Here is a 72,089-nt window from a genome sequence, read left to right as displayed (position 1 = left end):
CATCTCTACCTCATCATTTGCCTAACCAGCGCAGCGGATCAGACCCGCAAATATTCTTGTGGATTTCTAAGAAGCCACGCAGCTGTCATACGATCCACGGAGCCGTCATATCGTTCGACTGAATTTTAAGAGGCCTTACCATAGTGGGCCTGATATAGTTATCTCACCTGTTCTATGGATTCATAAAGGCGTACGTGCAACGCCAAGTCTCAATGCACGCAGTGAAGTTATTTGCCAGCAAATCATTAATGCGTAATTGGAACCCTAAAGACTTGGCTGTCCGGACAAGCCGTTGACATTGCATTCATTGTAGTAGCTACCAATTACGGCCTACTGTTTTCGACGTTTCAGTCAGTTCTTCTCGGTCTGCTTGTAGTCTCGATAAGGCAAGTTCCTTTGCGTCGACTGGTGGGCTGTGTGATGCAGTGATACCGGGTTATACTCATAGGGTAGCTGATCCATGCTTCTGCGTCGTAGATGCACAAACAGCGAACCATGCGATTCGAGGGAACTGAAAAATATGGTAGCTGCCAAAGCGGTTGCAAACTGTGATGATCAAGTTTTGCCACGAAATTAGTTCAACTTGGGTTCGAGTAGAACATAAGGCTGACGAAAACTCGGGGATTCGCATACTCCCCAAGAAGGGCGAAACCGGTCGTGGGTTGTCTAAGTGTTTTCAGCAACCCTGTGGGTAGTTTCCATTAGTGAATACTGTCTTCAAAGCCGGCAACGTAGACGAATATTCTGTTGGATTCGAAAGAAAGAACAACGTTGCCATACATGGATTTATTGCTAGACTTTTTAGCAACCGCGGATGACCTTCTTCAGCAGTGGAATAATACAAGCCCATAAAAAAGCGGCAAAAAGAAGTCACATTGATGACTACCTTTACAAGGGGTCAGGGATGCACGTTTAAATCTGAGGTTTGAGGCTGGAATGGATGAATCACGCATCTGGTTGGTCCAATTATTGATCAATCGTAACTGGATAAATGGCATGACACACAAGTTGGGTGTGAACCCTCAAACTCCGAGCGACATCATTCTGCGTGTATCAAAAGTCCTTGATACAAAACCTTGATCAAACAAGACCAGTAAGCACACGTAAATCAATGACTGAGTCACTTCGCAGTTTTTCTTGGCAAAACGTATTCTCAGATGCCTGGTGATCGCTCAAATACGTAGCATCGCAGTCAGCTCTATCAGCTAGGGAAACGGGGTCCTCAGGGTAGGATAGGTGTTTTTAAATCGCATTGTCAAGCTTGAAGATGTGCACATGCTGAAGTCAGCTAAAATCGCGCGAGTAGGGGAATCTGCATAGCCGACAGAAAAATCTTACTTTTCGACTGTGGTCTCGCTTCTGACTCATCTACTGCCTCTTCTACGAAAGCCAGTGGATAGTCGTTATCTATCTCTTTTACAATGTAAATTTAAATGAATTTCAAGATATCATCAGAACTGATCCGTAATTGGATAACAATTTGGCCTATATTCAGTGGGAAACAATTCAAATACCGTCTAGAGTGGTTGGGCATACTCACGTATCAAGACCCGACTGTTTGATTGTGACAAGGTACGAGGTTGCTTCGAACCTTCAGTTTCACAAGCAAAATTCAAGCCACCACATTAGAAGTTAAGGCAAGCTGGTGGGTTATTGAGAAATTCACTAGCATGACCACGAATCATCGACCAGCGCTACCAAATGCGCGCTCGATTGCAAAAATTACCCATTACCGGTTTCCCTAGATTTTCAATAAAAATATTTGTCACGCACGATACAATTGGGGAAAAGAGAGATGTCGTTTTCATAGAGGAAACTATTCACAAGGTTGCTGAAAACTCTTCGAAAGCCCACGACCGGTTTCGCCCTTCTTGGGGCTCATCAGGCAGATGCAGTCCCCAAGTTTCCGTCAACCTTATGATCCACTTAAACCCAAATTGGACTGTTTTCGAGAAATACACTCGTTTGCAAATCAATCTGGTCTTCACGACAGACTCAGCTGAATCTCTCGTTTTTATGATATTCTACAACTGGAAGTGCTACACACAGGCCGCCTCATGTTTCAGTTGGCACGATATTCGAGATATCGCAGTAGAATATCATAAAAAACGAGAGATTCAGTTGAGTCTCTCGTGAAAACCAAATTGATTTGCAAATGGGTGTAATTCTCGATAGTTGTCTTTTGTTTTTGTGTAGAACCTTTTTGAATATAGGCAGAGCTTGATCTTTGACATTGCTTCAACGAATGACAGACTAATAGGAGTGGTCAATGTCCAGTCATTTTCTAACAGATGGTGTAACAGTTCACGACTGTTGTCTGCGTATAGTAAACATACCCCTAAGCTGAGAAAACGTTTTGCTTCAATACAACGTTTGTAATATAAGATTGTCAAAAAAAGCGACAGAATCAATAAAGTTTATTAGCAAATTATTATGAAGTTTAATAATCCGATGTAACAACTTTGAAAGTTATGTGTTATGCTAGTGATGTAGTCAAAGACTGGCAGGATGCGCTAATTTCCTGCAAAGAGCAGAGTCATGGTGCTGTTGGAAAATGGGTTTCAAAAAAAATACAGAGATGCTGACCGAGCTTCTCTCTGACTGTTCTTAGTAGACACTCGTTTTATATTTAAGAGCATCTGGCTCGTTGTTCGCTATACATTCGTAAGGCCCACTGTTTCGATTCTCAACAAACTCAGCTTCGTATTCTGTTGCATCTGGTGATCCATTGGTTTGTTCCATTGGTGCTGTCGTTTGATTGTGTTGACATTTTTCGTTGTATAAAATTTGCGATTCTGAATGTAGCTTCGTCAGGAGGTTTTGCAAATAGTTTTCCAACAGCTAGCTTGTTTCTTGTGGTGATTTCGTCCTGCAAGTGAAGTCAATCTAAGCTGAAAAGCCGAGAAGCACTGTAAAGCTGTTTCATCCTTATTGGGAATCGTCAGCAGTGCGCATCTCACGAAACTCCGAAGAGTCTCGCACCCGCGACCTCCCGGCTAGTAGCTTGAACACTTGACCGTTCGGCCACGAGTGGCTGATCAGCAGTGTGATTAACTCGCACTTAGACAGGATATAGCGCCGCTCATCCTTCAATCACGGGATCCACATCACGTGGTCACACACGTCTCCTCACACTGCCAGCTTGTTCCTTGTTAGGATATTCTGTGCTATCAGTGGCTTATGCTGGACAATGAGGCAGTGATAGTTCGGGTTCACTTAAGTTTTTTCTATGCTAAATCAGAAAACTACATTTTAAGTACTGTCTGAATTCGCTATGCATATTCTCACATTGAATGTTTTATATTTAATCCTTAAGATAATTTGCTAAATAACTTTTACTGCAAAAACTTAGGGCACGAAATCCTGTGATAAATGTGATCGGGAAAATTAACTGGAACACCAAATGTGCAAACTCCACTGCGCTTCAACATCCGGGACATAAAAATATGTTTCCTGGCTTTACAGGGGCGCCAGATGAATTCTGACAGGTGGCTATGCAAACAGAACACCATGAAAACTTGCAACTCACTTTAATGAATACCCCGTTCGTGAACTACAATGTGCATTTTTGAGCTGACAGCGCGGGCTAAAAAGTTGTTAAGGAGAAAAAGCCTCTGCTACCCGAAAATTTCGGAGACTTCGGTTCTTAAGATCCGTAACGCTTTTGACTATTGGCTGCGTACACTGTGCTTCTGTGGCTTGTTTTCGCAAAATGAAAACGGAATTTCAAAAATACCACCAAGGTGTGGCCTGCCAAGAATAAAATTTCGGAGTAGTTAAAATGACATTATTCTTTATGTGTTGTAAACGTGATGGACGAACAAAACAACCAGTGCGACATATGACATATTTCACTTATATCTTACGTTTTTTCACATGATAATTTGCCGTCTATTCGGTTCATTCATTGATTGCTGTCATCGTGCTTTGAAGAGTGCCGGCAAATTCTTGCTGCATTATGCCATATTACTTTGCGGACTGTTGGCTGTACACCAAGCAAGAAGCATGCAATGGCGCAACAACTAAACATGACGAATAACAAGCTGGTTTCCTGCAGCGGCGACCCCTGCTCATAAAGCGCAACATCAAGACTCGCAAGTAGTATGGATATGTCCTCGAATGTATGACTGAACATCACTGAGCAGTTTATGGCTGCCGCTACAAATCTGAGCTTGCGTAAACGAGCAATCATTTTGCTCGGCTGTATAGCGTTGGCACCCTCAGGAACATGAAGCATTTTGGTGCGGATCACGTGATGAGCAATAGCTTGTGAAACCAAAAATGTTACGATCGGTAATATGTAGCCAGTGCCAAACCAGATATAGCCCACGACTTCATGCAGAGTAAACAGCGGGCTGGTGTCATTGGGGAAAATAAATTGGCATTCTCCGTTCACATACTGACGCAGAAAACAGTTGGGGAGGAACAACGCGAATCCTGATAAGAACAGATAACAGTGCAACCCTATTCGAAGTGACTGTTCTCGTGTTTCACGGATCAGTGGATACAGAACGGCTATGATTAAGTTGAACGAGACACAAATCACACTCTGCTCCCGAATCAGGTAGCCGAACCAAAAAAGATTATGGTCCACCCAGATGTAGCACAGAATCTGATCGACCACAGGTGATCCAGTATTGATTTGATTTCCAACTGTTCGGTAAATGAACATCATTAAACCGATGTAACAGTCAATAAGGCAGTGGTTACGAAGGACATCCGTGGTGAGTTTTGAACCAATTTGCACGATAAAAAGAGCACAAACAATCGTGCCATTCAAAATAAAACCTAGGCCCCCCAGAAAGCACATCAAAACCCGAACGCTCAAATCCTCGCTGGACATATCCCGTCAAAGAAAATCTTAATAGGGCCGTCTCAGCTGGTTCGGCAACGAATAACTGCATGTTGTCTGCCAGTTATATAAGTGATCCTCTACACCGATTGGTTCGTTACGTATTGAAAAAAAACTCCCACAAACTATACCAACAGATATAGTTCCCATGTTCGTCTCCATCTCTTTCAATGTAACTGGCTCAAAGATGGTGACTATGTACAACGGCAATGTCAGTCATGAGCAGAATGAGCAGGTACACTGCAAGCAGTGCTGATAAAGATCAGTAACAAAACACACTTCACCCGGATAGATGTGTACGAGTCTACTACGCGTCATACTAACGAGATAACATATAGTGACGCTAAACAAATTTATTCACATTTACTGGGCGATAATGAACTCTTATGCCATTGTAGCTCGTCCAACTTATCGACCTAGTTGCAAAGAGCGAAGCAAATCGTCCAAAAAACAGAGGATTTTATCTGTCCAAAGTTTGAGTTCACTGGATGATGGGACGACAACGCTTGGGTAACCGAACCAGACAAACAATGAATTTCCGAATGAAAACAAACATTCACTGGAAGAAGCTAGAAAACTAAAGAGCAGTTCGATTGGGAGTAGACTCTAATAGCCAGTGAATGAAATACTGTAATTTCCGAATGGACTCATCGTGTCTGCTTAGAGTAGAATAAAAGTAGGAAAGCACATCATGCTTCCTACCGCAACAGAACTTATCACGGGCTCATTCCACACCCTCTAACAATCCACTGAAAAGTTTATCAGGATCCAAGTTCCCCAAGAGAATGAATGATAAGACGTCATGGTTCTGCAACGTATTCGTGAAACCAAACCAAGAAATGTTGTTGTTAAATGAGTGGTACTGATTCTCCCGCGCATGCCATTGGACTAGCAGTAATCGCTTCATGATTCTAGTGGCGCGTTTGATGCAATTCATGCTGCGTTACGGTAGGGGTATCCTAAACTCGGTGATTGAGGAGCCACTCACTCTGTGGGATACTGAATGTAGGGTATAAGGTGAAAACTACATTTTAAGTACTGTCTGAATTCGCTATGCATATTCTCACATTGAATGTTTTATATTTAATCCTTAAGATAATTTGCTAAATAACTTTTACTGCAAAAACTTAGGGCACGAAATCCTGTGATAAATGTGATCGGGAAAATTAACTGGAACACCAAATGTGCAAACTCCACTGCGCTTCAACATCCGGGACATAAAAATATGTTTCCTGGCTTTACAGGGGCGCCAGATGAATTCTGACAGGTGGCTATGCAAACAGAACACCATGAAAACTTGCAACTCACTTTAATGAATACCCCGTTCGTGAACTACAATGTGCATTTTTGAGCTGACAGCGCGGGCTAAAAAGTTGTTAAGGAGAAAAAGCCTCTGCTACCCGAAAATTTCGGAGACTTCGGTTCTTAAGATCCGTAACGCTTTTGACTATTGGCTGCGTACACTGTGCTTCTGTGGCTTGTTTTCGCAAAATGAAAACGGAATTTCAAAAATACCACCAAGGTGTGGCCTGCCAAGAATAAAATTTCGGAGTAGTTAAAATGACATTATTCTTTATGTTGTGTTGTAAACGTGATGGACGAACAAAACAACCAGTGCGACATATGACATATTTCACTTATATCTTACGTTTTTTCACATGATAATTTGCCGTCTATTCGGTTCATTCATTGATTGCTGTCATCGTGCTTTGAAGAGTGCCGGCAAATTCTTGCTGCATTATGCCATATTACTTTGCGGACTGTTGGCTGTACACCAAGCAAGAAGCATGCAATGGCGCAACAACTAAACATGACGAATAACAAGCTGGTTTCCTGCAGCGGCGACCCCTGCTCATAAAGCGCAACATCAAGACTCGCAAGTAGTATGGATATGTCCTCGAATGTATGACTGAACATCACTGAGCAGTTTATGGCTGCCGCTACAAATCTGAGCTTGCGTAAACGAGCAATCATTTTGCTCGGCTGTATAGCGTTGGCACCCTCAGGAACATGAAGCATTTTGGTGCGGATCACGTGATGAGCAATAGCTTGTGAAACCAAAAATGTTACGATCGGTAATATGTAGCCAGTGCCAAACCAGATATAGCCCACGACTTCATGCAGAGTAAACAGCGGGCTGGTGTCATTGGGGAAAATAAATTGGCATTCTCCGTTCACATACTGACGCAGAAAACAGTTGGGGAGGAACAACGCGAATCCTGATAAGAACAGATAACAGTGCAACCCTATTCGAAGTGACTGTTCTCGTGTTTCACGGATCAGTGGATACAGAACGGCTATGATTAAGTTGAACGAGACACAAATCACACTCTGCTCCCGAATCAGGTAGCCGAACCAAAAAAGATTATGGTCCACCCAGATGTAGCACAGAATCTGATCGACCACAGGTGATCCAGTATTGATTTGATTTCCAACTGTTCGGTAAATGAACATCATTAAACCGATGTAACAGTCAATAAGGCAGTGGTTACGAAGGACATCCGTGGTGAGTTTTGAACCAATTTGCACGATAAAAAGAGCACAAACAATCGTGCCATTCAAAATAAAACCTAGGCCCCCCAGAAAGCACATCAAAACCCGAACGCTCAAATCCTCGCTGGACATATCCCGTCAAAGAAAATCTTAATAGGGCCGTCTCAGCTGGTTCGGCAACGAATAACTGCATGTTGTCTGCCAGTTATATAAGTGATCCTCTACACCGATTGGTTCGTTACGTATTGAAAAAAAACTCCCACAAACTATACCAACAGATATAGTTCCCATGTTCGTCTCCATCTCTTTCAATGTAACTGGCTCAAAGATGGTGACTATGTACAACGGCAATGTCAGTCATGAGCAGAATGAGCAGGTACACTGCAAGCAGTGCTGATAAAGATCAGTAACAAAACACACTTCACCCGGATAGATGTGTACGAGTCTACTACGCGTCATACTAACGAGATAACATATAGTGACGCTAAACAAATTTATTCACATTTACTGGGCGATAATGAACTCTTATGCCATTGTAGCTCGTCCAACTTATCGACCTAGTTGCAAAGAGCGAAGCAAATCGTCCAAAAAACAGAGGATTTTATCTGTCCAAAGTTTGAGTTCACTGGATGATGGGACGACAACGCTTGGGTAACCGAACCAGACAAACAATGAATTTCCGAATGAAAACAAACATTCACTGGAAGAAGCTAGAAAACTAAAGAGCAGTTCGATTGGGAGTAGACTCTAATAGCCAGTGAATGAAATACTGTAATTTCCGAATGGACTCATCGTGTCTGCTTAGAGTAGAATAAAAGTAGGAAAGCACATCATGCTTCCTACCGCAACAGAACTTATCACGGGCTCATTCCACACCCTCTAACAATCCACTGAAAAGTTTATCAGGATCCAAGTTCCCCAAGAGAATGAATGATAAGACGTCATGGTTCTGCAACGTATTCGTCAAACCAAACCAAGAAATGTTGTTGTTAAATGAGTGGTACTGATTCTCCCGCGCATGCCATTGGACTAGCAGTAATCGCTTCATGATTGGCGCGGTTCGTTTGATGCAATTCATGCTGCGTTACGGTAGGGGTATCCTAAACTCGGTGATTGAGGAGCCACTCACTCTGTGGGATACTGAATGTAGGGTATAAGGTACGAAAGTATGTTTCAGCAGATATTCCCAGAAAATAGCATTTAACGAGGTCTAGATTTTTATTAGAACAGTTTTGGGGGAACATTGACGTCCCGGTCGCCAAATGATATTCTAGGAGACGTATCCCTTCTTCCACTCATTCACAGAGTTGTTGGCACTCCACGGTAGCAATACGTCACGAAAAGACTGGGTCTTAGTGAGGTGACGGCTAGTGTGCCTACGTTACTCATAGAGCTATGCTCGGAAGTGTCCATGGGACAATAGCACAATCTTCCATACCAGCTTGGTTAATGGTTAGGAGTCTGACCAACACAATCGACTGGTCCTCCAAGTTGAAGGCTGGAACATGTGCGGTAACTTGTTCCATAGAAACGGTAATGGACCACAGTTCCCCGCCAAAACATCGCTGCCTTGTGGTCCGGCTTTGGTCAAGGACCTTAAGAGTCCTCCTGTCTAGGTGTGGGCACCCTGGCGGTATGCCAGCCCATATAAAACCATGAATGGTACACATATAAATAAAATCATACCACATCGGCTGGGTTGCCTTACTTGCTGTATTCAGCAGAGCGGGTAAACGAAAACAGGTTACTGCTGATGCCTATCTTCCTTCTCGTTCACATGTTTTTCACTGCCCTCTCCCACCCAATTAACCTTCTCCTTGTAGACCCCTCAGTTAGAATTGATGACTCCATTCGCTCTGAATCGGTTTTGCGTGCAACATCTGCTCATCACATGGCACCGACATCCCCAGGCATTTCCAAATCAATCTTCAAGCCTGGACACCCAGTCTATCTGGCCGCATTCAATGTCCGCACTCTGAAACACGCAAGACAATAAAGTGCTCTCGCTCTCACACTGGACTCGCTTGACACTGATGTGTGCTGTGTATCAGGAAAAAGAATTCAAGATACGGTTGAGCTAACACTCCATTCACTCTCCTCTCGCTTCCGGCTGCGTACCTCTGGTGATCCAGAGGCTGCTGCAGCGGGATGCGCAGGGGTGGGTATCACCCTGAGTCACTAGGCGGAAGTATCCTTGCTTGACTGAATACCTGTTGTTAGTCGACTCTGTGCGGTTCGTCTGGTAACTTCTGTGAAGGAGCCTAACAAGCGGCAAGTCGTTAGATGTCTGTTTATCGTGTCCGCCTACGCCCCAACTGACTGTAGATCTGATACCATTGAAGAAAAGCTTTACGACGCCCTGACTGACCTGCTGCAGCGAGGTTTAAGCTCAGATATAGTTGTGGTTGCCGGAGATCTGAATGCACGAGTGGCCACGCTTAACGCATCTAGGGCTCAATTAGGCGATCGACACCGAATGGATTCGGCAGATACGGACAATGGCGAACGATTGCTTTAGCTATGTCATGACCACAGGCCGTTTTTATGCATCACAGACTTCCGAAATAGCCGAAGTCGTCTGTCAAGATGGTGTCCTCCAACGTGTCATTGCCATCAGTTACTGATGACGCGGATGACTGACTGCAACTCGTTTCGGAACACATTAGTGGATTCCCAACACGCGCTCCTCCGGAGTTGGTTTTCCCTACGTTTCCCAGGGCCGCGTAAGGTGAGGACAAATTGTTTGGCAACTGACAGACGGACATATCCGGATGTCTGACGAATTAGCCAGAATCGTTCTCCAGAGTCTCTTCCAACTGCTCCATCCTCTGATGTGAATTCTTATCGCGACGAGATCACCGCCTCTTTGCACAGTTCTCGGAGTTTTGCCTGTGGCATGGCGCTACTAGGCCCACTCAAGCGTTAGATATCAGACGGAATGGTGGCATCACTTTCATCTTGGAGAAACATCCCCGCCAGTCCGAACATAACTTGACCCGACGAATTGTCAGACATCAAGTGAAAGTGAGCGTGCAAACTGCCAAGGAAATTAGAGACCCGGACATCCGGGAATACTCGAAGACTATTTCAGCTGATCCCAGTAACCGGCCCTGGAAACCAACTGGGTGCGACACCATCAAGGATCAGAATGGAACGGTCGTGTTGGATAAAAAAACGTCTCGATCATTGGGCCCTAACACTTCAAACAATTATCATTGCCATCAATTCGCCACTCAACTGGGGTCCAAAACTGGCGTAGAACCCTAGACGGTGAACGTGGAATACCATATGGCCCCGGAGGTTTATGACTGCATATGTTCTGCGTTATCGATCTTCTGGTCCGAAAGACTTCCCACCCTGAGTGTTCAAAGATGGGACTGAAGTCCTCAGACACCGCTTGTATGATCAGTTTGCTTGCACAAAGGAAAAGGAGAGTCCCAGACAACTGGGGATAACCGGTGATAGCACCCATTCGCAAATAATAGGCCCGTAGCGTGCGCAGTAATCACAGCTGGATCAGCTCGATCCTAGTCGTAACGAGACTCTTGGCATCTGTCCGTCAGGGGTGCCCATGCCTATTGAATTTCGTGACCGGCGAGGTAATGAGACAAGCGCTTGGTCCTCAAAACCCTGGCGCTTAAACAGCCTCTGACGAAAAACTTGTCGACCTAGAATATGCAGATGACATCGTTCTCGTCTTCGAAGAGGAGAAAGCGCAGGTGTCTTTGTGCGAACTGGCAAAATCCATCCCGATTTTGGCATACATTATACACCCACACAGTTTAAGGTCATGCTCCTGGATACGCCACTAACAATCCAGGGAGAGCCACTCAAAGTTGTGGAGCATTTTATGTAACAAGGAAGTTGTACTAGTTCTGATTTCAGTGAGACAGATGAGGTCAACGCAATGAACTCCCAACTAAATCTCAATGGACCGTAGTAGATTGGTTTAGTTTAAAAGGCTACTATGGTAGAGACTGCACACTCTCAAAGAGTATATGGAAACCTGCTTGTGGGAAGATTCAACAGATACCGCTGTGGAGGAAGCACCATACGGACATCTAGTACATTAAGTATAAGTAATTGATTTCATTCAAGCAGACACAATTCACGATTCTAGCCATTTTAGCATGAAGACTCCACAAGACTAGCCGCACCCTCTAAGCGGATATCATACACAAAGCCGTCAGCTGAAGTAGGCCCGAAACGACTTCCATGGTTCGGATAACACGGACGAGGATATGAAAATCGCGGACAAGTTCCTTTAGGTCTACTACTATATAATAAAAAAGGGAATGAAAAAATAATCATTCAGCCGTAATGCGCTTCTCGGTGCCTAACTGCCATGTCACCAGATGGAAGAATGAGGGCCGGAATAGTGGCAGGTTATCCACGCCTAGACAGGAGTAAAGGAGATGCGCAAGCTGGAGATGGATATCCGAGTCAGCGATTTCTCACCTTGATCGCCGAACCCTCGTGAGCTGTGTACTAAATAATGCTAATAGCTGCATAACACCAATACGATCGATTCACCAAGTTCAAGAATCGGATTCGGTGAACTTTGCCGAAAGATCTGTAGTTGAGCATTTTCAAAATTCGTCTTATCGGCCACCAAATACATTTTAAGAAAGAGATGAATTCAGGGCACTAGGTGCAACAATTATGCCGTTCATAGTCCAAACTTCAAGTTGCAAAAAAGATCCGAAGGAGAAACAGATAGCCGGAGTACAGGGCTGTCACGAGGGATGCCAGCTGAACATTTGTCGCATTCAGTAAAGTTTAACTACAGATTACGGAATCAGATGAAGTTCACCATTCTGAAATTCACCCATTTGCGCAGCTATTTGGTTTTTACGGGTGACTCAACTGAATCCTAGCTAAATGTCTGGTTTATGATGTTCTTTTTCAGCTATGCTGGCAAATGCTGTGCCAGGCAGCCTCATGCTTCAAATGATACGGTACGACAGTATCGCAGTACATTGCACAGACGGAGAATACTACCCGTTAGACTACTGAAAACCCTTCGACAGCCCACGACCGGTTTAATAACTGACATGTTCGTCTTTTAAATATCGGGAATATGATCAGGCTGAAATCTACGGTAAACAACAGGTGGATCATGTTTATATGGTCGAATTACAAACTGAAAGAACAAAGTAAGAAAAAAATTTATTGAAAAAGTTACAAATGGGCATGAGGGAAAATTATGCAGTTCTTGTGATGTCACCAGCTGCACAGATTGTGGACGCTGCGCACGTACAATAACCTGCCGTATGCCACATGATTAGCTGTGTTCGACTTCATGAATTTGTGTTTCTGGAATACACAGGTGACATATGCGGGAAATTCACAATGCGGTAATCAGAAGAGAGGTATAGTTTTGATGAATGGGTACAGTCATGAAACTGGAATTTGGTAGAAGCCAAAAAGGAGATAGTTGCAACCCGCGCTGCGGGCATCATATCCGAAGAGGAAGTTTAGCTCAATGAAGGCAAACGTCAGTTGATCGCCAAACTAATAGCTGAGAACGGCAACAGAGGGGGCAAGGATGGTGGGAACTGTGTCGTACTCAGACTGGGTTGGGCACATTCGACTAGCTTATCCGATCACGATACCTCAACATATGGTAAGAGTAGAACAGATATAGATTATCACGTGAAATCTCACATATTGTCCAGTCTGCATCGAGCTGAATAATAACTGCGTTTACGACAATTTCGAAATCGAATGGGTGCTTTACGAGAGTCATAGTACCACGAATCAAGGCGTCAGGGCTTTACTACTGACATTTGACTCGTCGCAAAGTATGGTTAGCTAAGCAGTCTGAGGGAGAAGTATACTCTTCAAAAAGATGGCTAAATGGAGTTAATTCTTGTTCTCTTTCTTAGCCATCGGTGCGCGCCAAAGCGGAACCATCGGAAACGGAAGCTATTGTCATTATCCATGTAAGAAGACTAGGGTATAAGCAAGTACTCTTGATATAAGAACATCAGTATGAGAAAAACGAAAACCCATACTGACGTGCAAATAAATAACGCCATTCTCATAAAGGATATCAAGTAGGCACTGTCTGCAATTCTGATAGCTCAAGCATGGAAAAATACCAAAATATGGAGTTTTTAAATTGGTGTAGAATTCTTCCTGCAAGTTAGGCCAATCTATGTTGAAAAGTCGATAAGCATTGTACAACTGTTTCATCCTTGGTGAGGATCATCAACAGTGTGCATCCTATGGAAGTCCAGAAGGTCTCGAACCAGAGACTTTCCGGCTACAAGCTTCAACTCTTAGTCTTTTTTTTATGAACGGTTGATCAGCAGTGCAATCAGCACTTAGACAGGGTATAGCGTCACCCATTCTTCAATCGCGGGATTTACATCACGTGGTCACAGGTTTTGACTGGCTCCTCGAGCGACGACTTCTCAGATGAAATTTTCATTCATCGGGTAAGTTTATTCTTTCTCTGAGCTACCCATAGGTTGTTAGTAGTGTGAGGAAATTTTCCGTGTAAACATCATCCTGTGAGTGAGGTCAAACTATGCCGAAAAGCCGAGAAGCACTGCTGATGATCCGGAATAAGGATGAAACAGCTGTACAATGCTTCTCGGGTTTCCGACACAGACTCGCCTCATTTACAGAAAGAAATCTACCTAAAATTTTGTTATTCTGTACAAAAGGGTAGGAGAGCAAGAAACCACTTTGCGGAACGAACACTCTTGTATCTCCCGAAGATGGTATTTCGAGTAGGGATCATGTTACTCGGTGCACAATACTGTGGACATCCTCTAACGCATGTCCATCTGACCCGTTGTATTGGCATTTTGTAGACGAATTAGGTTTTCAGTGAAATGTGCACTCACAACCAAGCGAACTATAGGTTTTCACGAATAACCCAGCTAATCGACAATGATATAATGACGTTGGTCGTGTATTCACTGTGCTCGCATGTCCGGCAGAGGCCATAAACAAGCCACTCGAAGAACCCGATGACCTTTGAACTGCCATTAAAATGATCACTCATTGATGCAACAGAGGCGACAAAATGTTTTTCGACCAATTTTAGACAGGCCTGCTTGCCTATGTTGTGTTACCTTGAAGAGCTGTTGGGAGACGCTTTGCCTGAACGTTGCTTACCAAGCTGTTTTGTATATTGTTCAACGGCGGCAGCTGCGTCCTCCAGCTGCCTGATCTTTGTGTCAAACTCATCCAACTTCCTCAGAGATGATTTGAGAGCCAGATCTAAATAGTGAGACAAATATAAGGACCACGGTGAAACAAATGAGACCGAAAATGATGAGAAATAGCTCGTTTAAGGCAGGCCGTTCAAAATCCCAGATGCTTGTCATACAAACAAATTAGATAGCAACCAGTTGAAGGGTAGCTCGGCGTGCGTGCTAAGTGCCCCGCCACTGCGCCAACCAATGAACAACATTTAAATAATCTTCGATTAGGCAGTAGTGGTAGCATCCAAAGAACTCAAGAATTTGCCTAGCTACTACAAAAGTAGGATGTCAAAAGGAGTAGTCAATTTCTAATGAACTCATGAAAGACTGATAATCTGCGTTGAATATCTATTCCTTCTACAACCTATCTTGTCAACCAGCTATGTTTCGTTCACATCACCAAACCATTATCTCATAATAAATTTCCTGCCTTAGCCCGTTCATATAGTTACTTTTGCTGTTTCTGTTGTTGGTATTTTGTTGTACTTATTCGCATTTCATGTTACGAGAATGGGTAACCTAATAAGACGAAGCCGAAGTGAAATAATCATCACTGAACGTGTCTAACAAGTTTGGCGACGGTGACGAACCATAAGTTATCATCAGTGTGCGCTTGGGTGGGTAATTTATCCTTAGATGCGTGGGTTTATGTAGCTTACGGAGAGATAACAGAAGCTTTTACAAAGCTATATTACCGCATGTAGGTAAAAAGCAAGCATCTACCCAGTGGAACACTGATGATGCCTCTTGGTTCGGTGACGACAGGTTTGGAAGCCAATCGCCGACCATTAAGATAAAAGACAATAGTTCAGCTGTAACACCATTTCGGTGCCTAGCTGCCATGCAACCTGAAGGAAGCATGAGGGCTGGGACAATGCGAGGTAGCCCAAGCCTGAAAAGAAGTCGAGATGCAGAGCCCGAGTTAGAACCACGGACCTTCCGGTCAGCAAATTCGCACTGTGCCGTGGCAAGGGTCAGGCGTCCAACCAATCCGAAGGAAAAAGGAGGTAGTTTCAGCTCACAAAAGTCTGGACAGAAACAACTGGAAAATCAAAGGCGGGACGCAGAAGGTAACCTGTGACAGCTACTTTCGCATTTCTGCTGTCAAGAGCCTTAAGAGGCCACGGGAGAAAATCGAGCCTCAAACAATGCACACATTAAGAATATACTGGCAACTTTATTAATGCCTCCATGACTGATGGAAGTCTAACAACAACCCCATGTTTAGTCCAAGTGTTCTGATGAGTGTAAAACACGTCGAGGTTCTTATCACACTTGTGTAAATCCTGACGACAGACCAAGACATTTTCAGGATTTTGTCGCAACATTTTAAGATCTTGTGATACACCATGTGTGGAGAAAAGCTGGCGAAAGTTTTCATCATGGACAGCCGATCTAGGCATTTCAGTGTGTTTCATTTCATCCTGACAGAGTGACACTGCTACGAGTAGTTTATGATCTTACCCTCACCAAAATTCTACCTTGAATAATATAAAACAAGGATATACATATTTTCCAAAAATGCAAGCACTAGCCTGTTCTGGGTGCTGGTGGTGTGAAATGGTAGCAATGAAAAATACGACAAACTGTGTGGAAAGTCTACACAAAACCATCGCTTCGCGCATTTACTGGAAAAGACTGGAAAGTCTTAACATGAAAGAGGTGTAAAAACCAAACTGTATGATCGTGATATTTACATTCGAATGTTCGTGGCCACACAAAGGGTTCGGACGTTCCAGTGATGACCAGTCTAATGATGATTCTGGCAAATATTTCATAATGGCTAACATCTCTTCGTGAGATCTGGTCATGAATACTCTCGAATGTCTTTAAACCACTTGCGATAACAAAATGTGCAAAACTGACGAAGGTCGCGAATAATGCAACAAAAATTGAACTTCACCTGTTACCCACTCACATCGTTCATTCACGTCGGTTAACTTTCGTGCAATCTCATTCGCAGACCCGTTCAGTTCCGCAAAGTGGTTGGTAGATGCTTCGTTTAAGCGACGAAGCAAGGAAAAGTCCAACAGGGTACCTGCAAAACACGGGCATATGATGGGAAAACCGACACCGTCCATTAAAGAATAGTTCATGACACTACATTTTACGACGAGGCCTTTGGAAGAAAACAATCTACAACCATATCATTCACCTAAGGATTTCTTCCAGTAAGTGGCTGCCAGGCAATTTATTAGGGATATGGGATTTGATGTACCATCTGGGTGTCAAGTGATCGAATAAGCAGCCCCCTCAGGCCAGAAGTTCACATCTTAGATCTTTGGGATAGTTCTGATGAGAAAAACAGATAAACCGGAAACTGAATGCGTTTTCGAAATCCAACGTAGTATTTCGTGAAATGCAGTAACCTGGATTTAAGGTAAAGCGGACTGGTGATGCAAAACTGTTTAGTAAGGCGGGGTCTATCGGTGGTTCGGAGAAAAAGAACACAGAGTTAAAGATAAGCACTTAAAAGGTATTCCCCTAGTTTCGTGTGTAGATGGCTAGGTGAGAAGATAATGAGGTACAAGCAATGCGAAACCGACTTTGGTTTGCACAAGGCTACGCAGCGCTAAGTGAAGGACAATCATCCATTCATAGGGATAAGGCGTTTGCCCTGCCCAAATGGATACAAAATACCAGTATGTACTTGAGCACCAGCCATTCCATTTGCTATCATATAGAGGCCAATCAAGTAAACCGACAATACCATCCCACATCAATTTTTGTTGGTTGATTCAATGGCAAATCAAATAATAACAGGTCTAGCCATACCGACTATACATCGTCAACGCACAGCACTCATATGATCAGCCATTTGAATTGTGAATCAAATTCCCTCTCCTACCAATAGAAAATATCTTCGCAGATTCCTTCCGCGGCTGAGGAGTACTGCATGTTAACAGCAACGACCAAAGGCATGACAGACCATGCGCAAGGAGCACACTGAGCAAGATACCACATGAAAACCAAATAATTTGCAACGATTTCCTAAACATCCTGGAAATTCTCACTGAAAGCAAAATTTCATGTGCGAGATAAGAACCAATCTCGACAGATTCACGTTCGCAATGTAAACAATGTGTAATGACCATTACCGCTAGCAGATACGTCGACGAATAATTTTCTTGCAATATTTTCGAGCACCTATTACTCGAGTTTCACACAAATCAGCCCAGTTTGATGCATAAAACAGGCTGGACTGTACGGCTTCAAGATTCTTTTCTCGGTCGGTCCTATAGCAGAAACCGATTTGGCACATAACGTTTAGTGACTATCTAAGACATGATTAGTTGTTTGTCCCAAACCATCGATCGCGGACTTCTTCATTCAAAACATGGCCGTATTTTGAGAATAGTTCTCAGACGCCAATGTCTGAAAGCCCCAACTTGTGAGTGTCCGAGGCCAAGTTTCGCAAGCCGTATGGCCGACTGACAGATTCACAGCTTCGTTTTCAAATTAAATTAGTTTCTGCACCACACTCTTTTATCAGTGTACAAGCAAGTCGTGACTTTCGGCTTAACCTGGCCTTTCGGAAGCACGGTTGTGCCAAAGTACCTGAACTCTCAGACGTTCTCTAGCGCCATTCCGTTCATTGAAAACGGTCTGCCGGATAAAATTGCTGATGGGGAAGACACCTTGGTTCTCCAGGCGTTGATCTCAAAGTGACGGAAAATGCACAGTGGCAGATTCCATTAATGAACTGTCCTAGACTGTAATCTGCAGAAAGGCAACTATCTTGTCCGTGAGTCCAAGGTCCATGACCAGTACATTATGCCAACCCCCCACTAACACGGTGTCCGCTGACAGCTTGGGGAAGTATCCAATCAACTGCTAAGTTGTACAGCATACAGGACAGCGAAGTCCCTGCCAAACCCCGAACGACAATCAGGTTGATGATTTTTGCCACAAATACGGGCAAATTGTCTTGTCATGGTAGTAGTAGGACTTCCACAGTCTAATTAGCATCGTACGGATACAGTCCGACCCGAGTATGTTCCACAGTGCCTCTCGGTTAGAAAAACTCACCGCCACCCAGCAGTCAATAAGACATTTGGCAGTTGGTATTTGTGTCAGTGTTTGGGGACCCGGCATGTATGGTTAGTGTAACCTTGAGGGTGTCTTCCGTTAGCGAAAGGATCCACGAGAAGGATGGTAAACATCTAGGAAGCTACATTAAATAGACTTATACCAAGATTGTTATCACGAGCAGACTTGTCATCTCTTAGGTGAAAAGGCATAATAGAAGTGCTCCAATAGGATGGGAACACTTTGTTGTCAGAGACTGCACAAAATAGCTCATGGAGCGGCGCGAGGACGGTAGTGTACTCCTTTACATCTCTGCAGAAGTACGGTATTCACCAAGTGGTTTGCGATTTTTCAGTCGATTGGTTGTTTTAGTGCGTTCCTGTTTTGTTGGAAGGCAACATTCAGCGTCAAAAGGCGATTTAGATGACTCAGTGATGGATGCAGACGCACCCCGATACGTGTGACTGAATCGGTTACAAATTGAATTATCCAAAATCAGTTTGATTATGATTCGTTTAGAGGTGACGGAAGTCTTCTCGCAGGATCACCATACAGTTACACTCTTGAAGTCACTATATCTACTGGTTTTCCTAAAAATCCCTCTCCGGAAGAACGGGCCCAAATAAATCAAAGCTAGCACCAGATAACCACATATATGTTATGAATTTTTCCCGCCTTTTACCAAACCCCTCCCATCTCTCCGAGCGCCAAGAATCTCTCTGAATACCCGATCTCCTGTGGAAACGAGTGGAAGAACACGCGAACACTGAAGGCAGGTTTCATACGAGATATAAGCAACTTCCACTTGAATCCTAGTGGGAATCAAACTTCGGTGTTTAATCCCGCAATTAAGGTCAACCTGCGGCGAAAAACTGAGATCTATATACCCTTTTGATCTCTGTCAAATAAATTGTGTAACTCACGAATCTCTTAGAAGATTAGAACCGGCAACCTTCGAGTCATTAGACAGGATGTCTTTCAACCACAAATGACCAATCAGCATTATGAACATACTACACTTGGACACGATACAGCGTCACTAACCTCTAGAAGAATTTTAGTCGGCTAAAATTCCGAAATTGTACTATGCTGCTAGACAGAATCAACATCTCCCAAATGGTCAATTTTTTTTACTTACCTTCTACGTTACAGTCGAGGTAACTTGTTATGGCTGACAAAGTCCTTTGCATTACATGCTGCTCCTTGGAGATTGGGGAAACGGAACTCATAGGTGTAGCACCCGTTGAAGCAGACGACTCCAACGAACCTGGGGTATCCGACATGGTTATAAAAAGGCTTTAAAAGACGAAATGGTGGCTGAAATCATACAAAAAAGTACGGGAGGGTGAATATTGGGAGGAAAGTTGTGATAATGCACGATAGTTTAGACTAAGGGGCTCCAAACTATGAAATCACAGGACGGCTCCAGTACGCTACTATTTGGTATCAGAGTTAAAATAGTTGTTCTTTCTTCTATGAAATATCGAACCCGCCAAAGAGAACACCATCAACTTGAAACACGGGATCAGCTTAGAGAAAGAAGATATAATGGAAAGGAGTATGATAACTGGATCAAGGCTGAATAGAGAAGCAATGGTGGGGGGGGGGTCAAATAGTTTGACAGCGGACCCTTCGTGTGACTCCTGAGTGTGAGTGGATCGGGTGATTAGTCTCGGAGGATCAAGCTTAATTGAGAATCTCCACGACATACCTATTAACACAAACCTGCGTATCGCGTTGTGTAAACTCGTGGGACAGTCGAGTCCTGAAAGAGCGAGATGAGCTTTCAATGAAAGCCTTTAAAAATTTAGACGAATTTATGTAGAAGATACCTTTTTCCGGCATGGGTAGCTGAGCGCAGCACATGGAACGTTGGTGGAAACAAAAGCCGACGCAGTAAAAAACTCTAATGGTAATCCCCGCCACTTCAGCACTTCGCTGATGAGTCAAGGGACTCATAACGTCCAGGCCCACTTTTGGGAATAATTCCAAATTTTATGCCGCGGAAGGGCTGGAACCCCTTCAAAGTATCCACAGAATAGGCGTAGAAGATATCCTAATGATACATACGTACGTATTCATATAAAATGACAGCCAGAAAAAAGTCACATCCACAAAAAGGATGAGGGACGATTTTTCCGTCGATTTTAGTGCACGCGGATGGACATTTCTGAACGTCCTCTGTGTGTCGGTTGACCGATATCCATCTGAGCGCAGCCTTCCTTCGGATTAGGCGCCACACCACATCTATCAGTGTCTCTTCATCTCCAAGGTCTTTTGGATCTCAGCCAAGAAGTCCGCATAACTATGCTTTCCACAAGTCATCAGTCAAGTTTTCCATGTTCATCCCTCATTTCAGAAATTGCCCATCCTTCGTTCCCTCTGCTCAGGCCGAGCACATACGAACACGGTAGGGTAGATGCTGTGGTAGAATCAGTGTACTGAAGTAATGATCCTTAGTGACAGACTGGACATGCCAAGTACCATCAACATACTTATTGGAACCTATCGTGACGTTGCCACCAAAAGCGAGAATAGTATAGAATATTGAACATTGGGTCAAAAGTTCAAAAAGTTTCGTAACCAGGCAGTAACACTGCATCCACAGAAATATTATATGGACAGTCCTAGGACCTGAGTGCGAATTGATCACAATGCTCATCACCCGCTTGTGGCCGAACAGTTTTGTTTAAATTACTATACAGAATGTCACGGAAATTCCTAAAGTTTCATCAGATGCACAATGCTGACGACTCTCCATCAGGATAAAACAAATCTGCTTTGCTTTTCGACTATTTAGCACACATTCACTCCACTACTTATACATTGGAAAACTCCAAAATCTCTTGAGACTACTTACGTGATATACTTGCCTGACAAATACCGTCTGAGCCCATATGCTCTGTCGCCGCACGGTTGAATCCCTTCTTGAAGAACCTTTCCTATTCTTGCCATTAATCGTATCATGCTTCAACTCGTGGCCAACCTTAGTAAACCTATGTGCCAATTTTACATAACCGCAGTGGTGCCAAGACGGTTGCTGCCGAAATGAGTTCCAAGTTGAACGAGTTGGGATGCTGTGAACTGCACAGTGGATATGCTGAGGAATGTATATTTAGTCCGATGCTCCGACCACTAGGGGTGTCCTTTATTTCTGATCCAAGATTGATGGCTAAAGACTTGTGGGTACTGGCCACGTCGTAACTTTTATTTCTAAGCACTAACACACTTCCGAATGCTAACTCTATTTTAAACGCACAAGGCGACTAACGTCCCATTAGCCTGAGAGACTCTCATGTCCTGCTTTCGCTCTTTATATCGGGCAGCAATATTTAACGCTGCGCCGAACATTTACAATAAATTTTTCATAGTTTGAAGGCTTAAACTACGTAATGTTAATTTCACACCTATGGGCACAAGTATCGCCGGTCGACTCATCTGTTTTTTGTCCAGCACAATCCTTTTGCACCTTCCTGCTCCGCACACCAATAGGCTACTTCCACGTGACAGAAGCAATGCACTTATGCTCATGTTCCTTATACAATGCTTGTACCTAATACTGCAGGAGTAACCGCGAAACGCTGATCTTAGAAAGTATAAAGGGAATTGGTACAACTTAAAATGGCTAGTATAAGTACGCGCCACATGAACGAGATGACGGGTGTCAAGGTGGAATTAAACGGCTGACATATCTTTTCGTTCACGCTAATTTCACTTGGGCTTCTCATTTCAGTACTCTGAAAATTATATTCATATTCATGCTTCACTTGTAGTGACATTCGAACTGTGCATTCCGCTTCTTTGCTACAAGAATATATCGGATAGTGCTTTGTGCACCCGTTTCCGTATATGAAACTGACGTACCGACGTACGCCGACACCTTTGTACCTCCTCGACAGGACTGACTGACTTCTCAATTGTTATGCTGAACTGTACATCTCATCATTCCATTTCTCACTGAAGATCTCTGTTCCGTCACGTCACTAGCCGTTATCCCTCCATTTTCGCCTTGATTGTGGTTTACTCCAAATGACGGTTAGGCCGCAAATTTACCATAAAGCGATTCACCGGTGATTTACACATTCACGATGGTAGCTCCACCCGTAGTCTTGAGTACAGGAAACCGAAATTTGACCACCTTTGTGGCGGGAACTCAAAAGCAGATGAAGCTTTAATCTCTTGTGTCCAGTGAGCTGTGAGCTAAACTGTGGATGCCATGAAGATCTGACTAGATATTTTCCCAAAAGGTCATATCACCCCATCTCAGGAATTCCAGGCAGAAAATATTACGCTCAGTCGAGTTGCAGACAAGAGGAAGACGGGTGTCATACAATTTATAGAAAAATTTATTGAAAGGCCGATCAAGATAAGATATAAAACTATTGAAAAATCGCAGGGAAGATTATGAAATGACTAGTCCTTTTTGTGGGTCCATTGAGGCATTGGTTCTTTGTTTAGGAAAGCCTGAATGCCTTTCTGTGCATCACTCAGTTCCAAATTTTCTAACATCACCTGAGTGGCAAGATCATACGATTCCTCAATATCCAACGAGGCCTACAGCGGAAGCAAGACGAAACATACGAGAGGTCTGTCTAGGCGGCTTTTTACAATCAAGCAACGATTGATATGCGGAAAATATGATAAACATAGAAACGAAATAACTTCCAGGATGCAAACAGTTCGTGGTAGATTGAATGACCTCAACTCTAGTCGGAAAACACCGGAGAAAACTTCCTTTCTAGTCTCGATTCCACACAAGCCGCGAAATCAAATTTTATTGAGAACTAAGGCTTTTAAAGAATCCTAGTTATTTGTGTCAAACAGGGTCAGAATACTGGGTCGCTAACTTCGCACAAAGTCCCCAATCAAGTAAATCCTGCTACCAGCTGTTTTGTGAGGTGGGCTTTTGAGTCAGAGGCTCAAGGCACGCTACTGCAAACAAACCGCCTACCTCGGTCTGGGGAGTGTCATAAGTTTACCAAGCTCCACCGGTACCCCACTTTTACACCTGTCTAGTGCGATTTTCCCATCTTTGGGTGACCCGAACCATAGTGGCTGGAACCAAGGTACCCTTGATAAACGCTTTGAAAATGATTAACTGAACCGAAACAAGCAGTTCCAAAAACCGGACACTGTATGACCGCTTGAAAAAACTTTCTATTGAGACGGTGACTAACTTGTCCAACTGACCCATACAAACAAAATCTCCTTTCAAATTCGCATTTTTTACACTGGCTCGATATTTGTCCTTGATACACCACCTGATTTAGCAGCGTTTTTCAACGAAAAGCGAGGCACGGAGGTAAGCTAATGGTAGATCCACTTAAACATGTCACATTCTACCAATGCTGTACATATATTTGGTGAAGGTTGCTGACACATGCAACTACTAATTGGATGTATCGAAATTCGCCTCACCTGGGCATTAAGGGCCTGTTTGCCCATTATTAACACTGGTCGACTGTGCTGTGCGACTTCCCGGGCCAACTCCAACGCGGAATCAAGCACCTGCTCATCTGGAACAACGCGGTTCACAAGCCCGAGTTCGTAGGCTCTCGTGGCGCTTATTGCGCGTCCTTTGACAGAATCAATAAAGAAGTTGAAAATCCATTCAGGTTATCACGAAAAACAAATTAACTGAACTGCGAACTCGACAACAAGTAATAGTGAAACCGGAGAATTCGTAATCCGCCGTAACAGATTTCCATCAGACTTATGCAACTATCCTTCATTCCACAGTTTTCGCAGTCCAAGGCAAACGTCTGTTTAAACATGCATTCTGAGTTTCTCATTCCCCTTGGCCAAATAATGTGTATTGCATAGACCAACTGCACTGTTACACGATGCTTTCAAACTACTCTTGGGAGGCCAGACTGTGAAAGCCATTGCAAATCAGTGAAAGGGCTATCAATCAGTTGACCACTTGGGGAACTGTGGCGCAGTGGTTTCACATTTCGCCCCTTCTAAACTGAGAGGCCCACGCTCAAGGGACCAGACCCTCCCGATTACTTTCCACTGAATCGATGGGTAAAACGCCAAGAGGGTTAAGACGTTTTGAAATATTAAGACCTACTATTCACGAGCAGGAAAAACCTGTAATCATTAATGAACATCACTTAGCATATTTATCGATTTCTGTTTAGACATGGTGAACTGGAATGTCTAATTTTATCGACTACCCCTGGTATGCATTCCAGATGCTACACAATTAACAGGTTAGTAGTCCCATAGCGTACGTTTAGCATGGAAAACCACTATATAAGCCACGAAACGCCGCCAAAGCGGAGATTTTCTGGTCAACGATAAAAACGTTTCGAAATATTATGAGGCCAGTTGATCAATCGAAGCTACCACATGGCTGGTAATACAACTGAAAGGCTCAGTTCCATAGGCGATGGTGTCATGAGAAGTGGAATTTTTCTATCCTTCAAACGTAAAGAGAAAACCGTTTGGTTAAGTGTAAAAGAGGTCATGAGACATTTCCAATGGTGTAGCGCTGTCAACAACTAGCATTCTAAGGGTTGCAGTATGGACAATGGAATCAAATGACTTTTCACATGGTATTTTCCGCGGATACACTCGTCTATCACGTGCGCTGGGGTTCGCGCACTCTTCGATCGCTAGTCTACACGTACAGTGGACTATCGCGACTCGAAAATCACCCCGGGCTACACGCAAATATTACCCGTTCTAATGCGGATAAGTCTTTTTCATAGCAAAACAACGTAAACTGTTGGTTCTATTTTCAAATCGGTACTGTTACTATGATTGGTCCATTATGCGTGAAAGTGTCAGTAAACTTAAGCTAGTTTTATCCAGTTTTGGAATCTCAACTGTGGGTTCCATCGGCATACATGGCTACGAGATAGCACCGTTCTGCAGAACCGGTGCAGAACGGACGGTATACGCCAAAATGCTTCGAAATGCGATGTGGATATGTAGAATGACCTACGTCTATTCCTTCTACGTTATACCGAGAACTTCTCAGCACTCCTTTGAAAATACCGGCCACAGATAGCTTTACGAGTTCACGTGAGGTGCACATGCACCCCAGTTATTTACCACACTGAAGCAAATCCTCAACATCCGGCTAGCAAGTCAGATCAAGTGTGCGTTGGTTTGGCCGACTGCTAACCCGATTGAACCTTGTAACTGGGTTAACTAAAACTGACTTGGAACAATGCGAATTGATTCCACACCAGTTTCGAAAGTACGTCGGGTATTCACGTTTATTACCTTTACTTATCTGCAGCTGGATGCACAGTCAACCGAAGCAAAACGAGTCAGTGACCTACCATTACCACAATCATGATTACCATTCGACTGAGTAGCATGCCCATGAAGTAGACCGATCGTGAAAAACTAATCCGAATGAACAGACAGATGTTTTCAATCAACTGGAAAATGTTTTGGACCGATTGGGAAGTCATCGTTTCAGAGGAGTTTGGTAAACAATCGGTGGATTTATTGCTGGGCAACGTTTCGCTTTTGACACAAAAGCTTCGTCAGGCCAAGTGAGTAAGTAAGCAGGTTGTTTGGGTTCTATGGCAGTCAGGGAATCAATCCGTGAGATTCCTTATGACTAGTGACGTGATCAGTGCTGGGTGTTCAGTCTGATGTTCCTGTTTGTTGATTAGTGGGGATGACTAAGATTTACGATAGATTGGTTAGGGGGGTTCGTCTTTATGATGAACCCAGATTTTTTCGTCCTTGCTTCTTCAGTCTAGGACACCTTAATGGAAAATTCCACTTGGGGTGGTTCACAGATTTCGTTCACCTGTGTTCGTCCAAGGGTGCTGGGACGATGGTTTGGGGATGGGGTGGTTAATTGGATCTAACTCTACCTGGATTTCGTACTTTTAGACCCAGGCGATTTCGCTGATAATTGCACACCGCCTCGTGTCATCTCGGCTGATCTGGGACCGCACTCCACACGTTTAAAAGTTCTACCCCCTCTATTCTATTCACACTCGGATGCTTGGCGATTTCCACCGCCTCGGCCACCGGTCGCTGTGGTGTGAATCTTAAACCCCGTCTCACGATGTCCACATTTTCTAAATCTATCTTACGCCCAGTGTCTAGAGCATGCCATGCCATTGCTGAATCTTTGACTAACGCCTGCCTCTGCGTTTCTCGGTGGACTGTTAATGGAACGCTTATGCTCACCGATCCTGGTGTGCAATTCCCCAGCTGTTTGACCTATATAAACCTTTACAAGAAGGCGATCCTTCAAATGCACCAACACCGAACGTAAAGTTTTCCCCTTCTGGAAAGCTACTCTAATGTTAGCCCTATTCAGTACCCTTCTAATGACTTCAGATGTTCCGCTTTGTATGGAATGACCGCTGCTCCGATCCACTCCTTGTTGGGCCATGGTGTTGGCACCGATATCCGCCTTAGTTGCCGCTTAATTAGACCCACTGGGTATCCGCTATCTTGAAGTCGCTTTTCCACCTCAAGTTGTGCCGCTCTTCGGTCCACCTCCTCTGTACACAGTGCTATCACTCTCCTAAACATTGCTGAGGCTATGCTAGCATATACTGCTTTTGGATGTGCAGAGGAGTAGTTTAAGACCGCACCGCCACCTGTTGGTTTCCGACATACAGTGGTTTTTTAATTTCCCACCACTCTTGTTTGTCATGCAGTCACGGAAAGCTAGTGTACCCGATGTGGATTCTAGCTCCATGCTAAACTTAATGTGATGGTCCAGTGTGTTCAGATGTTGAAAGAATTCGTTCACCTTATCCCACTTTATCACAACGAACGTGTCATCTACGTAACGCCAGAACACCCTTGGTGGACACTCGAATCCGTTTAAAGCTTTCTGTTCGAAGTCTTCCATGTACATGTTGGCCATCAGACTGAACACCCAGCACTGATCACGTCACTAGTCATAAGGAATCTCACGGATTGGTTCCCTGACTGCCGTAGAACCCAAACAACCTACTTACTTACTCATTTGGCCTGACGAAGTTTTGTGTCAAAAGCGAAACGTTGCCCAGCAATAAATCCACCGATTGTTTACCAAGCTCCTCTGGAACAGACAGATGCTTTATCCCCCTTCTAAACGCAAACAACACTTTGAATTGCCCACCGAATGACTCGTATTTTAGTGTGCTGGACGACGAAGATATTAGACGATAAGTCACGGCCAACATGAAGGATCTGAATGCAGCATGAAACCCCGTCGGCTTCGTGTGGCTCACAACCACATACCGTTTGCACCATAATAGAATTCGTCACCGAAAAAGTGAACAACATTCCAGTATAGAAATGAATGTACTTGGACCTGAAAATCGATGGAACAGGCGAACATATTCCATGGCAAACTCGGTACCTGGATACAGTGAGCTAAAGTAATACGCCATCCAACCTCCTAAAATAAAAAAAAGTTTACTGAGCTGGACCTTTCGAATGATTAATAGAAGAGTCAGAAGCTGCACGTCCGCGCGCTAATAGATGGCCTACTTTCGACCCCTCTATTCCTTTGTTCGCTTACCACCTGACAGATGTATTTGCATAAAGCAGTGTTAACGTTGAACATGTTATAGCTTTTTCGTTTTTTTATTCGCACACCGTACGCGTCGATTGCAGACCAATTTCCCCCTCCTATTTGATATGGGTTATAACAGGAGTCGCTGCATAGATGTCATTTACACCGGGATTTTTCAACATGAGGCCTTGAGGCGAAAAGTAAATGGTGGTGTGATTCGTTAACCAACTGTGGGGCGATACAGAGTGACTACTCTCAAAAGCCACTGGATAAGTTAGTCTATGAGTAATAAAAGTCGATGCGAATTCACCGAACTTACCGGTGAATAAGAGTTCCTTGGCTGGGCGCATTCCTATGGCACGAATTAGAGCAACAGCTGGTGTGCTACAAAACAGACCGATTTTAATGCCAGGAGTTGCGAACGTTGCTGAAGTACCGGCAACAGCCATGTCACATGTGGCGACCAATTGACATCCGGCAGCATGCGCAGGACCAGAAACTGCTGCGATCGACGGAACACGCAACTTCGCCAAATCCACCATCATCTAGAAGCATTGAGAATTAGGGAAAGGGTAACAGTTGAATAAGTACGAGAAAATTCATGATACTGGAACCTACAGCTGAAAGCCGATAACCGGAATAAGAAAATCAACCAGGTTAAAATTCAGTTTGTCAGAATAATACGCTGAGCTGCAGCATGCAAACCCTAAGTTTCAGCTTGCGACATCCCCGAGGCGGTTAGTGGGACCGGGACAAGGTACAAGACGACCAGCGACTTGTTGGTCGTCCAAATATTGAAGTGGGAAAGCAACTATGTTTCTAGCCATACAGAGAGCATGTACATGCTGACGACTAAATGGGTTAAGCAGGTAATCAACCTTATTCAAGTTACTTAAGGATTTTTTAAAATCGACAAGTTTATAGGGTGACTTCATCAATACAGCTTGTATTCTGACGGCGTGAAAAAAAAACAAATTTCCACCCTTCTCAGAACACACTGGCTATTTCGATAGTAGTCAAATCTGATCCGGAAAACAGGACAGATCTACCGATTTTCCGGACTTCGTGACACATGTTAGTTAGGTTTTTGGTGTGCCATAGCGCAGCGCCGCAGAAACAGACTTATTAGGACCTAGGAAGAATTCACTGAGACAGAAAGTTTGACACAAAACATCTCATTCATATGCAACCTGTCACTTACAAGACGCCTGGCGGATTGCACAATGAAAACGTTACTGCAGACTATATACACGAGACCCATTGCTGGTCCGGGATTAAAATGTGGTCAAACTGCAGGCGGATGTCATGAAAATCAAGTTTTCTTGTATACCTTACTTCGTATACAGGAAATTCAGCTCAAGACAAAGTTTCGTTTAACTTTTGCACAGCTTGTTCACCTATCTGTGGAAGGAAAAGGATGGAGTTCCTTTTTGAGATAAAGTGAGTCCCAGCTGATACAATAAGCATAAACTTCGGTTGGAAGATAGATCCTCATGTAGAGCTGAAGTATCAACGATTGCTCTGTCAGGAATGTTTAGATTCCTATGTCCACTGGTTCCTGAGGTAAAATGCATTGGCGTAAACTGCTACTAGAACCTGATCAACCATAACCATCGTTCCTGCCTTATGTAAGAATATAAGCTTGATTGCCCAACTGTTGAACACCGTCAGATTCCACAAAACACTGACAACCCTACTTGATAAACGAAGTATTGTGATCAGTTACCACCAGCAAGTATTCCACCATCGGTTTTCGCAATACTGTATTCAATTTTCACCGGTATCACCACATCCACCTGTCGTGAAACCGATAGGAATTGGGCATGCAATGGCTGGTACCCCGTTGGCGTCGGTTCCCGTACGACGAGCGCCAAAAGACCACACACATATATCCGGGAAAAGCAAAACGTTCGTCATTTTGATAACAGCCCGCTAACATCCATTCCATTGGGAACGATTCTTCTTGTCCCAAACATCTCATCGAGACGTGTCTCACTAAATTATTTCAGCCTACCTCTGAATTATCCTAAAAGTTGTATCCCCTTCAATATGATGAGCGAATAGACCTTATGCTAAGCCCATTTCACTGGCTGAACGCAGAGCTCAGGCGAAACGGATCATCTTGACGGATGCAATCACGTTCACATTAAAAGGCTACGATGGGAATGGAAAGTAAGCTGAAAGCCTTTGATCACGAATGTATACTGCCGACGTCCGAGCTTATTTGGTCGACTGGTATTGTCTTGGCCTACAGGGGACTCGTAGTAGCACAACTTTCGTTATCATCAGAGACGAATGCCTGCCTAGGATTCTAGAGACAACCACGGAAGAACAACTCAAAAGAGCATTTTTGTGGTTGCAGGGGAAATGCTCTTAAAAACAGGGGGTGTAATTTCAAATGGGTTTTCCACTCCCCATTGGGAAACATTGTCTGTATTGTGTAAGTACATACAAGGGTACGAAAATCTCCAGAGGGACAGTAATGCGAGGAATGAAGGCGATTGTGGAAGCCTGAAATGCAATGCTGAACTCATGAACCTTCCAATATCCCCGAAACCGTTTGATTTCCATCTGAACAGCCACGTGATGCGTAATAAGTCGTGTCTATGGGTAGCTCATCCAGATACGCAAAACAGAAAGCGATGCTACAATCACAGGCGACCTGAACTTAACGTCGGAACACGTGGAAAACGATCGGAAGTTGATTCAGCGAAGCGAGGATAACAGTCGTACGAGGGTCGAACGAGAGTTCAAACGTAATTTGGTAGATTAAACGGATCTTTGGCGACCCCGAGGACTCAGGTATCTAGATCGTCGTGTAAGGTAGATAAAACATTTAGGTATTGCAATAACAGTGTAAATGTCGATCGACCGAAAAGAATCAAACGTTCAATCGGATGCAAACGGTAAAATAAGTGAGATAAATCGTGAGCTACATTGAGCTACATAAATGAAAAATGCAAACGTGCAAATTCAATACAAACCTGTTGTTAACCTTTTCGGAGATCGATTCTAACGCACATACGAATTAATCTAGACAAGTAGTAGAGAAAACCCCTGGCTTTCAATTGGCAGCACAGGGATTAAATTTCGGAGCCAAAAACAACCCTCTGGGCCTATGAATCGAATACAAAACAAACTGGCATGAAGAATCAGCAACGGTGTGAACACCTACGTTGGAACAAGCGGAGAAGACTTCAGCCCATTTACCGGAACCTTTATCTTGCATCAGTTCTTTCAGGTCATGCCCGGCGGAGAAAAACCGTCCAGACCCACGGATGACGACAACACGCACTTCAGGCATTTCTTTCACTCGTTTAATGGCTGCGTGAAGTTCACGTATCATGGCTAGTGACAAGCAATTGGCACGCTTCTCGTTGTTTAGCGTGAGCACATGGACACCCGCATCCATAGCTTCAGTCAAAACTAAATGTGTAGGTTGTGTTGTAGAGGATAAGTGCCGGAACAAGCCAAAGCCACATCGTCCAAGAGGGACAGCAACTCGCCTTGTTGAAATCTGAAAAAGAATCGAACAGCCGTCTGATTTGTACCTATACGACTTAACGGTTTTCTAGTGATCCGTCAAACAAAGACCAACCACAGGAACAAGTCTAGAGTAGGGAACAAGGACTTGGAATGTCTAACCAGATTTCTGGACAAAATATCATTTCTCCAGGAGTGCTTTGCACAACTTGGAGTTTTCAATGCTTCCTGGTATAACCATCTATGCCACCAGTTTGAACTCGAGAATAGTCAGGACCAATCTGAGTCTAACTCTTACTACGTTAGCAGCCACCTCTCAAAAGCAGTCAGGAATTACGTCCACTAGAGTTGCAACTGCCTGTAAGAAACACACAAAACCCGCTAAATTTTAGCCCTGGTTGAACGCGACATCGAAAACAATAAACAGCAAAATTGGATTGCAAGCTTTTATTCTTTCATGCTTCTACAAGCACCGTATGCCTGATGGAAATGTCTGACCGCCGAACAAGTGGGCAATAGCAACTGACTTCAGTACTACTTTGTGTGATGGCAGCTCATCTTATGGACTCTGATAGATTAATCAAGGTTGCCGCGTCAACTGACTCAACACTATCCACATCATCCATAACTTCCCTGTAACCCGATTCAATTTGCCACGCACGTGGATTAGACGACAACTGCCAGAAGTTGTATCATTATCCCCGCCCACTGTACTACAGTTCGGTTGACGGAGCTTCCTGAATCACTCCGCAAAGTCGCAACTGGTTCTGGACAAAAATTCGTCCGATGAACTGTCAACTAAGTTCACCGGGACATCTTATAGCCCTTTGATATAAGAACCACTCCGTCCATTACACCAATTAACACTGCCTTTCTTTGGTTCGTTGATTAATTTCTTCCACAGTGAGCGAATACTCCCAACAAGAAAGTTGCAGCGACCTCTCATTCAGAATCTTTCTGCCTTGGCGAACAAGAGCAAACGTACTTCTGCGGCTATCTCCTGCCATTCGAAATACCGGACTCAAGGGGTTGCCATGAAAGACCATCAACATGAACCTGATTCTGCAATTGACAGCCTAAAACAGAAAATAGTTGTACAAGCTCGCTTATCCGAAGAAAGTTGCACCGGAACAGCGTCACAACTTTCCCAGAAAGTTTTTGTAGGTATTATCGAAACCCTACGGGTAAAAAAAGACTGCTTTCGAACTACGATTAATTTTTCGCTCATGTGCAGTTGTCGCATGTGTTTCACTAGCTGCTGGGGAGGCTCACACGCCTTGTCAGTTCAAAATGTCAGACCTTAGTGGATTGCACGGCCTCAAACGATTACAACCCTTTAGCACATAGAAACACCGAAATTAAGCGATTCACCATGGTTCTATCTTCACCATCTTCTTTCGAAGTCCCAATGGAGCAGACAGTGAAGACCCATAAAGCTTATTGTTCATCGGTTACAACCTGTCCAACAAACCACATTTCGAACCACAGCAATTGGTCACTTCCTTGAAAACACCCGCAGTGGCTGGCAGCACAAGCAATGCGGACGAGCAAATTCGCCGGGGGTTGAAGCACAGAATGAAAAAAATTGTATCTCAAAGCAATCAACCTATTCATTTATGAACTTGTTCACATTCGATAATGGATGAACGGCCGCGGTCCACAAAACCGAATAGGTCGCTTGTCTACTTTCCGTAAAATTATCCTAATTTACTTGGGTAAAATTACATAATGAAAGAGAGGATAAAACGGGAAAAAGACTCGGTGTTGGCCTACCACACCAGGGTGTGCCTGGATGTCCAACAGATCCACTACAGCCAGTCACACAAGGATCTTGGTAATTACACTAAATTCCAGTATAAGTGGTTCCTTATGAGAAGATCATAACACTGGCTGCTTAGCACTGGATAAGTGAAGTGCAGTGCTCCATATTCTCAGTCCTGGTCGTTTCGTTTGCACTATGTGAATCTGGTCGTCTCAGTGATTATTCACTTAGGTGAAGGCAGGACCGCAACACAGAAACAATGAATTATGTAACGCAAAAGCTCCAAACAAGGTTAAGCAAATAAACGACCCTCTGTGACTCTGGCGCGTGACCTATTGATTGCGGATACTGACAGTAAAACTATAATCAGTAAACCATAATAAAACCGTAATCAAAGCAAGCGCATGCGTCAAAGAAGAAGACACTGTTTAGAACAGAAGTTATCTTTGGGTCCATTAGTGATACATGTTAAATGGAGATGCAAATTGACACAGTGAGCAAGACAATTGATACATTTGTTAAAGGACAACTCGATATTGATACCCAGGGCTGAAATAGCCAAACAACGTTACGGAGTGTGCGTATCCTATCAAGAGCTTCCAGCAGTAAGAAATGAGAATAGTCACGAAGCTCTGAAAAAAATGAAGGCCAAACTTAGGATTTTCATGTGCACAAAACGGTAGAGTAATTTAGGCGTCTTACGTGAGTAATCTCTTCACAGCCTTTTAAAAACAAAAAAGACCCCATTCGGAGAGCGGGAAACGTAAATTCGCATGAGCTAGGGATCCGTGGCTATCCAAAATAAGAGCTTTTTGTGCAGTCTGTAGTGCTCCGCAGGAATTGTAGTTGTCTTCCTGAAACCTCAATCGCAATTCGTCATCAAGCGGCCTGATTTCCGGACCTGGTCACAATCTTCGAACCAATTGCTCTTTAGTATACAGCTGACTCGGGGTTGTGTATTCGGCCTCATACGACGACTCGAGGGAAATACCCATGTTTCAGGAGCGCACCTGAATGGCTGTAGGATCTGGAGTCGCATACGCGTGACCATATTTGACCAACCAGTTAACAATGGTTAAACCTGTCGGGGCTCCAATGCCCTCTAGTCTGCTCGATTGGATACATCAGAGGTGAGCATGGAATATGCTAGAATGTACAAAAGACGGAGTTTTTCGAGACTACTGATGTAACTTTGTCGGTCATGAATACTTAACGAAGTGACGAAATTAGACCCGAAAAGCCGAGGGAGAGGAAAGACAGTACTGTAGCGAAAGCGTACACATTGGTTGAAAAGGAGTTCAAAAAATAAAGATAATAATGACTAACAGGAAGAGAATTGTCATGGGTAATGAAACAGCTTGGTTAAACGGTGTCCACGACAATCCGGAAAAAACGCATTCAAAATATGTAGCATGAAAAAAGGACATTAGTCGTCCTCATGAGTCCAATCTGGAATCGGTTGTTTGTTCAGAAAAGCTTGAATGCCCATCTGGGTATCTTTCAGCCGCAGATTATTCAGCATTACTTGATTAGCGACATTGTACGCTTCGCTGAGATCCAAGTCAGCCTATGAAATAGATGGAGAAGCCACATTTACATAAGAGCTCATTAAACATTTATGAAATATGCAATGATTTAACACCTACAGGTGATTCTAACGTGGTCATAATGCAACTGTTTATACCAATTAAGAGGCGACATGTACCAATAAGGATGTTTCAGGTGGCTTAGTGCTTCATCGACAGGTGGTTTTCGTGGAACCGTGAATTCATTCTGTTGTTGTCGTTATTTTAGGCAGCAACACCGACGATGAAAGCGAGATTACACTATCGAACAGTGCATTCCTCTGTCTTCAACACTTGTCCAGACGAGATTAGACAGTACTGACCATCTAGTCTGCATCTTTGCCTCGCTGCCCGAGTGGAAAAGAGGAGTGGCAAGAACCTTGTTGTTTTCAGTGACTAGTTGTTCTTTTCTCATGCCATCAAACTAGTCAGGGCGTGCATGTTCTGTTTAACGGTTGTCGTCGGCGTTTGGTGTCTCATTTCTACCAGTGAGTTAGCTGGGTTGTCTGTCAAAGCAAAGGGCAGTTAACATTGATAGACTAAATTGATTTTCGGATTTCCAAATATATTACATCAAGCTTCGTGTGCTCGGATGGGACCGAGCTGACGAAGGGTGCAACATCAGCTTCCCAAACAATTCATACGATGCACAGCTCCAAGATGTGTCACTGGCGAATGATAGCATAGGTAGGTACTAGTGACTGGTATGTCAGAATATCCAAGTAGCGATGTGTAGCTCTTGGAGGAAACCACGTGACAGCAAGTGAGTGAGCAGCGCACAAACTGAGCAGACGGTTAGCAGTGGCGTTCAGCATACCGACAAGATGGTGTCTGAGATCGCCTAGCTGTAGGCGACAATCTCGACTAACCGTACATAATCCTCTCAGGAGGCTGTGAATTTTCCGAACTTGAATTTATCGTATTCTGATGAACATTGTCTTGTCACATTTGTTGATAACGGAAATTTTCCTTCGACTATTCAATTCCGAGGGCTTGGTTTCACAAATTCCTTGAGAAGGTAGGAGATAATATCACGATCCCTTTCTCTTCGCTAAATATGAGAGCTGAAGAACATGTATCAAGAACCAGCTTCTCGGGAACTGCTTGATGAACGAATGGCGTTTTGACCAGGAACGTCGAATCTGCAACTCTTTGGTCCCATTGCAACTATAGTGACACGCTTGAGAGGGCGGTCGGTCTCACCTGGGTGCAACAGCATTCGAACGTTCCCACCCTCTAGACTAAGTGCTTGCCTAGAGAAGATCAATCGCTTGTGACGTGTCTGTACTCGAGAAATGGTTTACACGTGTGTGACTTTTCCCAGATGCCCACCCTAAAAAGTAAGGTCCCGGGCGGCTGTCTTCGAGACTAGCCACATCTAGCCAAAGACCATCTATATTCAGATTCCCTGACCACTGTTGGTTAGACCGATTTCGGGAAGATATGCTACGAACTCGTATGAAACCAAAACCTAGGGGTACGCCTTATCAGCTTTATCAGTAGTGCGTGCCAAGCTGCAAACAAAACTGTCCCAACCGAGCTGTTACTGTGACGTATTCTAGGAGTTCCAGTTGAAGTAGACTATCCAGTCTCGTTCCATTCAGGTCAGCTGATCATATAAAAGCCATGTGTCAAGTGTACGTTGGTTCCAACTTCCACAGCTTCGGACATCGAAAAATAGAACAGGGCAGATGTATCCCAGCACTGTAAGTGATGGCATCATATAATCGTGTTGAATCGATTTAGTTACATGAATGAAACGAAAACGGCACAACTACACACTGAAGGCGATAGTTATTATGCTGAAACGCCAATGACTGCATGACAGAGTTATTTCAGGCCGTCTTATTAGACACCAATAAACTAAGTCCCCGGATCCCAACACAGGGAGGCGGCCAATGTCAACCCGACTAAGTTTGCTCGTTAGTATAGACGTAATGCATTACTCATATGGTTGCTGAAAATTATTCGACAGCCCACGACCGGCTTCGCTTTTCTTAGGGCTCATCAGCTAGGCATAGTTCCCGAGTTTCCGTCAACCAGTGTTATTGGCTATTAGTGATTTTAGTCCCGGGGTCCCTTTCCACGGAGGCTAAAGCTGTTGTCCCGACTGGGTTTACTGGTTGATGTTTTCATACTTCGTTGCTAGGCCATACACTGTCCATCTTTCGGTCGGTTTCACTCAACACAGAGCTGGCCGAAAACAGCTCTGCGAGGCGGACAGTACTCTGGCTTGTAGAGCACATGTCCTTACCAGTGTAACCTACGAAACATAAGTAACACATCCACCTTCCGAGTTCCTTATTCCTAAATCCATTTGGCATACCTCTGAATTGCTAATCCGACTTTCCTACAAGACCTGGTTAATGGTTGGAGACGCCGATGGTCAAACGCTGATAGCTTCTTTCATCTGAACCGATATCACGCCGGCGCCACAGCTATCAGAAGTAGGCAACCTTCCCGACTGTGAAGTAAACTCGTCTGCAGCCAATTCACGAGAAGTTATACAACTGACCAGGTATACATCGACCGGCTGATCTGCAACCACGAGGCTTGGGTGCAATCCCAGTCGGACTTGAGGTAGCACATTACATTTGTAGGTGCGAAGTGCGTAGCGAACCGTGGGACAGAAGTATTTATTCGGTATTTTATTATCAAAATTTTGGTCATTTAATGCAGCTTCCAACTTCCAAGGACCTGAATCAAAGATAGAAATATCGTCCGTCAATTCAACATCTGTGAGGAAAAGTCCTGGGTGCATTTCGATCCCCTGAGGTTCACAGACAGGCAGAGAAGTTTCAAGTAGCACATCAGTAAAAAAAGTTTAAGAGGAAAGTTGAGGGGGAGCAACCTCATCTAAAACCCCTCGACATAGTGAAGTAAGGCGAAAGCCTTCTATATATGGATGAAAGGAAGAAGGCCTTTGTTGAGGAGTATTTCATTAGAAAATACCAACTGACCAGTTAAAGACTACTGGACAGGGAAGCAAAACTCTCAGTTGCATCTTGTTTACAAAAACTGGACATCCATCTTCTCCTGAACGCATCTTTTTGAACTTTCCTGGATATTCACTAACTCCAATCATTCACTTCTCAAATACAAGCAAATGCTACAAAGCGACTCCACAAAACCCGAAACAGATCTCCCTTTCCAAGAGACGCAAAGCGAATTTACAAGAACAAAACATGCTACTCGCATGCCTCCCCATCAATAATATCACGGTTACACACCTTCACCCTTTAAAGGTCGTTCGCATGCCATCGATTTTCATTTGCCTCCGTCAGATCGGCTTCGGCAGCGGGTCTACTCGGCCACTCTTCGGGTGTATCATGCCACTTGCGAAGCGGCGTCCCATTCACTACTTTCGATCCCCAACCATCTTGAATGGTATAGACGTTCCCCCGGCGGTCGGTAACGACAAACGGCCCTTGCCATCGACTGCCTAGCTTCCGCGACCCCAGTCCACTCCTTCCAGGATTCTGGTGATCCTTCCACTTGACCTTCGTGCCTATGGGGAACGTTCGGACCTTTCTACTTGCCGTTTTCTGTTTAGTCCTTTCCTGAACGGCGGTCAAATTTTCTCGAGCTCTCCTTCTTTCTTCCTCCAGCTCCTCCGGAGACAAGCGTGTTGCCACAACCCAATTTCCTGATCAACCGGAAGGCGCGGATGTCGACCGTACATCAGCATAAACGGGGGCTTGCCTGTGGTTGACTGTGTGGAAACACGATGAGTTAACAACATTGGCAAGTTCATTTCCCAGTCACCTCGTTTGGCCACCAGCCACTCCTTGATCGTTCAGTTCAGCCATTTGTTTGAGGGTGGTATGGTGCAGTCCTTAGCCGTCTGATACCCAGCGTCTGCAAGCAATTCCTAAACTCTTCGCTCTCGAAACCCAAAGTAATTCACATGCAGTGCCCTTATATAATGGATATAAATTTGCAATGAAACCATTTGACTGCGACGCTGTCTCAAGGTATGGCCGATTGCCTTCGGCCAGGGTGAAACGCAGCTTGATTCTCACGCGCTTCCTTCTGTTGATAATCTATCAAGCTGCACAAAATAAGGCCAGAGGGCATCTTAGATGCTACGGCTACCGGTGATGTCACGATGGCTTTTGGATGACATTCTGACATTCACTGAGAACTGGAATCACGGTGGAGGCACTCCATTCCACTCCGCTCCATTCTGCAGTAGGGTCGCCAGACTGATCACCAGGTCTCTACCAAATTTTTTTAAAAACGTGAGGTGCAGACCAATCGGGCCGGGTGCCTTGTCACGTTGGATTCCTGTTGTTGACGGTGGGATGATACCCATATTCTATTCGGACCTGTTTTATTCTTCCAGAAGTTTCGCTGAAGGCCAGTTGAGCCGCTCTTTACAGTGTTCATCCCACTGCTCAAGAAAACGGCTTTGGAAAGGAATTGCTCTTGTCTTTTTCGTATATAGTTTTGCTGAAATCTGTCTCCCTTCGTCTGGTTGGTCCAACCAGTAGAACCGGAGCACGGTTGTTACCTGCAGCGAATGTTTTGTCCATCCCTTGCAGTCCAACGGCGTTCTCCACCATTCTTCAAGCGCTTCATCACCAAGCGTTTGAGGGGTTTACGCGCCCCATCGTGGTCATTAATTGCTGGCACCGCATTTCCGGCAACAATTACATCTGCTAATCCGACGATATCCAAAGTTCATTCGATCGAGTTGAAAGGCTTGGATAGTATAGTTTCTTCCAATTAATTTCATTATATCTTTAACCAGTTTTCGTTATCAGCGTGACTATATGCTTCCGGTAGCTTTCCAGCTAGATCAGCTCAATAGTGCTGAGCTACTCAAACTCGCCGAAGTTGATGAGGTAACGGCGTCAATTCGCCAAGCGGAATGTAGAGTGACAATCGAGCCCGCCCAACGGCATGATCAAAGTCGAGCTGCGTACACCAGAAGAGACGACATGCCTTAACTGAGGCCCTCCATCGGTGACTAATGGCCGCATAAGCCAGGTGAGTCTATGTACTGGCACCGTAGCAACCAAGCCCGCACAATGCCGTGATCGGAGTCAAGCTGTAAACAACAATTTACAGTTGATGCTCTCCATCTGCAACTAACGGCGACATAATCTGACTCCATGAATGGATCGTGGCCTCCAAGTTACTAAGTGTGAGTGGGTATTGGACATTCGTTCCTGCCAGGAACAAATGAGTGTGAGCACACGAATGAAGAGGTCGCTCTCGATTGTCCAGAAGACGCTGAGCACCTACTTCGAATCTACCATCTGAATGTGTTTGATTCGGGTTAGTCGTCCAACTTGAGCGTTCACCTTATCTGCCAGGATGATAGCATTAATTTTTCTTGATGACCAAAGCAGTCGTGACAGCCCACGATAAAACTGCAGTCAGTCGGGGCGTATGCCTATATGACAAATAAACCGTTTTTACGGCACTGACCCGTAAAGATCTCAACTTAATCAGACAGCTGCACAACCCAAAGACGACCACTTATTGAAATCTAGTCCTGACCCAAACCATAGACATCACGGGTCATTGCATGTGAGCCTTAGCTTTTCCACTCTTAATGCTACTACACATGACGATGCAGTTGGGGACAAATCGGGCACTTGGTGATTTTTGTATTTCGAATGTGTTGGGTGATTCGCCGGCAATCACGGTTAACCATTGGTTGACTGATGCGTGAGGTTTTTTGGAGCCTACATCTCCTAACCCAACAGTCAGTGGGCAAAGGCAGTATCGTTGTATTCATGAATATGGGTATGGAGGTTGCTCTGGGGAAACACCTAACGCTTTTATAATCCGATTGTATAGGAAAGTACGACTTCACCCCCAGACCGCTTCATAATAGGGAGATCGTCGCTCTTCCTCTAATTGTTCTCCTTCAACCCTAATCGTAGAGTGATACCTTGTAGAAAAGAGTTCCATCCAGTATAACCCGCAGGATCATTAGAGCACTCAAATCGAACAACCACATCAGGGTGATATCTTTTGGTCGCAGGTGACTGCTCACCAAGGCATGCGAACGTTATTCGACATCCCCATAATCGAATGAGAGTTTTAGAAGGGGCTTTGGGAGAGATGTGTAAGCCAGATATCAGATCAATGGGTGTTTGTTCAACATCAGCACGATCTTGTCCACCAGAACAGAGTTCACACTGTAATGTTTGTGAAGAACTACGCATTGCTTGTCAGCACGTATGAACTAGCGGAGAAGACTGAATGCTGCACAGTCTGAGCATCAACACGCACAAGACCGACGTCCGCTATATAGAGTCCCCATAATTCATTTGCTCATCAAAACCCGGATGGATCTCACGAAATGCTATGCAGACTAATGCTACCTTGACGTCACACTGCCCTATAGTTTGAATGTGGACCGTCGATCAAGATTGCGTGTTGTCGAGTCTGGTGAACCTTTTGGCAAGTTTTAGAAACGGGTATTAAAAAACAGCCCTCTGTGTTGACAAAACAATGGGTTCGTTTGTCCTGTTGCACGGCAATGAAACAATAACCATGTGTTATCGTGACTTCCGATACTTGGATAGCTTGTGCATGCAGTGTGCTTGAAGCGGGTCCCATGTATCAGCTGAAATGAACGTGCTAGACAAGTTTTCGGCAAGTGCACTGTGACAGAACCATTATACAACTTGGGTATACCAGTATAAGGAGAGAATCCTGGACAAATGAATAACAAATGTTACCCTAACGGACAGAAGTGACGATATCTAGACATGGTTGTCGAAAGTCTGGAAGTCACGGACATAGGTCTTGTGAAATAGGAAACTGAGACGCCAAAGTGGAAGATATGATCTGGTATCCGTCGATTCAGCGACCGATATCTTCGAACCGGGGGGCCGTGTAAGAAACATAGGCCTTCTGGAGGTCTTTGAATGCCACCAGAGAACTCTCTGGATCGGTGGCGACTGCAACCACTTTTACGCAGGCCGTTTTTGACTTATTGACACTAAAGGGCATACGTGGATGCAGCAGCCTTTTCATACCTTTTTTGACCCTCTAATGGCGCCAGACAGCAAACCAAGTGATGATGCTGAAAGTGAAATTCCAAACCCACTGCCATATTGACCGAAAATGAACAAACCATGGCTAACATGGAGGCCGTATGGGCGTGAACTGGGCTGGGTATCTCCAGAACGTAAGTGGCAGAATAACGCGAAACAGACACCATTACGTTTAAACTTTGGGTAGCCTTTCAATGGGTGCAGTGGTGACCTAACTAGCAGGGAGGTCAGATTCCTGAAAGTAACCCCAGAACGGCCGGAACCTACTGAAACCCTAAAACTCCACCAATAGGAAAGCCGGCAAGTATTCAGGCCAGTCAATCATTCAATCAATTCAGCAAACCCTCATGTGTTTAGGCATTCCACAGAAGCACTACCGAATGCGATCAGCGCTTAGGCATTTCAAAGTACGATCGATGTTGATGAGTGTTTACTAAACGCCTATCAGAGAGCCTGGATCAATGTCAGAAAGTGTCCTATGAATAGCGCGGGGCCGTTGTAACTTTTGCACTCGCGCACACTCGCTTTTTGCAGTAAAGCTTTGTGTTCCTTGTCGGTGAGTTCTTTTCTGGAACCAGTCACTGTAGTGGGAACAGCAGTCAGATATAACAATAACGCATAGCATAGAGCAAACCAATCAAGCCAATGCTATCCATAGGGTGCATAGGAATGTAATCTGGACTCAGCTTATGACTATTGCGAGATGGCTCAGTGGTTGAAGCGCGAATTTGCTGATCGGAAGGTCCGTGGTTCGAACCCGACCTATCTATCGACTTTCCTCGGGCTTGGAAAACATGGGAGTATCCCAGCCCTCGTGCTTCCTTCTGGTGACATGGCAGTTAGGCACAGGAAGGGGCCTACAGCTGAATGGTTTTTTATTGCAGGCTGTCGGTTTACTCAAAGCGGACATCAATGGATCCAACTGTAGATTTACCACCATTTTGCCTACAACCGTTCCGCTTCAACTTATGGTGTTCCGGAATGTCGGATCCACGAAAAGTCCAGTAGCGAACCTTTTTCAGCTCATACTGGCTATTGTCTGCCCCAAACACGTCATATGATTAGTGCGGGTCACTGGGTCACGTACCGTGACTGTTTAGCTATCCCACCTCAATTGACAAGTATGGCCCATTAGTTCAACATGCTGATAGCTATGGAACGGTGCTCTCCCGTTCGCCACCCAATTTTACTACTTAGGAATAATATCGACCAAAGAGTAACAGGCAGTTGTATACATGGTTGTGCGAACCACATTTGGCATTACCTATTCTCCAAGCGATCCGTCAAAAAACCAGGACACCAACGCCAGCCCACTGGATGCACGTGAGTGAGTGAGTGAGTGAGTGAGTGAGTGTGGAATATGGGTTTCATAAAGTAATTCCGAGGAGATATTCTTTCTTAATGACCCCACAAATGAGTAATGGTGAACCTCGGCTTCCCTCACCTGAGCATGCAAGGCACGTTTGCCCATTTCCATCACCGGTTTGCTGTTTTTCGCTACTTCTTGGGCCAAGTTCAATGTGTATTCCAACAAATGGTCATCCGAAACGACGTGATTTACGAGATTCAGCTCATAAGCTCGGTCGGCATCAATGGTACAACCTGGCAATGAAAATATAGCCAGTAACTCGTATAAAACTTGAATTGAAGCAAATGAAAGTGAAAGCTAATGTGCAACCGATCAGATAATTTGATCGAAAACTTCTTTTATGATTGCTTACGGTACGAGAGTTAATGAGAGCCTGAACTGGCAGCTGTCTACAGTAGGCGAAATAGGAAGCACGGAGAACGAGGCAATCTACGTCGGAGTTTCTGTGAGAACGAAATGTTGGCGAAGCACTGACTAACGAATTATGCAATTTATGAAAAACAGTCAACTCTGTACTCGAGTGATGTATCAAAAATATATATATATTCTTATATACAAAAAAGCGTTCAGCTGTAGCACCCTTCCGGTGCCTAGCTGCCATGCCACCCGAAGGAAGCAGGAGGGCTGGGATACTGCCAGGTTGCCCAAGCCTAGACAGGGGAAGTCGAGTGGCGGAGGTTGGATTCGAACCACGGACCTTCCGGTCAGTAAATTCGCGCTCTAACCAACTGGGCCGTCTCGCCCCATATACGTATAACTGAATACTTGAACGACCATGCAATTCATAATGCTGATTTCTCTGATTTCTCTGTCATTGACCACTACACAGTGATGATTATCACGACAGTAGAGTACTAACGTTCGGAATGGATGCCGTTATTGATAAGGCGGTCACTGGCACCTTATGGATGCAAAGTATCAGCCCCAGTATGCAGGTAAGTGCCACCGCAAGGTTGTTCACAAAAGGCCAGTAAAACCCCGCCTGTCACTCCTGAATATTGTGTCCCATTCTAAACGAAGGCACTTCAAGTTTGCAAGTGTGCAACAAAACAACAAAAGTTAACTATAGTATACGACACTGAGCTCTAAGAAATGCCCCTAGCAAACACAACTATTCCCTATACTTTCGGTCAAACCACCAAAGATACGAACCCGGAAGTTGTCATTCTTGGGGGACTATCCTGTCGTCGTGCCGTGATGCTCCCTATAGTTTGGGTTACATTAAGGTTTCAGTAGTGAGATGGATGGCCTATCATTGGGACTGGTGGGGACCGAAAAAAATATTGCCGCGCCGCCCTAAACTCGAACCGAGATTTGAATTTATATATATATATATATAGATATATATATATATAGCGCAGGACAGCTTTAGCTGCATATTTTTGCAACAGAAACCTTGGTCTGGCTGAATAACACGGAGAAAATTTCGCACCTTCCATTCATCGATAATAATGTTTGTTGTCTTAACTCCAATCTCAGCGCGTTAGAGGTAGCTCAGTGGTTCAGGCGCCAGCGTACGAACCAGAAAGTCCGTGGTTCGAACCCAAGCTCAGCACCTCGACTGCTACTGTATAGGCTTGGGCAACCTAGCATTATCACAACCCTTACATTGGTATGGAAGTTAGGCACTGAAGGGGTGCTACAGCTGGACAATTATTATTATTATTACAGGCCGGTCAAGAATGTTTTATGCCAAATTCACGGGCTCTGCGGAGTTATATTGTAAAAAGCTGTCCCAACTGCGCGACAAGAAGCATGCCAACCGAAGGAGCAGACATAAAGTTCACAGAGTGGAATGTCTTACTGCGCACCTCCGGACGTTTCATGGTAGTTTGTTGGGTCAAACGTGCATTTCCAGGAAAAACGAAACCATGATTCCAGGATCTAACCTCAGTACATGCACTTCTGACGAGCCCCAAAAAGAGTGAAGCAACTTTTGACTGCTTCGTTGATTTAGGCTAAGTTGCAAACCTCGATGTTGACATCATCGGACGGCCATAGGTATGCTATATTCGCGGTAGGATTACCACCCCTTGAAACTGAACAAAAAGACGCAAAACGGAGATCAAATCCAAATTCCTGCTTCGAGGGTCTGGATTAAGTCTGACTCACCAGTGAATAAAAGTTCTTTGGTCGCCCTCATTCCTATCGCACGAACAAGTGCAACACCTGGAGTGCTGCCGAAGAGGCCAAGTCTTATCGGAGCAGCAACAAATTTCGCAGACTGTCCGGCAACAGCCATATCACAGGTGGCGACAAGCTGACAGCCAGTACCGTAGGCAATACCACCCACGGATGCGATAGAAGGTACTGGCAAGTTGGCTAAATCGATCATCATCTGCAAGCGACGGACAAGTTATGGCTACAGAAATATGCAACGGGAAGTCAGATTCCACAAAACCTGTGTGAAAATGAACAGACTCATCAGTGAGCATAACGATAAATTCTTCTTGAGACTGGTCGATCAGGCATCTATTTTGGTAGTTTATTTTGTCTATTCGATTAGTCTATTTATTATTTTGGTTGTGTTTCGGCTTATGACAGGTTCATAAGGTACCCTTTTGTACGGCGCGATTTTTGCTTGTCCATCTGTTAGATCTTCTAACTTACTGAGTAATTTTCGGCTTGAGAATGCGTTTCATTAGCCTTGATTTCACTCAAAATTTTGTACACTCTCGATGGCCTCTAAAGGCCACTTCTCTGGCATCTTGTGCACTTTTTAGCTCGGATGCTCCGAAGTTCTTTGTTCTTGACAGGTCAATGGATTAAATCGGTTTAAATATTCCCGTTGATAGCTTTCTCAGTTGAGTATCACGCCTCCATAAATTCACGTTCGTTCTTATTTCATGATTGGGCTGGCATATGAAAATTGTCTCGGCTGAATTTACCGTTCCCAATCTTCGCACATAAGTATAGGTGATCAAGTCGTCTAGTGGCAATTCGGTATTCGTGCCGTCTGGTGGATAGTAAGGCAACAGTAATGGGGTCTACTAAAAATATGTGTTTGGTCGACTACTCAAGTAACAGGAACACTGGCAGAAACGCAACGCACAAGAAAGGCAAGAAGGAACGATCGAAATAAAGAACATAAGTGCGTTTGCAAATGAGTGTTTTTCGCTAACTTCGTGCAAATTGGTCTCAAGTAGAACATAAGGTTGACGGAAACTCGGGGACTGAGCCAACCTGATGAGCCCCAAGAAGGGCAAAACCGGTCATGGGCTGTCGAAGAATTTTCAGCAATCCTATGAGTGGTGCACTATGTATATGCATGTATCGCAATCCTCGAATACTGTACCAACTAAAACATGAAGCGGCCTGGTGCAGCATATTCGGTTGCCTGGAAAAATTTAAAAACGATATTCAGTTGGGTTCCAGGTGGGCCTCTCGCAAAACCAAATTCGCCCGCACATGAGTGTATTTCGCTGATACGGTGGTTCACAACGAATCAACTAGGCGTAAGATAATCAGACGACAACGTACTAGCCAATCTTCAAATGACCAACCATGTTGACAGTTATTAACTACAATGTAAAACTAAGCTAACTATATAGACGCAAGCAAAAGTGGAGGAATAACCGGGGAGTCACCAGCCTTCGTGCTTCCTTTTGGTGACATAGCAGCCAGGCACAGAAAGGGTGTCACAGCAGAATGATTATTATTATTATTACTATTTCCTGCCGATATTACTCGCAAGCACAAAATATGACGACTTCACAGAACCAAAAAGTAAAACTAGAGCACTCACGTTGGCACATGCGGTGAATACGGTAGCCGGTAATTTGGAATCGTTATCCCCAACAAACTCGCCTAAGTCGTGACCACAACAGAAAAAACGTCCAGCCCCACGAATGACCACAGCACGTATTTCATTCACTTCCTTCACTTGTTTAATAGCTGAATGAAGTTCATGTATCATTGCTAGTGATAAACAGTTGGCCTGCTTTTCATTGTTGAGAGTTAACACACGGATACCGGAATCTGCGGATTCAACTAGAACCAGCTGTTCGGACTGCAGTGTGGAGGAAAATTTTCGAACAAAGCGGCAGCCACATCTCACGACATTGAAAGCTAGGCTCGGCGTTGGTATCTGAAACAAATGTTGCGTCATCAGATGAGTTGTGAACATTGATCATGAGGGTTGTTAATTACTGAACACAACGGACGTAGCACCAAATAAGTAGCCACAATGGCACGTATATGGCTGGTTTCAACCGGAGCACACTTGCTTCCGGACAAAGGTCCGATCAATGTTTCGCAAGTCCACGATTTCAGACTCAAATCTTCAGCGGCCCAATGTCAATGTGTCTTGGGATGAGAGTTTGGACCATTCGTTTCAAGTGACATAACCAGCTGGGCTAATGCATCTAACTCCGACAATATTCACTCCGATGGACTTTGGCGGTCTGGATTGGGTGCGTCGAAGGGTTCTGTGCAGACACTACAAGCGAAACAGATCGCGAACCCGAGCACTTCATTCGCATAGCGTCTAGATCTCGTTGCCTTAAACCAAGTATGGCATAACAACCTGATATCCAACTTTCTTGGTATCTGTGACTATTGCTACAGAAGCATTTTTCGTCATGGAAAGTGCCATGCTGGCCCTTGAAATTGTTACGTCTATTTTTTATCGAGCGTCTGTGGATAAGGTGGTGCCAAGACAGCAGAAATACGCGCACTACATTATCTCACAACCGCTTGTCGGGACAGTCAATAAAAGAATAATGTCTTGGAAATACTTACGGTTCAGCGAAAGCCATAGCCGATCTCTGTAATTCCACCTCAGAATATGAAAATAAAGTGCAATCGTCCGCAGGCCGCAGCATGCGGACATTGGACTCACGCCGCTGTGGTTTGGCCAGGAGACGCTTCGGAGTAAATAAAAAATCAAACAAGTGCTAATGAATTAGAATACCATCTGCGCAACAATGAGGCACCTTTGGACAGACGGTTATACAGTAAAGACTGGGCAAAAACACCCCATCTCAGCCCTGTATCAATTTCGAACGCACAGGTTCGCCTAGGTCCACACCCCGCCTATATCGCAGCTCTGGTTGGGTTGACGAACTTGTCTGGAACCATGCTTTCGTGAGACGATCGAAGGTTCTAGTGATGTTCACAAAAAGTCCACGGGGCGACTGGTCCCTCTCTTGGAACATCGACTGATCTTGCTTCGCGCCAAAACCAAGCCAAGGATAACACATCAACTGCTTCAAAATCCGCATTAACCTTCCGGAAAGTTTTTTGCCCGAATACCAATGACCAGTTGATTGAACAGGATACAAGCCAGAGTCCATCTTGCTTTGCATAGATCGACACCGTGGTAGTTGTCCGTGTTCCACCGGTGTTTTCATTTATACAAAAGGATCGTTAGAACCTTGTGTAACGTCTTACATCCCCAAAATTGCATATGGCAGATGAAGAAGTTCGTCCTGCAGCGTTGTTCCCGCCAGCTTTAACAGCACCGCGGGGAAGTCCCTTAATCTCACTGCTTTCCAAATTTTGTATCTAATCTGTGGCCAAATGTAATCCAGGTAAGTCAGCCAAGCAAGTCTACACTGTATCTTGGGGATATTGAGCTATATAAACAGATATCTCCTGAACGACTGGCTATTGTTGAAAATTGTTCTCTCAACTGAACATACTGTACTTTGGCCGCAGTTTGTCAGTTCTTCAGTTTCCTTGAGCCCGACATAAATGAGCTTCCCAGCACTGCAGATTTTCAGGTCCGACAAGTAATTTAGCACGTATTTCACTAAGCTCCACTCTACTTTTATGATCAGTACATTACAGAGGTTCCTTGAACGCACAGTGATATGTCCGGTCAGGTGACTGGAAGACTGTGGTAAATGATACGTGCTCGCGTTGAAGGATGTGTGCTATAGAAACTTCCAACGCGGCACAAACCGTGAGTAGCCTATAGCTATTGTTGTTCATTAATCTGCTTCCCGATAAACTGAGTACTCTCCTCCAGACTTCCGAGTCCACCAACCTGAAGACGGAAATTATCCAACTGCACGGTGTCACTCGAAGGTGCAGATCTAACAAAGTGTGAAGTCTGATGGTAGAACCTACTATCTTCCTCATCTGAGTGTGACACTGTGAGATGAATGCCCACTGATGCAGGTGGTAAACCTTAACATCGGTAGCCGGAAATGGATAGCCACCATAGACGAGTTCGTGTAGTTTGGCATGTAGTATGGGACTGCGAATAGAACCCTGTGGTCATGTCCTCTTCCTTGTTTTGCTCCATTCATGCAAAAGAAATAGCTAAAGTCAGACCCTGGTAACTTCCCTTGATCAACCAGTCGGAGTTCCCTCAATGCAGCGAGGCCCATGGCGTATCGCTCGAGTTCTTTTGAAGCAAAACCGGTTCGCATTTCAAGCCTGTTCTCCTCATCCTGTCTAGGCGTAGGTCACCTGGCAGTATCCTAGCCTTCGAGCTTTCTTCGGGTGGCACTGCAGCAAGGCATCGAAAGGGCATTCTCCTGTGTACAGGAGAACTTCCGCAGCATACTTGGGAGAAACTTCATGCTACGGGTTTCAAGGCGTGGAGGATGCACCTTCCTTATCTTTCAAATTCCGCGTCAGGTGCGGTAAAGTGAAGCCTGCAATCCCCCACGCCTCAAGAACCGTACCTAAAGGCTGATGCTTTCATCACAACCTCAGGATTTTTCTTCGATTTTATACAATCCTTTGGGCGATTGCACGCCCAACCTAGGCTACACATGTTAATATGCACACAATTCTATGGTCAAATAAGTTTGCACCCTATCTGCGATAATAGTCATGATTACCGTCAATTTTGTTTGCAATTCGTTTGAGGGCATAATATCTCCATTTCTATGATGGGTTCAATGAGTCGAGGTTTTTTATGAGTTCTCACGCTGAACGCGACTTGATAACAAGCGTACAAATTCGCATCTTTGACAAGATCCCGTCCAGTACTAGCGCAGAGAGAAAAAGAAGAATCGGACCACCATACGAGAGCGTCTGCACAAAACAAAGGCGGAGCACAAGAATGCACTGGCCAATGGGAAATCAGGGACTCACTGATTCACGGATTGATACACAGGATCGAGGCTTTCGCCCAAGTTTCCCGGGTCGGTTATGCTCTTGTCCTTCACCTGAAAGGCGCTAGCGAAAACATGGTCTAGTACTGCTCTCTAAGTTCTCAGCGTGGGGTTGCAGTAAGCTTGTGTGAGCGAGGACTCGCATAAGTGTGTAATGGTGATTTGGACTGGGTTCTAGATGGATGGTGGACGGCCATCAGAGGAAGGTTATTCCACGCAAGAACTACCCGAAATGAGAAAAACTTTTCTCCTAATAAAGGTGCTCTCTCCGTGCCTGAAAATCTTCATAACATGTCCCCGCCGTGAGTTAGCTGGACAAATCCTCTTCAAACAGGGCATAAGTAGGGATTAGGTCGCATCGAAAGGCGACAATGCTCCAGTGGAAAGGGGTCAAGCAACAAGAGACATTCCACACGTTCACGAAGGCCCCTGCAGACTTCCCAATCCGGATGGAAATATCGTGCTCGGCTAGACCAGTGGGAATGGTACGGCTGCCCAGTTAGAAAGCTTGTCGACTACCTCAATGGGTTAACCCGCAACCCTGAGTTTGGGCTTTGGCAGGTGGCCACCCACACGAAAACCTCTCTAATGTCAGAAAAGGGCGATAACTGGTCGGAAAATTGGCTCGCGTGCCACTTCAGAATCATATTGAGCTCAGAATGACTGGTGACCTATCAAGATACAGAATCCATCAAACGTGATCGTTAGAAGCAAACACTAAATTTCTCTGAACCAGTTGTTTGAACGACAGAATCTTTGGTACAACGATTCCATACTGTTGTTAGTTATTCGAACACTGAAAAGTTCCCCATTCGGTGGTAGTTTTGCTGAAAATTGTTTAGACTTAGTCGGGGTTCGCCATGGGTGCGGAACCCATATTTTACCGGCTGCCACTGAGCTTGCATAATGTCTGCGCAAAGGCAAAGCACTGGTTTCTTGACGTGTTTTCTTGTATTGGATTTGGAAATAGCCCTAGGACTATGTGAACAATGATTACGCCGTCTATATCGGCTAAAATTCAAAACGGAGCAGCCATTCGTGACCTGTATAGGAAAAAGCTTTATATCGTCGCGGCAGGCTTCCACCAAACAGAGCCAGGGAATTTGCTACAGCTAATTTTTTGTTTTTATGATCGGGTGCGCGACTGGCTTTCATCTTCACCGACATAACGACTTCTTCTTTATGTCATTGGACGGCTTTGCGAGCTCATAGGCAGAGCAAGCAGACAGCACGATAGGTGGTCCGTGCTTCTAAGTTCTGGCTCAAATTTATCAGCCTGGGGTGGTCTTGCGGACGCGTGTAACACACTCTGTCAGGGAAGATTAGAGATACGATCTGTGGACAAGCCATCAAACCTGGTATGGCAGTCGCGGTAGCGTCATCACGACATCTTAACTGAGTTCGCGCACAGCCCAGTATGTGAACATCTTAGGGAGTCAGTTGGGTTTGACATGGTAATCAAGATTGGCCAGGGAACCGTGAAAAATAAAACTTGGGTGCATCTAGGGCCCATGGTGGTGGATTGCTGTCATTCGAGCAAGGCAGTAACACAGCCGTCCATATTAAATAGCCAAAGTGGAAAGTGTCAAAATGCCTGCTACATGGCACTGTGGCATGACTTAGACTGCGGCCCAGAAATCAGACAGAGAGAAGTGGCCACAATTTTAAACTACTCCAGTTAGGCAACACGGTCCGGTCTCAAAAACGGCAAAAATATTCAGGTTGATGCAAATGGGTGTGTGTGATTATAATGGATATGCACTGACTAAATTTTGCGCAACTAACAAGCCTCGGAGCGTGCAGAGACAGTAGATCAAAGAAGAACGAGAGATTTCTGGTAATTTTGCGTGTTTGTACGATATGACCTGAGAATGGCGCAGTTACGAACCATAGAAAAGCGTGGAAGCCTTGCAAAACGGGTTGCTTTGTTTTTGAGGAAGGGCATGCTGTAAAGAGGGAAGTGCCAACGTGGATTCTTTCGCATCGTTGAGGAGCGGAGGTGTGGAAGGGGTGCACTTAGCACGGAAATATTTAGCGGATGTAAACATAAGTTCTTTGCATTCTTAGAATCAGCAAGGTTAACAGTGTATACACTGGGTCTCCCAATGCTTCCGCCCACAAATCAGCGCCCGTCAGAGTTATCCATCCTCTCCATTCTTATTTAATTTTGTGGTCGATGAACTCGTGAGACGAACGCTGGAAAGTTATCAAATAGCCCCTGACGAAAACCCTATCGGTCTGAAATATGCGCACAATAAAAAATTCCTTATCACACACTGAGTATTTTTAACGCTCTTCGAGCTTATTTTGGCCCGGAACTCCTAATGCGCATAATATCATTGTCTTGCTTAAAGGGGAGAATTTACAGAGGTTTGTGAGTGAACTGATCAAGGTTATCCATCCATTGGCATGCGCATTGAAACCGCATAGTGTAAGGTCTTCATCCTGGAAATATTGTCCCTGAAACAACCGCTTGCATTCAACGGAGAGGCATTTGAATTCGTGGAGCTTTTCATGCACTTTGCAAGTTGCATTATTACCGACTTTATTAGGGCAGTTGCGGTGGATGCACGAATTTGCAAGGCTTTGTTTGCTTTGATACAACTGTTGCGTCAAAACGGTATATCCCTGAATCTCAAGGGACGTGCGTATTGGGCTATAGTACAGGCTGTTTTCTGTATGGCGATGAGACTTGGTCCGTTCGAGCAGCGGAACACAGAGGGGTGTTCGACAACCAACGTTTCAGTCATAGCTTGTGTGGTTTTGCGACGGAGAATCCGTAACTGGGCGATCGTAAAGTGAGTTTTTGGTTGTGCCACGGAGATTATTTGAAAAATGTTATTGGCGAAAATCTTGCGTTGGTTTACTCACGCACTGCGTATGCTAACCGTTGAGCCGGCAGAGGAGTATAAAGCAGATTACGAAACTTTTGGGTGCTGTCGACGATTGGTTGGTCCTGGTGCAAGATATAGCTGCTAATCGATGTCACTGGGGTTTTTGTTTCAAGGCTCTATCCCGATTGACTGACTGAGTGGCTGGAGAAGGATGATGATGGTTCATAAACCGATATGACAAGTAGAATCGAGCCTCAGAATAGCTCGAAATGGCGATCAACTTCAACATGTGTTTGCACAAGATGTTGAAGCTTTTATACGCACAGCCGGAAGCTAAAAATAACAAAAAATCGGTTTTCATACAAAATCACATTAGCTAGTCGCTTTTCCGCAGAGGAGTACCTAGTTGTTGAAACCCCCACTGCATTTGAGTATTGAATAGTAATAAATTATGATGACGAGGAGCTCAAAGTTTTATTAGCCACATGCAATCGCTATCACAGAACCGAAGTGAAGTGAAGTCATTATTTGATGCTCTAGATGAGCAGATTTGGCACTAATGGCCCGCCGACTCACGTGATCTCCTCCGTGGTTGGGTCCATGGGCGCACGTTTGCAAAAACACGTGGCCCATGTTACGTGTGATTCAAGTCTGTACTACTTGGTCTTATGATTGACTAGTTTACCTCCTTCTTTAGCCTAATCTTGCAGTGTCCAGTAATGAATATGATCGCCGAATCCCGCAATCGAATCATCGATGTACACGTGGCTCCATTATTATTGCCAAAAGGATTAAGTGTCAAGTAAGTTTTCGAATAGCTCGAAATGGCGATCAACTTCAACATGTGTTTGCACAAGATGTTGAAGCTTTTATACGCACAGCCGGAAGCTAAAAATAACAAAAAATCGGTTTTCATACGAAATCACATTAGCTAGTCGCTTTTCCGCAGAGGAGTACCTAGTTGTTGAAACCCCCACTGCATTTGAGTATTGAATAGTAATAAATTATGATGACGAGGAGCTCAAAGTTTTATTAGCCACATGCAATCGCTATCACAGAACCGAAGTGAAGTGAAGTCATTATTTGATGCTCTAGATGAGCAGATTTGGCACTAATGGCCCGCCGACTCACGTGATCTCCTCCGTGGTTGGGTCCATGGGCGCACGTTTGCAAAAACACGTGGCCCATGTTACGTGTGATTCAAGTCTGTACTACTTGGTCTTATGATTGACTAGTTTACCTCCTTCTTTAGCCTAATCTTGCAGTGTCCAGTAATGAATATGATCGCCGAATCCCGCAATCGAATCATCGATGTACACGTGGCTCCATTATTATTGCCAAAAGGATTAAGTGTCAAAGTGGTAAGTTTTCCCTCTGTAGCAGTACGACTTCAGCTTTGGCGTGAGCACTACCCAAGAATCGTGCATAACATGATTTATTTGGCACTTCATGAGTTAGCCACTATAACTTTGTTTAATTATCTGTCTTTTTATTGATATTGCTGCTTGTGTCTACAAGTTTGACTTCCTTATACATTTTTTCCTCAGAAATCCAGTTCGGCAAAAGTGGCTTCCTGAAAACGAGAACTGAACTGACAACACATTTCGTTTGTACTGATGTAAACAATAAGTAGAAGCACAATATGCCAAGGGTGATCGTGCATTTTTAGGCATGGACTAGGCAGAAGGATTGCATGTAGGGATACGAAGGGCCGTTGATGGCCCTTGGAAATAGGCTAGTACGTATATTAAAGGCCCCATAATCAGCTGCATGCATGGGTACGGGTCGAGCAGCGAGTGTATGTAGCCAAAGCGAGTGACAACACGATCACGAATGAGAATTGTGGGCCCTCGTCGGCGACTGGATCAGGTTATCGCGTATAGCGCGCGCCTCACAATCAGCGTCGGGCACAGATGCGCGCCTAACAGTCTCGGCAATTAGGCACGGTAGGCAACAACTAATACAGTTATCATGGTGATCGAAAATGGTTGGAGTCGGTGGGCTAGATGATGTATTTTATGTAAGGAGCGCGATTATTTTTATTGGGAAGGATACCGTTCTGCAGTTATTAAACATGCATTCATTTCATAATGCTGCGCCCTGTATTGACTAGCTGTGCATATCAGAAACGATTTGTAAAATTCATTCTCCCCAATCAAACTGCGACCTCGGCTCTGATGAGCTGTTCAGAGAACTGTCGCAGGTGTTGGTTGATCAAAGATCCCTGTTAAATGTCCGCTGCAGCTACCTCAAGCTAAGCATGAAAAAATAAGTATGTCTTCTCCAAGTTTGCCAGTGTTTCACCGGTACACCGCTGTGCACCTCACAAATCACTGTCCAACTCGGTTGCGGAAACACTCAAATCTGGATACGCTGACCATAGGAATTTTTCACAGATCGTGTGAACGTCTTTGTTCGTTAGCGTATTGATACGGGGTACGGATATACGTGGCCCAGTTAAAGAACTTTTAGTAGTAAGCGGTATGTGGAACCAACTGAACATTAGACGCGCAATGATTCTTGGCTCAAAATAATATCATTAGCAGGCTTCATTGCTTCACAGCCTTTAATGCCCGGGGCAAGAACCTCAAGGCACCCTGCTTCATGCCTCAAGCTTTATCCCAGTTGGATGGATCTGATGGAGTAGGAGGATCTACTGGAAAAGCCGATTAATTCAGTTTGCAAACTAATGCGCGCCGCGCTTGCAGGCGTCCTCTAGGAAACACGATTTCTGGCGCGTTTACTTTGGGACATAATGAAACATCATGCACCCATATTCCTCCATGTGCTCAGATGATGCAGAAAAGCGAAAGCCTGGCTGTGCTCCCTCCCCTCTGCCGTCTATTAGGCTCCGTAGCCCAGTACCGTATGCAGCCTTGTCAAATGTAAAACAGGAACTGGACTCCTGAAGTCCGATTTTCGCCATCCGACCACCTACTGGGCATGGGCCGCAAAGATCGTAATCGGGAAGAAGGCTGGTAAAATCATCCGTCCCCTCCATCGATCTCAGAGCTCTGCCACTCGCCAGTCTGTACCCCCTGACTGTTTCAGATGACTTGCACCTGAAGCTGAGTGACAGCGAATGTGTTGCGAATATTGCTTCGACCAATACCCACCTGGAGGTGGAAGTCGGCGAGGAAAACGTTTTATCACGAAAACCCAACTTTGTCTGTTTCATCTGCGTTTTGGGTCAGGAAGGTGCCAGTTATATTTCAAGGGATAGTGGAAGCGATACCGGATGCTGCCTATGATGCCGCTTCATATTCAGCCGATCCCGTTTCATGGGTATAAAACCGGCTAATTGTGATAGCGCTTTAAGTACGTGCTCGGTCGCGTCTGGAAGTATGGTTTCATGATGTGCCGAGGAAACTGCACCCCCTCCGTGTGAATGATGAAGTATCCTGGTTTCATCAATGACGAAAACGCCAACACACCAGACACGGAGACAATTGGCATGACCAAGTCTGTTTTAACGTCAATACACTTGAAATCCTCTGGCCCTTGCTTGCACCACCCCGGGACAACCACCATATCTCGCCACCAAAGGCCGAAAATGGATATAATCAAAAGAATACTATTGCGACTTAGATTCTGCTAAATTCAGGCTGAGCTGCGATTTGCTTCTCGCAAAATACGCACTGCTTCAAAAAAAACCCTGAAATCGGTTTGAGACCACAGTGCAAGTCACCGTAAGTTTATTTAATATCACACCCTTCGTTGTTGCGGCTGTTAGAAGAGGCTCAAGCTAGCCCAGCCAGGAAAATCTGACACACAAACCAGTTGATAGGTGCGTAGTAGATGCCCACCGGACTGGGCGAGTCGAGCCTACTGATGCCTATGTAGTTTTCTACCTTCCCACCAATGAGGAAAATTAATGTGACCGGAGGCCCATTCCGAGAACACAATGAAAGCGTGACACCGAACAGACAGGATCTGCAGGTTGATGAGGTCACTTCAAGTGGAACCACCTGAGCAAAATTCAAAGGCGATGGGAGGGGCGAATTTCTCACCCATACTTCTGAAATGTCCACATTTGGGTGGTGCTACGAGATCAAAAAGCTTTCTGAAAGGCAGAAGAACAAGCTTCTCCCCAGCCCATCATCTATCAGTGCTCAGGTAATCCGAAACTGCGGCCCATCAGCAAATTACGACTGTGTATCTACCGAACGCTGGTGCCACTGAACTCTACAAACAAATTTCAAGCGTTTTATGGTATTTATTCAAAAAGGTCCAATTCGCCAGATGGTCGCAGATTTACTGAAAATCATTTAAAAGTTCTCAAAGTCTTCTCTAGAAGCTGAATTTATATATTTTCAAAGATTGACATGGCCAAGCGTCATATTTTCTTTAAGAATGCGGAAGAGCTTTTGGTAAGGTTAGCTTGTTCAATATTTTCGAGAACATTTAAAAAAGTACATGATCAAAAATCACAGAGGTTATACCTGTGAGCTCGAAGTGAGCATTTATCCGTGACTTTTGTACGAAAGGGTATTGCTTCATTGAAGCAGGCATCTCAGAAAACGAGGCCAAGGCCGAACATTTCGTTTCAGGTAGCAAGTTTGGCGGATTTTTATGAAGGAAAGCACACCATCAATTGGGTGCTTGGCGAGGTTGTATCTTCGCCTGTATAATGGTCTCAAAATTAGAGCCCCTGACCACCTGGTGAACGCTGACGCACGAGGGGTTGCTTTTCGACAGGCCTCCCATCAACAGACAGTTGACAAGCCATGAGTTGAAGGAGGACAGCGTGTCTTGAAGTAGCACGATATCCCTTCATCGGCGATGCGGCAATGCACGACAGATGAAGGTTGGTTGTTGCTGGTCTCGGATAAAACTCCGAACTCCGTCGTTAAGAAGGTCGATAGCTACGTCTTTTATCACTGAGGTAATAGCCCCCCAGTTCTTGTAAAACTCCACGACTTTGTCCCTGCACTTGTGATGGGCTCTGGTCTGTTGAGCCAAGCATGTTTTTACAGCACACAACAAAATAGCTCAATTTACACGTTTCCTGGACGCTGCAAACGCTCGTGACACTCGGCGTACATTCCTCTGGGGCGCCTGACTTTCACGGCATAGATATTGGATGTACGAGTCCCTGTAAGGTACTATAGGGTGACCGGGCGACCGGTCGCTTATGCTTTCTTCAAAGGCGAGTACTTTAAGACTTTGAGTGTGCTAGATTGCTCCAGTTGTTGGGTGATTTGAATGAGATGCGGCCCGAGGTGTAGGCTGCCAAGGGTGTGCTTAATTGCGGCACAATGCTGCGGTATTTTTGGACATGCAAGGCGTTATGAGGCAATTGCCTCCCATGAAAAAATTTGTCGCTAATTTTGTGGGTCATTAGTGGCCACAGTTGGTATATCCCCACCTTGATGACGCGGCCGGTTGAGTGTGCGTAACTGATTCATACGCATATTTCGCAATAACCTGGAGATCTCGCATAGATCCAACCACGCTTGTCTCTTATCCGGGCGTTCTATAGCTATACATTACCTCCATGTTGGACGAAAATCATTGGAGATGAAATATGATACAGGTGTCAAATACGACACCGGATATGTAGCTGCGTGCGTTCAGAAAGCTTATCCTGGTGAAGCAGGGCACCATTTTTGCCTCAAAAGTGAGCAGACTCTTGCAACTACCTTGCGCGTATCTCTCTTAAGCCTAAACTTTTATTGCATCCAATAATACGCCCTTGGATCTGGACATCACATTATCTGCACGTACACATTTGCTATCGACATGGAATACTAATATAGTTGTTTTAGTTACCCCTCGTAGCTTTAAAAATGAGATCCTTCAAAGCTTCTGCCGTTGGCATCCATCAAATGAAGTTGATTATAAATTTATCATTTCGGAATCTCCGTCACGTGAAAGCCGCCCCAAAAAATTGAACCCGAGTAACCAGCCATTACGCCCATACAGGCACATCAAATAAATAAGAACGTTTAGCCTGGACAGAGGCAGCGGTTCTTTATTGTGACAGTGCGCATGGTTGTAAGTGAGAAGGTATATCGTTGGCCGGTAGAATTTAGTATTATGCATAATTATGATCATCGGCGCGCATGGGTATGTGACTAGCAGTAATGATAAGCCTAAAAGGTAAGCGAAAACGGGAAAAGTTTTTGCATGGCGCCATCGAACACAGCGACCTTACGCATCCCAATGGAAATGGTCGATCACCAGGATGGTTGTATTTAACATACAGATCATCTGAGAACGCTGCATAGTCACTCAGCTATTTATGCGTACCTTACACTCGACATAACTCAGGGTGATCTATAGTCACATCGTTATTGCACAAAGCATCTTGTTATCCTTGGTCGTTATGTTCGGTTGAAATCGAACTCACTACAAACAATATTGAGCCGAATCAGCTCATTTGATTCGATACGTGGGACTAGTATAAATGATCCCTACATGATACAAGTACCTTCTCGGGTCCAATTTACGTCAGAAATTATTCGAAAGTCAAATCCGATTTCAAGGGTACCATATAATATTACGGTAATCCACAGTTTGGTTTAGTGCTTTCTTTAGTCATCGGTGTTTGATAACCTTGAAAGTTGGATCACTCAATAAAAAGCGATGAGCACACCACAGAAATTTTCAGTTGCAACTCATTAATTCCATGTAGAATTCTTAACTTCAGAAAACAACACAGGTTCAGTAAATTCACTTTCGATGTGTTTCAAATCATCGGCGTGTTACTTCATACAATTTGAAGGCGACGCACTGTTCACGAATTTTTGACCTAATTTTAGGTGCACCTTTTTGGCATGTTTTCCCGAAACATTAAATTGTAGAGTTCATGCTCAGGCAGAGCCCACCGAATATTGCAGCAAAATTTTACGCTCGTGAAGCGCATCCCCAAACTTGATGCAGAATTATTTGGAGTATTTATTGTTCCCAGCACTGTAATGGTGTCTTTTCCAACGTGCTTGTGTAGAAGCAAAAAGCTATGAAAGAACACAAGTGGCACAGTTCTGAGTAACATGTGACGGGACAGCTGTCAAGCTTGATTCAAACCTTGGACCAATGTACCTCAGGATCTGCAAAAAGGGACGATGCATAAATGGTCTAGACCACCGTATTGCAGTGTCACCGGAGTGGGTTAAAATAAGTAAATTCCTGATTATTTGTATGATAAAAACTTTGAAAAATCTTCACAATATGGTCCCCCGATATCGAATTCTTCAACCCTGCGTAGCAAAACAGGCAGTCATCGGACCTCCATAAAGCCGAATACGACGTGCTGACTGACGCCCATGCTCTCCTTCGTAAGGAAATTTTCCATCCAGCAGGTTCTCCGAAGTTTGAGGACACGTGTCACAGTGGGTAATTTCTGCAGTATCTGGCATCAGCTGCAACGGTAACCGGTAATCGTCAGGGCAGGACAGTATGTGGACGGCTGACTGATTCTCCGCCATCTAAATCAGTGAATCCCTTCAATCCAAACTCACTGAGTGGGAGGGATCTAACTTTCACCGGCAATTTTTTATTTCTCCATCATAAGTATGGAAATATGGTGGGCTGGTGGCTCTGTAGCAGAACTTGGATGTAAAATATGAAGTGGAATCTGTTTATACATAACAAACCACAACAAAATGGATACCGAGGATGAAAAAACGCTTTTATCTGACAATTTATTATTACTTTACTTGTGTTCCACGTCTGAGGACTTGGGGATAAAACGCGCAGTCGAAATTCTCCTGAAGAGGAAGTGAAAATTGCACTTTATACTTCTAAATTGTACAGGTTACAGGTTTGTCAAATATTTCCCAAAAAATTCTTTTTGCAGAATTCTTGAACTATTGGAGATAGACTATAATTGAGCACTGCGGGTCACGCAGCAACCCGTAAAATGTGAATACGGGCGTCACCGACCATGAAAACGCCCGAAAAATATGCGGTGTTTGCATAAATAGAAAGGTGCAAGTCTCGCAATAGATATCTGGTAGTCCCTTACGTGTCAGTTACCAAAGGGACAGGAATAAATTCGCTCCAAAAGTATTGGGTATGTAGTTCTGTGGCTGCTGCGTCGATTCATGAAGAACAGTCTTTAAGGCCCAGTAACTAAGGCATTCGAACATGACTCTTATAAAGACGAAACGGCTTACAAGGGCTGCGAGTCAAGGAATTACAAACTGATTAGCTTGAGCGACCTTCCCACAGTGGATCTAGAGTTGCCGATTCCCAGCAATTCTCGCTGGAGTATGACATAGCCGACGGTGGTAATCAAGGTTTAGTCAATAGCGGTGCATGTCAAACACACCCACTCCTAGCCCTGAATAAGCACATAGGGTTCTCAGCATGAGTGGCGAAGTGGTTGATTTGATTTGGAAAGGACTCTGGGCTAGGTGGCTAGTAGTTAGAACTGGTCACCAGAATTTCTTAGAGTAGAAGAGTGAATATCTCGCTTAAAAGTGCAAGATAGTATTCTGCAGCTAACAGCACTAACTGGTAGCACTCCATATCGGACTTTCGTCTGATGAGAAAGGCCCAGAAAACATCATGAGGATAGACGCCAAAAAGGGTTTGGGCATCTGGGCTTCCTCAAGCTTGTCCTTCTCGCTGTACCATGAGAAATCGGCCCAAAAGGCGTTCGCCACTCTACGGATGATCGACGCAGCTTCTCCCGTATTACTGGCATGAATTTTCAAATAATTTATGGGGCCTATGCCAGGGCGCTCTTTGAATACGCCAACTGAGTTGTCTAATAGGGACTCACGAAAGACGTCATCTTCGTTGGGCGCATCCAGCAAGCCGTTACAAAAGTTGTTGCCGGCATCAAATCCGTGGGCTACGCAACGCGCCTCGCGGTACTCGACGTCTTTCCTCTATAGTATCGTCGCCTCCGGGGGGACCTAATTCTCACTTATGCCCTGTTTGAACAAAGCTTGGCCAGCAGGATTTTCATCAGTGACCCAACTGACACGGCGGGGAAATGATGAGATTTTCAAGCTATAAGCGCACACACTCGTTGGACGAAATTTCCTCTCATTTCGTAGTGGCTGCGCGGAATGACCTTCCTCCGATGGTTGTCCACGTTCCTTCTAGAACTCACTTTTAAGCACTATTGAACATTTATTTTTGCGAATCCTCGCACATGCAAGCATACTGCCTCGCGCTGAGAACATAAAGAGCAGTGCCACACCCTCTTTTCACTTGTGCCTTTCAGGTGAACGACAACTACTGACCGACAAGAACAAAACCAACCCGGGAATTTTGGGCAAATCATCGGTCAATCCGTGAGTCCGTCTCAGTAGAGACCCATTGTGTCTGTGCATCAGCTACTAAACCACGTTTCAGAATGACATAAAGAGTACTTTGTAACCATTCTGAAGCCCTGATATTCTCCACCTATATCTGAGGTGGAGGTGTAAATCTCTCAAAGGCCTGCAACCACTCTGGATCAACAAGAAACCAGTGAACTGCAGACTCGGCCTTTTGTGACCTTCAGGAAAGTCGCACGAATTTGACCATGGTGCTCATGTCGCGCGCACTAGCCCTCAGTTTTCGTGCTAATCCCGATATGAAGTAGATTCCTCACTGCCTACTTATTCTTTGCGACTGAAGTTGTTTGGGAATATCAATATTACCACAACTTTTCGATTCTTCATTTTTGTGACCTATGAGGAGTTCATGAAAGGCTCCGTAGGATTTTAATAATAAATAGAACCTTAATTTGGCTTATATGCACTGCAATAGCGTTTTTAAGTGCTTGTTCCAGTGGCTCTCCGTCTTTGCTTAAGGTTTAATGCTTTTTTAAATGTAATCCCCGGCGACTTACACGGTCTCTACATGCGTGTGATGGGAGAGTTGTTGACACAAATCAGTGAACCGACATTCGGCGAATATGCATAACTGTACAGTAGAAGATGAGGTATTTATCGTGCAGGTCCAATTTGTATGTGACGGACTAACGATAAACTGTTTCCAAGGTTGTGGTAATAGTATAAGCCCCGTCTTCGCCTAAGGTGCAGCGTTTTTTAAATATAACCCCCGGCGACTTACACGGTCTCCACATGCATGTGATAAGAGTGTTGTCGACACAAATCAGTGATGCATAAAGCGCCCTTGAGCGACTATGTATAATTATACGGTCGAAAATGACGTTTTTATAGTACAGGTCCAATTTGTATGAGACGAAATAACGAGAAATTGTTTACGAGGTTGTGGTAATAGCACCAGCAGGCTCCAGTTGGAACGGTCAGGCCACTCAATCTTCCTGTCGACTCTAGATCTCGAGTGATTTTTGCGGTCGACGCAGATCGATACCTGGAATATTGCCACTTACCTTCTGTATGGGTCTGTGATGGGGGGCGTGCTCACCCTCTCTCTCTCGAACCATCTGCCGGCAGTAGTAAATCCATTTTGTAGCGACATAGAGCTACTGAGAGCTACAAGGTCCCCTTAGGAATGTTTTTTTTCTATACTAAGATCCACCCACCAACATCTTTCATTCCGTGGGGCAAAGGAACACACGTCCGTACTTTCTGTGCAATGCCCTTTACATGGGAACCCAGCCGCCAATGTGACCTCAGGATTCCCATCCAAGCGAACCTGGGGTATATAGTTCAGTGACGAAAGATGACCGCCGACGCTGAAAGCACCTCAGTTCTCTGAGTGACACCTTTGGGTTCACGCGAGGAACGGATCTAAAATGCGTGTAGGTGTCTGGATTAGACCACACGTCGGCTCAGGCTTAGAATGCTAAGTGTTGATGCAAGCTGAAAGAGAAATCAGGTACCTGGTCACTTGAATGATTAACTGCGTTCAACCGCCATTGAGTTACGTACCAGAGGCTGATTATGGACCTCAGTTTTAATTTAAGAATCTTAGAAAACCACATCCTTCTATACAGAACTCTCTTAGACCTTACGAACATAAAAGTATTTATGATCACATTCTGAAGACTAGGAATCTGCGTAGCGGCCTACAGTGAAGACGCTACTTTTTCCTCCGCTCTTGGCGTTTGTGAACTTCTCCATCCCCCCGACATAATCTTGCAGCCACCAAAAAGAACTCAAATAATGTTTAAAACAATGTATTGTGTAGCCTTTATACACCTACATACCCTTACATACATTGCCGTCTTCAGGATGCGAGAAGCTTGAGGTCAGAAATTCTGCAATCCCTGATGAACCCTATCTTGTAATCGACGGTGGGACTGGGAATGAAATAACTATTTGTGAAGAAACGAGCTGACGCGGAATACATACTTTACTCGTTGCCTATGTCTTTTGACCTTGAGGACTCCTTTGCGTGGCGGCAGGCACAGGGTACGTATCGGAAGGGACATTAGTACGCTTGTCTGCAAGATACCTTTTTCCCCACTCATCGGTTGCTTTGAGGGGCATTCAACCATTATTCAATCGTTCAACTCAGGTTGGATCAAAAATTTCCAATCTGTGGCAGATGTGAAGAGAATCGATTCCCCCTACGTTGCGAGATGGCTTCTTTCAGTCTACACTAGTCTATGCTCAGTTCGATAAACAGATTGGGTACATGAAAACTCTTGGTTTTTTTCAATGTCTACAGAATTCCCTGATAAGGCATTCCTTTTCAACCTCCTTGTAGTTCGAGTAACAGTGGGGTACCCTGCTTTCCAAGGAAATAATAACGGAACAGAAGCATCAAAAGCTTCTAAAATTATTACAATTGATCAGTAAAATAATCGGCACCAAGAGTCACAATTTCACCAACAAACCAAAATGCCTGTCTATCACCGAGCGTTTCGGTCCCTTGAACTAAGTTTCCTCAAAAGCATTGACACCCCAAAAAGCAGTGGTATAATAACAAAGAAGCCCATAAAATCCCAAGATTATTTTTACTTATTCGCCCAAGCCATCCGCACCCTTCGTCACCGCTCCTAAGTATATAGATAAAGCTCACAATACAAGTCTATGCCAGCAAACGGAACGCTTCATTCAAACCGGCCTGGTTGTATAGGATCATGCGGTATCCGAACTCTACCCTTTCCACTAGTCCAGGCTATTGCATGCAGTAAGGAGGTTGACACAGGTTTATTGGACATCTTTATCCGCAATGGGACTGCATGCGTTTCTATCCTCACATTCCATCAATCAATGCAATCGCTCGAAGGCCAACGAATCCAACTGTAACCAGACGTGACAGGAAAGGAACTATGAAACTAGTGAACCCCGTCAGAAAAGACAACTATGCTCGTGATTGCAACAAGCGAAAACACGTCCAGAAGCTCCTAAAATCGAACGATGTCTTCACTGCTGATATGTTCCTCATTCAAGTGTCAGTTGACTACATAAGCAATAGGCTGTTCGTCTTTATGACAAGTGGCCACTCTGGTTCTCGCTGTGTGGTACACCATCCGCAGATCTACACCACAAGCAAGGTGCAGCAAGGAACACTACTGCTCACCAATGGCAGTGCGCATCAAGCACATGGCACCGATGCATCCTTTGATCGTTCCTTTCAGCGAGACAACTCACTGAAACCACACTTAAAAACTTCTTGGAGGCGTCCCAAGTTAGAGAAGAACACTCACTCCCTACATAGGTCCTTATCCCTGAGCCTTTCACTTGCAGGTATACTAACGTCCAAGCACCCTGCAGCAAGCATGCTGTAGTCAACCGCCGCTACACACTCTCTGGGGCTTTACAGCCGTAACGGATGTCCACGGCACATAATGTCTGTATCCACGATTCACCGATCAAACGAGATCGGTGGCGCGAAGTAATCCCCTACCGCAACGCTAACTTTCTGTGATCCTGCTTACTTGCCGATTCTCTTACATGCATACAGTAAAAAATTTTGTCTCATAGCACTGGTTTACGATACTCTGGGCAACTATTCAGATGAGGTTATATTCATAACGGATCAGGATGTCTCATGCCTCTTCCACACCCATATTCTTATAATGTCGGTCTATAAGATGTCACCTCTCCTGAGCTATTGGTCCGTTGACACTTTCTTCACGAACGCTTTGCTTGACCTATTGAGCAGCTAGCCTGAAATTCAGGCTTTACAACCCTTCCTTTCTTTTCCCCCTTGTGGTCACCGAAGAGTTACCAGTAGAAGCCATCAAACACATAGTACCTTTAGGATGCACTGATAATATGGTTTTCATTTCCTACTAATTGACCTGTGTAGAAGGGTAAGATTCCCTTACAATTCGTACCAAACCTGAAGCCAAAGTACTTAAAAGGGTCTTGCACGAATCAATGAATGGATCATAATCGAAACCCGCCATCAGAAAAGGTTACAGGTCGGACCGTGACTATCACCAGCTCAGCTTCTGAAACCGCAGTAACTATTATATCCACCAGCTCAACGTACGTGATCAGAAATGACTTCTCAGACGGTAGAGCGCGCGGTGTCACCAGAAATAAATTACACAACACTGCATAGAGACGGGGTATTTACGCATTTCCTCTATTCTAGAGTACGAAGGAAACCAGAAGAATTTTCTCGTGGCCAAATTTACAGCGAAACGTAGTCTCCTGCACCAGAACGTCAACTACCTCGGAAAGGTGAAACATGGCATCTCTGCGAATCTAACCAAAGGTGCCTGTGTGGACACGCCGGAAGGAACAGCTAATAACCTGTGTAAGCAATCTACTTCCATTAACCCAATCTATCGCTGCTCCTGGATCTAAACGCCCCTCGCCAAACACTGGAGCTTGGAAACAAAGATTCTGCCTGACAACCCATTTACTGAAAAGAGAGACGTAACCAAAAACTGGCTGAGGGCTTGGTTCCTCCAGAGCTTCTAACAGTGTAAGATACGAGTTCCGTATACAAAACTATAGTTACGTACGACATTCATAGTTTTTCTTCTGTAGTGTTTCCGCTGTTACCTGCAGAACAAAGCTGCTTTTGTTGTGCTTTGTCGAACGCTTTTCGGTCGTTGACCTAGCTGAAGTAAAGTACTACGTGGGCTACTAGTGGGGCCTCGCTGCTCACCTATCTCTCAATTCTCCCCGGACCAACGGTTTGCTGGCGAGGCTCTGGAGGAAAATCTGTTTGCCTTACGGCCACAATCGGTTCAAAACAGACACAGTGTGTCCAGTAGATATGTTTTCTTTTGTTTGTCTCAAACCCAACTGTTTAAGCCAATATAAGATTCAACCCACAAACTATGAGGGCTCTAAAGCTAGTCGGGGGCGAGATGACTCTGTGGTTGGAGCTCGAATTTACTGACTGGAAGATCCATGGTTCGGATCCAACCTCTGAATCTCGACTTCCCCTGTCTAGGCTTGGGCAACCTTGCAGTACCCTAGCCCTCATAGTACCCAAAAGGTGCTACTGCTATAGGCATTCGTACAACAAAACCCAGCGATATAAATCAGCAGACGCAGCTTAGCAGAACCTTGTATCCATACAGAGACCTATCAAGCAGCTCAAATCACGCTTTCTTATTCAAATCGTGTAATACATCATGGCAAGTTTTGATACATATTACAAGCACAAAGTCCTTCACTCAAAGTGATCAGAGGATACCAGAACTTGCACAACGCCCCGCCACTGAGGAAATCCAGGAGCTTCTAAGCCACATCCACTGCATGCCATACGACTGCCTCGGCCTTCTAGATTACAAACAAAATTTTCGATCTCTGATTCCATGCTTTAGACTACGCTTATCCATATTTTGGGTGTATCAGGTTGATCTGATGTACATCTTGGGCTTAGAGTCACATTGATCATTCTTTGGATGATGCGGATTTTCCTTATGCCCGTAAAAACGGAGCAGCTTTTAAGCTGAGATTTTGCCAACAACTGTCTTTACCAAGCTTATCCCTGTCCTTTCCGTCAGCTTTCATAAGGTGAAAAAGGAGCAATTAAGTGAAAAAGATGGGCAATCAAATGAGTGATGCTGAAGAGAGACTTGCGGGGCACTATAGTCAAGAAAAATGAAGATAAACGGAGTCCCTACTCATACCAACTGAAGTTCATCTTAATTGAAAAACTAGTTCTGCAGACATATCTGACAATTAGTGGCGCGAATGTTATTTTGGCCACCTGAGCTTGTTTAAAGGTTAATTAAAGGTCTACCTAGTACCTTATACTGGTTCAAAAAAAGGTCTACCTAGTACCTTATACTGGTTCAGAAACTTTCCTTGTGAAAAGGGATTGCCGCACACATCCGAATCGATGAGCATTGAGCTTTCTCGAGAGGTTAGTGCTAGCTGCTGATGGATATCAAATCCTGTGTGCAGCATACTACTCATGCCGCTTGTTAAAGAAAGTGATGTGATCGAATCAAGCGCAGTAGGACTCCAAGAAATCTTCGCTTGATTTTGAGACCAAAGACAAGCCGAAATAGTTTACAGTGCTGGCATCTGCCGTCATGCAGTGACGAACAGTAATATTCTCGCTGCACCCTATTGTCTCCTCTCTAGCGTGGACTGTTTTAGCCCTCGTAAAACGTATAGCTCCCAAGAATGTCATCACTGTCCCTTCATTAATAGTATTCGGACTCAACCCCCACCATCGGAAGTTCCTTGTCACTTCTGTTTGACCAAAACCTGCTGCACGTCGTTTGACACGAACGGACTGATTCAGTCATCAGACCACGCTAATGCACTTCATATCTCGAAACATATTACATTCATGGGCCGCGTAGGTAAGTCATTAAGCTCACAGGATAGTATTCTTGTGAGTGAGAGGATTTAATGCACAATTTTGATGATCAAGTGATTATGAAGTAAGTATTCCGTGTAAATTTTGCTCTGTGTAAGACGCGTTCTGTTTTCCATCCGCAGAGTTTTCTGTGAAAACTCGGCCTACGAAAAGCCGTTTACCAAAGCAGCACACTACGTGTTTGTCCATGCCCGCGAATCCTGTAATCTGTACAAAAATAACTGGGCCGAAGTTGACCGTTTTCACCGAGAAGGAGCAGATAACTGTTGGAAGAAAAGGTCGTGTTCCACTCGATGTTGCCATAGACGATTCAGCACACGTATCCAGGAAACACCTCGAACTATTAAGAATACATAGTGAACTGTTTTTGAGATGTTTTAGCAAGAATGGAATATTTATCAATAACATATTCCATGCGAGCAATCAAGAACCCATCCTACTACCTGACAGGTATTTTATCCGTAAATTTGTCAAGCGACGTTCTATTTAGCGTGAAGTTGCGTTTTCCAAGTACAAAAATTGTTCTGCTGGTTGAGACTGTGAATACTGCGGAAGACTCTTTTTGTGAAGGACAAAATCCCTCGTGCCCGGTTCACGTTCATGACACACCTTCATCGGTTCCCAGAAGCAGAGGCCAATTTTTGCCAACAAGGTTTGTACTTTTTCATTGACTTAAATGTGTCATGGTCCGGGGACTTGTTTGAGAAATCTCAAAGTTTTATCTCCGCGTTTCGTTTATGCAAAACCCTACGATAATACCAGAAAAGCAGCCTCATCCTGTGTATCACTGTCGATCGGTCCAGGGGTAATTTGTAGTTGGTTGGGTAATTCTTTAGACCTGATAATGTGTAACTAGCAATAAAAGCACTGAACTCGCCAAATCAGTATTCTTCTCTGAGGGAGCGCGATGACGCTGTCGTATACTACAGTGAAAACTGTAAAACTCCAAAATCTCGAACTTGCTGGATTGTAACAGTTCTGAACGGAGCTTGAGTCGTTCTGAAGCACTAGAATAAATAATGCATGACTCAATATTTGCTGGTAAATCGGGTCTTCGTGCCTCTAAAATTTGGGATTTAGCATTCTACACTTTATCACCATCGAATAGAAGAACAAGACATCAACAAAAGCCGCACACATGTGTCGATGTACTTAGCCCAAATAAAGGTATACGACATCGTGGTTCTCTTTCATCCTAATAGATAGCAAGATGTTTTTAAGCACCTTTGCAGAGGTGTCGAGCACCAATCTGAAGCCCATCTGGACAAGCAAATAAGAATGTTTCATCTAGACACCATCACTAGTGTATATTGGGCTTGCGATCCGTACAAATATTCCTGCGTATTTGCTGGGGGAGGCGGTAAGGCTGTGCATCAACGTAAGTCTGTAGATTGCTTTCTATTATTGAGCCGTATAACGCGAGTAAACTTTTCACAAGATTTTAAGCTTATGACAATTGTATCCCTTCGAATTGGTGTTTCAGATCCCACATTAATCGACTGTCCCTGAGGAGTGGGTCTATAAGCCTTTCGAATTTCTTATGAAAGCGTTCGTTAGTTCACTGGTAATTTCACTGATATTGTGATGCTGTGTGCGGCAGGTGATCGACACAGAATATTTTTCTGCATTGTAAGTAGGCGTAAAATGATATTCCGCGGTAAAGTAACCAGAAGGCGAGAAAATCTGGGATTCAGTTGATTCCCAGGGGAACCCCTCAACCGAATGTGCTGCACCAAGATCATTTCGTGTTTCAGTTGGTACGGAGTTCGAGATATCGCGGTATATTTTCTTGACAGAACACTATCAATGGGGCTTCTAAAAACTATTCGACAACCCACAACCGGTTTCGCCCTTCTGGAGCCTCATCAAGTAGCTACAGTCCCCAAGTTCCCATCAACCACTCAATGTAGCGAGAAACCGGTAGTGCGCCATGGAGGATTTTTCCACAAACTCTTGATTGGCGTTTCTTCAAGAGTTATTTACACTTAAAATGTGCGGTGCCAACTAAGATGTCCTAAAAGTACAACTGCCATTGCAAACTGCAAACCGAATCTGTGGCCTACAGATGGTCGACTTCAGGCTTTCCCGATTTTTTAGGCTCGAAATTCAAAGAAAAAACGAGTTATCATCACCCAACCGTAAAAATATAAGCGATGCATCATTCGCTGCTAGCAGTGACCGTAACCTCCTAAGATTGTTCAGGTTTGTCGGTTCGCATTAAAACCCTTAACTGTTGCATCTCCACATGTCATGGCATTAAAGCTATGTGGCTCTTCCGTGTGTCACTTCTCATGACCGCATACCCACGGAATCAGTCAGCAACCATTCTGATTAGTAGCGTATCAGTTATTGATGTTCCCTGAATCAAAGCAAGCAGCGAAGTAGATTTTTGAGCTAGTTGTTCAGATTTGAGTAACGAAATACATGAAACGTAGTAACTTTTAGACTGCGGTGATGATCTCAATTTTATGAAAATCCCAAGGACAAAGTACGGTTCAATTGTTAAGCGAGAAATTTCGAACTGCTCTGACCAAACGTGTCTTCATCCTAAAAATCAGTTCAACCATTTCCGTGGAACTCCTAAGTGGCTTTTAATGCAGACCGTTTCGTTTAGCTCGGCCTTCGCAAGGTTAATCTGTAAAGCGGAACTGAAATCAATCAAATCAGCGGTCATATGGGTATTTTTCTTGCGTTTTAATGTTTGAATAGTTCTAATTGTGAAGTTTGAGGCCAACGTCCTCTTATTTTCAGTGATAATCGTTGAAGACTGCAGATGCATTTGACTGCAGTTGGTTACAAACTAGTGTCAAGGCTAAAAGATGGGGCAACTGCTTACAACAGCATATGAGGAATAACCAGTTAGGCGATCGATAGCATTCATGATACCTGCTGTGGATACTTCTCTTCGAACATCAGTTTCCGTCAAGCGTGACGACGTAGTCGTTCTAGTGTTGATTCCTTCACCGTTGGTTTACGACTCCGGACAATCCTGAAGAATTTTCAGTAGCGCACTACCGACGATTCTAAATAGGGACGCCTTAACTGTAAAGTGACTTCCAGCTTTAAAGTATATGGTGCTTTCTTCTCTGCACGATAAAGTCTAAAAGTAGATTTGGACATCTCCGCAGTACTTATAGAAGGAGCAATAGTCTGAAACTTCCCTGGTTGCAGAATATGGATTTTTACTACTGACACAAAGTAAACCGTTCTAAGACTCGATTTATACAAGCGTGCCCTCAGCCAATTTCGTTTTCATTGATTTTCTCAAGCTCAGCT

The 72,089-nt window shown here is 44.4% G+C and overlaps 3 protein-coding genes across 3 annotated transcripts in view; 1 reads left to right on the top strand and 2 right to left on the bottom strand.

The window, feature by feature from the left end:
- Nucleotides 1-12,454: 12,454 nt before the first annotated feature.
- T265_03793 (hypothetical protein) lies at nt 12,455-19,911 on the bottom strand (the record flags this gene model as incomplete). The annotated part of the gene is made up of 4 exons (XM_009168364.1): nt 12,455-12,661; nt 14,477-14,581; nt 16,484-16,603; nt 19,733-19,911. The coding sequence occupies 4 exons, from the start codon at nt 19,875-19,877 to the stop codon at nt 12,630-12,632; spliced, it is 402 nt and encodes a 133-aa protein (XP_009166628.1).
- Nucleotides 19,912-22,921: 3,010 nt separating this feature from the next.
- On the bottom strand, nt 22,922-50,123 carry T265_13333 (hypothetical protein; the record flags this gene model as incomplete). The annotated part of the gene is made up of 8 exons (XM_009168407.1): nt 22,922-23,148; nt 24,013-24,170; nt 28,407-28,632; nt 31,263-31,604; nt 43,361-43,518; nt 45,398-45,623; nt 47,031-47,372; nt 50,080-50,123. 8 exons carry the CDS (start codon nt 50,110-50,112, stop codon nt 23,008-23,010), a joined length of 1,626 nt encoding a protein of 541 aa, XP_009166671.1.
- Nucleotides 50,124-69,199: 19,076 nt separating this feature from the next.
- Nucleotides 69,200-72,089, top strand: part of T265_13332 (hypothetical protein) — a gene marked incomplete at both ends in the record, with an annotated part of 4,484 nt that continues 1,594 nt past the window's right edge. The window contains one exon of the mRNA XM_009168406.1: nt 69,200-69,465. Within this exon, the coding sequence (XP_009166670.1) occupies nt 69,200-69,465 (266 nt within the window). The remainder of the gene's footprint in view (nt 69,466-72,089) is intronic.

Source organism: Opisthorchis viverrini (genome assembly GCF_000715545.1).
Source record: "Opisthorchis viverrini unplaced genomic scaffold opera_v5_56, whole genome shotgun sequence".
In the NCBI taxonomy this organism is placed as follows: Eukaryota; Metazoa; Platyhelminthes; class Trematoda; order Opisthorchiida; family Opisthorchiidae; genus Opisthorchis; species Opisthorchis viverrini.
Note: the sequence above shows the minus strand (reverse complement) of the source record. Positions and strands in the feature narration are given on the sequence as shown.